We start from the raw sequence: 72,089 nt of genomic DNA, 5'->3' as shown, positions 1-72,089 counted from the left end.
CAGTTCAGACAAATATTTCATTTAATACATTTCCATAAAAACAAAATAAAACAACACATTGCAAATATAGCAATAAGTCATTTTTTCTAATCTGTGAACGTATAGACATTGCTATATTCTAAACTAGTTCATGCTGTTCAGATGAAAATTGATTGCTTACCTATGTCTATATTTTTTTATTCTTGTCAGTTTCTACAGTACAGCACATATTCTGTTGATACTTTATTTCTGCTACCAAATAACATTTTAGCCTTCATCAGGACCAATTTCTTTCCTTTGTTTCATAGACATCTGAAGGGTACACTTAAAACATATGGAATGACGCTATATAGCAGTGGCCAACAAATATTGCAATGCATTCATTTTCAACATTGTTAGACCCATCAGTTTCAGGCTGGCCGAGACGTATCAAATCCAATCAGAATCCACTGTTCCAAATAAGATGAGTATGATACACTTGTTTGAAAGCCTGTGCTCAACCTCTGGTAGCTTGGCACTGAGCAGTCAGGCTTTTCCTCAGGGCTCGAGCGTAAATTATAGGCACAACCCCCCTTGCAACACACTGCATTCACCACAAAAAGACTCCACACTATATGTATAAAAAAAACACTGCCTGACCTCATTCCTTCACAAGAACGAATTTAAAAAATGTACCGTCATTAAGTGGCACAGAAATAGTCTGACAGCACCTCCAGAAGTTCTCTTACTATGAATTTTGTGCAGTTCAAATCAAGTCTTCTGTCTGAAGAATACCAGCACTGCATTACTTCCCCCTAGAACGGAAGCTCTATGTTCAGTTCATGACTGGGTCTTTGCCCCTCAAGACGTTTACCGCAAAATGGCCTCTGCAATCTGATCTCTCTTTGATCTACCCACACTGTAAAAAGGGTGAAGAAAGTATAGCCATGTGTTGTTTATTTGAAAAGCCTATGTCCAGCCGAGAGGTGCTGGATTAGGCTGGTTTGCCTACCTCTGGGCACAATAAATTGTCTAAAGGCTATGAGAATTTTACAATCTGATCCTAGACCTCTAAATGCATGTGCTGTGGCAATATTTCCCGGCTGGGTATGGCCAGTCAGACTCAAAGCACTAGCAACAATTTAGTTACCTGGTGATGTAGTGTCTTTTAGGCATATACTGACTTGCTAAATAGAAGTATTTGTTTCTCTAGTACCATCGCAGAGTTGCAAATTTGCTTAGTCATGAAATACTGTTATTGTATGCAGCCACTGATTCTGTACATCTTGGCACTAAAGAGTAGCCATGCACATTGCTACTGAGTGAATGCTAATGACAATAGATTATCTGTACTGAAGAATGATTATGAGCGGTCTGCATGTAGCATTTTATATGAAGCATTTTAAATTGTGTGGGTTTTTGAGCCTGTTGTACTACCAGCTACTGCTTGTCATAGCCCTAGCCCGAGGACTTTGTGTTGAATGTCACACCACTTATGTGTGGTGCTCCGTGCCTGTGAAACCCCTTTTTTCTTTCATTTGACATCTTAGTGCCATAATGGGGGCACCTGGGAGAGCCTAATCACTGCTACAAATGTTTGTGTTTTAAATTGCCTTATATTAATGAGTTTATTTATCCTAGCTTATTGAATGACCATTTAAGCTAGGAGATTGTGTTGCAATTATTTATATGTAATTGTTTGTTCTAATGTATTGTGTTTTGTGTTTTATGTCTTTTACCTTATATGATGTTTTAAAGATGTATACATTCCGAAATAAGCATATTTGGACCTTGTAAAGTAACTATTCAGCACAGATGTAATAATAAAGTGAAAAGACAACACAAGAACAATCCCACTCCAACTTAGAAAATAGAATAAGATTGAATAAACAAAATGAAACCAAAATAAAAATCTAACAAGTAGAACCAGTGGTATTCAATTTTAAAGATTAGGTAAGTAGAGTGCCTAAAATCACTAAGTGCCGCTCATGGTCATACAGCCTTGCTGGACCAGGGAAAGTCACAAGTTTAGGCAAACCCTGATAGAGTGCTGGCCAGATACAGGGACCAGGTTAGTCATGCTGTAAACGTTAAGTTCTCATGTCCGGCGGGAAGAGTATAGTTCACAATGGAGGACATTGTGAGGTGCAAGGAGAGTGTCACGGATAGCTGTCACTGTAGCTCCAAGAACATGGTCTGGCGTCACAGAAGGTTACTGCTGTAGCACAAACATCCTGTCGGGTATCGTGGATGGTCGATGCTGGAACTTTGTATTAGTGGTCTCCGTAGACTGTCGATGTAGCAGAGCAAAGTGTAGATCTTGCACTGCCGGTCATCACTGGCCATCATTTTAGCTCGAAGAGTCAGTTCCACCAGAGCTTTGCATTTTCGGTTGTCATCAGCTGCAAGATCTTACAGAAGGTGCTACTAATGCCAGCCAAGGGCCTTTGGACCTGGGGAGGCAGCGCTTGGGGATCCGGAATTCACTCAGCACAGGTCAGCAGCCTCAGGCAGAACCAGTTGCAGATCCATGCAAGTCCAGTGCAACAGATAAGCCGGGCAGTTGCAGGGAGGCCTCTGGAGTTTGTTGTGTCCTTGGAGCTCTGAAAAGGAGGTCAGCCACCTGATCCTTGGAGTCACTCAGAATGGGATGAAGGAAGTACAGGGCAAACCTCAAGCAACTGGGCTGTCCTCTTTCTGTCGTATTCACTGGTCCAGGAATGTACTCAAGAGTTGGTCTTGGTCGAATATTTATACCTGCTTCAAGATTTGAAGTGAGAGAAAAATCTAGACTTCCCCACACATCTGGTTCTGGATTGTCCAAGCACCAAGATGTCTGGGGTGACTAAAGGCTAGCATGAAGTTCTTTGTGAATGCAGGAGGCAGACCCTAGTTGGTGACAGCTCCACCCCTACCCACCCTATCAGGATGTCCCATCATGACCACAAACAGTCCCTCTTTTAGGCAGTGTCTGGGATGAATAAACAAAATTCAACTGCACCTAGTCATGTGACCGAGGACACAAGTGGCGTGCAACAAATGGTTAGGAAAAGAAAATTCCAACTTTCTAAAAGTGCCATTTTCAGACTTGTGACTTAAAATCCAAATTTACAATTAAAAATTAAAGAAGATTTTAAATTACAATTCTTAATTGACCATACATCACATTTCTACCTCTTGCAAGCAAAAGTGATCACTTTTTATATATAATAAGATAACCCAATGTTATCCTATGGAAGTAGTAGGCTTCATAGCAGTGACAAATTGAGTTTTTCACTACCTAGGCATTTAAAAACTAAAAAGTACATGTCCAACTTCCTAAATACACACCCTATGGGCTTTATATATGAAAAACGAAGATTTCGTCCTGGCAAAAAGGTTTATGTTGCCGGGTTGAAATGGCAGTTTATAACTGCTGATAGGATGCTATTGCAGGCCTGAGACATGTTTTTAAGGGCTCCTTACATAGGTGCCACAATCAGTGCTGCAGGCCTACCAGTGCGACAATTTACAGAACCTGAGTACCTGTAGTACCATTTTAGTAGAGACCTTAAAAGTAAATTAGTTGTGCAAATTGGGTAAGCACAACTACTTTAGCAATGGCTAACAGTGGTAATGTTCAGATTCCTAAAGCCAAAAAAAGTAATTCAGAGAGCAAAAGGGTTGGGGTGAACCTGCAGAGAGTCCAACAATAACACTTTGCAAAAAGCAAATATTCTTAAGGAATGCTAGGGTAAATAAAATGTGAAATTCAAAAAGGAACAGGATTGTTGTTTTTGCCGGCTGCAGTGTCGCTTAATGGTAGAGCACAAGGAGGAAAGCATTACAGATGCCGGCCCGCATCCTCCACAACGACGCCGCTTGACCAGTTCACTACATGTGCTAAACTGGAGGCCAAGAGCATTTCTTCATATGAAATGTACTAAGTCATTGATATAGTTCATGGATTCTCTAGCACGCGTTTTTTAATGATATCAATAGGCATCCATAATTATCCTTAAAAAAGATTTCTTGCAATATAATATATCAGCAGGCAATACTGGTGTAAAGTATGGCTAAGAGTGATTGTGGTGGTGTACAGCTGTTTCAATCAATTTCAATATATATATATATATATATATATATATATATATATATATATATATATATATATATATATATATATATATATATATATATATATATATTCACTGAAAAAACCATAGGTTTCCCACACGTTATAGTTAGGAATTAGCATTTAAAAAACCTTGCAAATTCACTTAAAAAACCATAGGTTTCACACATGTTATAGTTAGGTGGATATTTCACTCGTAAAAAACCAATGAAATTCCCCCGTTATAGTTAGTTCAGATAACTATAACTCGCGCGCCCGCAATCCACTGCTCATGACGTCACATATTACATCACTCATGACATGGTCAGTGGCATCACTGATGACATCATCCTTGTGATAGAGTGGCGGTCGCGCAAGTTATAGTTTGTTTTTTCATTCTGTGCCCCAGTGTTTTGCTTTCTGTACCCCTGTTCTCTGTTGTCCCTCTCCCTCCGTCTTTTCCCGCCGTTTTTTCCCCAGGTTTTCCATGGGTTTTCCCCCGCTGCTGAGCCCCTGCGACCCAGCCCCCTTCACTCCCATTGGCCGCCCCGCTCCCACCTCCCAGCTGCTCCTCCCTCCCTCTGCCCTCATATGGAGGCCGCGAAGCGGGCGCGCAGTGGACGCGCGCAGCGGGCGTGCCGAAGGCACGCCTAAGACAAGCCCGTCTGCGCCCGTCCGCGCCTGGACCACACCCAGCGCCAGAACCCCTGGACCCCGCTCCCCTCGCAACGCCAGACTGCACTACGACACAAGCACCCTCCACGCACTCAACACCAGACGAGACCACCCCTGCTACCGGGCCACCCCAAAATGCACCCAGGGGCCTTTCACCTGCCGGAACTGCAGATTCACCAGCATCCAACCCTCCACACCACCAGCCAGAGAACCCAACCACCTCCGCTGCATCCTCCTCAACACCCACTCCACTCGCAAGCATGCCATCGAACTCTGGGACCTCCTAGACTCCACCGACTTCGCCTTTCTGACGGAGACCTGGCTGAACGCCACCTTAGCACCAGACATCGCCATAGCCATCCCACAGGGCTACAAGATCTCCCGCAGAGACCGCACCAACAGAGTGGGAGGAGGAATCGCCATCATCCACAAAGACTCCATCAAAATCTCAACGAACACCGATGACACCCTCACCACCGCCGAGCACATGCACTTCCAGATCCACACCGACCCCAACACCACCCTCAGAGGAACTCTCATCTACAGACCTCCCGGACCCCGCCCACAGTTCAGTGACACCATCGCCGACCTCATCAGCACCCACGCCCTCGCTTCCACAGACTACATCCTCCTCGGGGACCTGAACTTCCACCTTGAGAACAACAACGACGCCAACTCCACCGCCCTGATCGACAACCTCGCCAACCTCGGACTCAAACAGCTCGTAACGACACCTACTCACGCCGCTGGACACAGGCTCGACCCCATCTTCTCCACGAGCCCCCACGTCTCCTTCAACCACACCACTGAACCACACTGGACTGACCACAGATGCGTCCACTTCACCTTCAGAAAACCCACCACACACCACCGCACCCAACAGCTACCACGCCGCTGCTGGGGCAAGGTCACCGAGGACCAACTGACTACCGCCCTCGCCCTGAGACCTCCCACCGACCCCACCGACCCAGACACCGCCGCGACCAACCTCACACAGTGGATCAACGACTGCACCAACACCCACCCCTCTCAAGACATCTACAACCAACCACACCAACAAGAAAGCCGCCTGGTTCACCGAGGACCTCCGGATCTCCAAGCACACCTGTCGGAAGCTGGAGAAGAAATGGCTCCATGACCGAACACCAGACAACCACACAGCCCTCAAGAGCGCAACCCGCAGACACCACCAACTCATCAGGACCGCCAAGAAGACCGCCTTCAAGGACCGCCTAGACAACAACGCACACAACACCAAAGAGCTCTTCAGCATCGTGAAAGAACTCTCCAACCCCAGCTCCAACACCAACGACATCCAGTCATCTCAAGACCTGTGCGACTCCCTGGCCACCTTCTTCCACCGCAAGATCACCGACATCCACGACAGCTTTAACTCCGACCCCCCCGCACCCACCACCGAATCCACCACCCCTGCGACTACCACTCGTACTGGTCGCCTGACCGTCTGGTCCAGCGTCAGCGATGAAGACACCATCAAAACCATGAACTCCATCCACTCCAGATCCCCATCAGACCCCTGCCCTCACCACGTCTTCAACAAAGCCAGCGCAACCATCGCGCCCCACCTCCGTAAAACAATCAACTGTTCCTTCAAGACAGCAACCTTCCCAGAAAGCTGGAAGCACGCCGAGATCAACGCCCTTTTGAAGAAGCCCAAGGCGGACCCCAAGGACCTCAAGAACTTACGGCCCATCTCCCTGCTCCCTTTCCCGGCAAAAGTGACCGAGAAGATTGTCAACAAACAGCTGACCCGCTACCTCGAAGTTAACAACATTCTGGAGCCTTCCCAATCCGGTTTTCGCAGCAACCACAGCACCGAGACCGCCCTCATCGCCGCAACTGACGACATCCGGACCCTGATGGACAAAGGAGAAACAGCCGCCCTCATCCTCCTGGACCTATCAGCAGCCTTTGACACGGTCTGCCACCGCACCCTATCAGCACGCATCCATGACGCCGGTATCCAAGAGAAGGCCCTGGCCTGGACCACATCCTTCCTCTCCGGCAGAACCCAGAGCGTCCGCCTCCCACCCTTCCGCTCCAAAACCACCGAGATCATCTGCGGCGTCTCACAGGGATCCTCCCTCAGCCCGACGCTGTTCAATATCTACATGGCCCCCCTCGCCCACATCGCACGACAACACAACCTCAACATCATCTCCTACGCCGATGACACCCAGCTGATCATATCCCTCACTGAAGATCCCCACACCACCAAAGCTAACCTTCACTGTGGAATGAAGGCCGTAGCCGACTGGATGAAGGACAGCAGACTGAAGCTTAACTCAGACAAGACAGAGGTCCTCATTCTCGGACCCACCCCATCAGCCTGGGACGACTCTTGGTGGCCCACGTCACTAGGCACAGCCCCAGAACCCACGGACCGCGCACGCAACCTGGGGGTCATCCTCGACTCCACTCTCTCCATGACCAGGCAAGTCAACACCGTCTCCGCGTCCTGCTTCAACACCCTCCGTATGCTCCGCAGGATCTTCAAATGGATCCCCCTCGACACAAGAAAAACCGTTACCCAGGCCCTCATCACCAACAAACTCGACTACGGGAACGCCCTCTACTCAGGAACTACAAACAAGCTCCTGAGATGACTCCAACGCATCCAGAATGCCTCGGCCCGACTCATCCTCGACGTCCCCCGCCACAGCCACATCACACTCCACCTGAGAGGCCTGCACTGGCTCCCCGTCAACAAAAGGATCACCTTCAAGCTCCTGATCCACGCACACAAAGCACTGCACAACACCGGACCCACCTACCTCAACAACCGACTCAGCTTCCACACCCCCACCCGAAGCCTCCGCTCAGCCAACCTCGCCACAATCCCTCACATCCGAAAAACCACCGCTGGCGGCAGATCCTTCTCCTACCTCGCCGCCAAGACCTGGAACACTCGCCCCACCATCCTACGACAGACCCAGGACCTGCTGGCCTTCAGAAGACTCCTCAAGACCTGGCTCTTCGACCAGTCACACCCCCCCTCCCCAGCGCCTTGAGACCCTCTCGGGTATGTAGCATGCTTTACAAATGCAGTGATTGATTGATTGATTGATTTTTTGATTTGATAATAACTTAGGCGGCGTCTGACGAATCTTCCTGAAATTCTAAAAAAAAAAGTCTATCCAGGTCAGCTCCTATCCTGAAAATTTGGGGGTGATTCGTCAGACGGAGGCTGACAAAAAAGGGGGTCCAAAACTCTTTCGAAAATTTTATGACGAGCTACAACCAGAACGGAATTCCCCAAATTTGGCAAAAAGGTAGAGCATGGTTCCAAAAGCGACCTTTTATTTAAATTGTGTAAATCCGTTCAGTTGTGTTTGAGAAATTCAAAAAATAAGAGTCAAAAAATCAATTTCCCATAGGAAACTTTGTGCAAGGCTACAGCCGAAACTTCTGAACGGAATTACTCCAAATTTGGCAGGAAGTGCTTGGGTCAGAATGCGACCTTTTTAAAAATGGTGTAAATCTGTTCAGCAGTTGCTGAGATATTAGAAAAATAAAAGTTTTGATATCTGGGTGGAGCCTAAGTCTCGAGCCTGTGATTGGCTCTTAGTAGTCCAAACAAGGAAGTGTTGGCAGCCATCTTGTGGCTCGGTAGAAGCGAGTCACCGGAAAACAGAGAAACAAAGGTATAAAATAAGAGAAGGGGGCAGGGTGGAAAACCCTGACCCCCTAGGCCTGCTCAGGGGGTCCCAGAAGGACCCCAAGGGCCCAAAAAATAATTTCAAAATAAAATAAAAAAATAGGCAAAAATTTGGGCTGGGGTCGTGGGTTCTCGCGTTTCATTTTAATTGAGTGGGCTAGGCTCCGGGGTATTTCTTAAAAAATAATAGCAGGGGTTGCGGGGGTGCGCTGGGGTCCGCACAGCGCTCATGATGGGAGGGGGATTGCGCTGCCCCCCTTCTGGAGCCTTCTATGTGCTTGTAACTTTGACGTTGTTTGACGAATCTTTCTGAAATTATCCATAAAGTTTCTCTTTTTTTGATTAACTCTTATATTGAATGTTTGGGGGTGAATGGTGTAGGAGGGACTGAGAAAAAAGAGGGTCCTAAAACGTGTTTTCTCCATGCAATTTCCATATGAAATTTTACAGAAGACTACAGGTGAAACTGCTGAACGGAATTACGCCAAATTTGGAATGGAAGAAAGGTGATGGTGCAGAAAGCACGCTTTTGTTTAAATGGTGTAAATCTGTTCATTCATTTTTGAGAAAAATCAAATTTTAAAGATATCGATATTTGAGAAATCTGACATGTGATTGGCTGAGGGGTTACAAGCACCAGCTTGCGGCTTATTGGCTGTGAATGGTTGAAACCAGGAAGTGTTGGCAACCATTTTGTGATTTACTCCGTCAGCTCGCATCTCTCCATGTAGAAGCCATCGGGTTCATAGTTTTACCTCTGCGAGGCAACACTGGCATCTGTGTCTGTGTGAGATATGCCGTTCACGCTGCCTCTCTTCATATCACCAGGTCGCAGCTATGCCTTTAGAAGTCCGTCCGTCAGCTCGGAGGTCTGTGAGTCAGTCTGTCGGTACGATTCCCTACACCACCTAAAGACTACCCAAACACCACTGCACTGTCGTAAACTCTAAAACACTACCCCAGCACGATCCCCTACACTACCCAAACACCACTGCACTACCCTAAACCCTAAATCTACTCCCAGCACGACCCCCCACCCAAACACCACTGCACTACCCTAAACCCTAAAATACTACCCCCAGCACAACCCCCTACCCTACCCAAACACCACTGCATTGTCGCAAACCCTAAAACACAACCCCTAGCAGGATCCCATACACCACGCAAACACCACTGCAGTACCCTAAATTCTAAAACACTATCCCCAGCACGACTCCCTACACTACCCAAACACCACTAGACTATCCTAAACCCTAAAACACTACTCCTCACATGACCCCCTACACTACACAAACACCACTGCACTACCCTAAACCCTAAAACACTTCCCTCAGCACGACCCCCTACACTACTTAAACACCACTGTTCTACCCTAAACCCTAAAAGACTACCCCAGTACGACCCCCTACAGTACACAAACTCCACTGCAGTACCGTAAACACTAAAACACTACTCCGAGGATGACCCCCTACACTACACAAACACCACTGCACTACTCTAAACCCTAAAACACTACTCCCAGCATGACTCCTTACACTACCCAAACTCCACTGCGTTTTCGTAAACTCTAAAACACTACGTCCAGCATGGTTCTTACACTACCCAAACACCACTGCACTACCTTAAACACTAAAACGCTACCCCCAGCATGAACCCCCAAATAGTACACAAACTCCACTGCACTACTCTAAATCCTAAAACAGTACTCTCTGCATGACTTCCCACACTACACAAACATCACTGTGCTACCCTAAATCCTAAAACACTACTCTCAGCATGACCCCCTACACTAGACAAACACCACTGCACTGCCGTAATCCATAAACCACTACTCCCAGCATGACCCCCTACACTACCCAAACACCACTGCACTGCCGTAATCCCTAAAACACTACTCCCAGCATGACCCCCTACACTACACAAACACCACTGCACTACCCTAAACCCCAAAACAGTACTCCCAGCATGACCCCTTACACTACCCAAACATTACTGCATTGTCGTAAACTCTAAAACACTACCTCCAGCACGATTCTTACACTACCCAAACACCATTGCACTACCTTAAACCCTAAAACGCTACCTCCAGCACGAACCCCCTACAGTACACAAACACCACTGTACTACCCTAAAGCATAAAACAGTACTAGTCTGTCAGTTTGCAGGTCTGCGTCTGCAAGCCGTCGTGTCCCAAGCTGTACATATGCAAGCTAGTCCATTAGGCGATAGGTGTGTCTCTGCTAGCAGGGCCGTTGGCCCGTTGGTGTCCCTTTGCGAGTTAGACCTGAGTTCTCCCTCTACGATCCAGCACGCTGGTGTGCGTTTGCGAGCCGACGGCCCGTAGCTCTCCCTGTGCGAGCCGAGCTGACGGGCCGCAGCTCTCCCTCTGCGAGCCTGCCCGACGGCCCGCAGGTCTCCCTGTGCTAGCCGGATCGCAGCTGTCACTCTGCGAACCGATATTGGGAATATAAGGCGGCTCTAAAAAGAGCCCTTGTGTGTTAGAAGGCGACCTCAGAGGAGCCCGGAGGGGGGCCCTGACTATCCTGAGACCAACCCTCGAGGTATCGTAGCCGGGCACTGGCGGGAGACTCCTCAGGGGAGGAATCTCGTATCTAGGATCGTACACTCGGCACCACACGAAAAAGAGACGCCACACCGTGAGTTCTTAAGAACAAATCTTTATCAAATCGGAGTCGTAGGATCTTTATGATCAGCAAGGCAAATATATACAAGTAGAGCACGGGCTCACAGAATCTCGGGGAGGGTAGGAGGTAGCGGGACAGTCTTTGGGGATATGGATCAAATGCAGGGGCGTACCCGGCGCCCAGCCCACAATCCTTGAGCTGGGGGATACGCTTATCGTCGTCGGGGTCCGGCGGGCCAAGGAGTGTCTGGGGGAGCCGCGAGTCACTCGGCAGGGCTCAAGCACAAGTTCGGAGCTCTTACGATCTTCATGGAGCCGCGAGTCACTCAGCAGGGCTCAAGCACAAGTTCAGAGGTCTTACGATCTTCAGGGAGCCGCGAGTCACTCAGCAGGGCTCAAGCACAAGTTCGGAGGTCTTACGATCTTCAGGGAGCCGCGAGTCACTCAGCAGGGCTCAGGTGTTTCCAAAGGCGAATCTCCCGGATAGTCCCAGAGCACCCCTTGTTATAGGTCGACCCCTCTTTGATGTCCGGAGTCTGTGCAGGCAGGGGTCTTGTCACCTGGGGGACGCTTGTCGGGGTTTCCTGCCAGTGTCTTTTGATCCTTTCAGGGCCGGGTTGGGAGGAGTCCCAGACACCCAGCAGGCGTGGAGCGAGCCCTCGGGGAGGCCGGAGGGCCGATCGAAACCCACCTTCCCAGGGGAGCTCGGAGGTGCGATGGAAACTGCTCCTCCCTCTCTCATCCCAATGGGAGCGCGATATCCTCCAGCCGGAGTGGCACCTCTAGGCCAGGGTCGCGCTGGGGCCGGGCGGCCATCTTGGTGCATGAAGTGGGCACACGGGCCTGGTGTGGCCGAAAGGAGGAAGGCCACGGACGGGGAAGTCCGGGTCGGGTGTGTGTGTGTTCTGGTGGGAAGGATCGGCTAGGCCGTGTGCTCGGGGGCTGCATGAGGGGCATGGGTCAGGATATGTGGTGCGGGGACAGGGATGGCCATGCCACGAGGCCGGGTCTAACACGCGTCCCCCCCAGCTGAAAGCCGGAGAGAACTACCCATCGTCTTGGGGGTTCTCTTCGCTGAGGCGGAAGAACCGGGAGAGGCCATCGGCGTTGGCGTGGTCAGTACCAGGGCGATGTTCCACGGTGAAATCCATCCCCTGGAGGGAGATTGACCACCGCAGTAGTTTGGGGTTTTCTCCACGCATCTGCATGAGCCATCTCAAAGGGCGATGGTCGGTTTGGACTTTGAAATGGGTGCCGAACAGATAAGGGCGTAACTTCTTGAGGGACTACGGTGAATGCCTCCCGCTCGATGGTGCTCCATCTCTGTTCTCTGGGCAACAGACTTCGGCTGAAGAAGGCTACGGGCTGGTCTAGGCCTTGGTCATTCACCTGGGACAGGACGGCCCCAATCCCATGCTCGGAGGCGTCCGTTTGCACCACAAACTCCTTGGAGTAGTCGGGGGCCTGGAGGACGGGGGCAGTGCACATGGCCGCTTTCAGGGCATCGAACGCCTCTTGGCAGGCAGAGGTCCACTGCACTTTCTTGGGTTGTTTCTTGGACATGAGCTCCATGAGGGGACCGACCAGGCTGCCGTACCCCCGGATGAATCTCCGGTAGTAGCCCATGAGGCCCAGAAAGGCTCGTACCTCTGTTTGGGTAGTGGGTGGTTCCCAGGCTAGGATGGCGTCGATCTTGGGCTGTAGAGGGGCGACCTGGCCGCTTCCGACCTGGTGCCCCAGGTAGACTATCGAACCTTGCCCAATCTGGCACTTGCTGGCCTTCACGGTGAGGCCTGCCTGGCGCAGGGCGGTTAGCACCCTCCGGAGGTGCTGGAGGTGCTCACTCCATTCGGAACTGAAAACTGCGATATCGTCTAGATAGGCAGCGCTGAACTGTTCCAGCCCGGCCAGGACTCTATTTACCAGTCGCTGAAAGGTGGCCGGGGCATTTTTCATCCCGAAGGGCATCATGCAAAAGCGATAGTGCCCATCCGGGGTGGAGAAGGCGGACCGCTCCTTGGCCCCTTCTGTGAGTGCAATTTGCCAATAGCCGCAGGTGAGATCGAATGTGCTGAGGAACCGAGCAGCCCCGAGTCGGTCAATGAGCTCGTTGGCTTGGGGAATGGGGTGGGCATCGGCTCGGGTGACTTCATTGAGTCCCCGGTAGTCCACGCAGAAGCGGAGTTCTGGGGCGATACCGGGGGCAGCTGCTTTCGGGACCAGGACCACGGGGCTGGCCCAGGGACTGTCTGAGGGTTCAATCACTCCTAAGGTCAACATCTTCGAGACCTCGGCCTGAATGCAGGACCGGACTCGATCAGGGACTCGGTAGGCTTGGTGTTTCACCGGTGGGCTGTCTCCGGTGTCCACGTCATGGACACACCAGTCGGTGACTTGGGGGACCAGAGAGAATAGGTCGGAAAACTGACCTAGGAGCTGGCGGCAATCCTCACGTTGCTGGGAAGTGAGGGATGGGGAGAGGTTCACTCCTTCTACAGAGCCATCCTTCTCTTTGGTACACAGGAGATCAGGGAGGGGATCCGACTCCTCTTCGGCCCCGTCATCGGTGGCCAGCAGGATGCTCAGTTCCGTCCACACAAAGTGAGGCTTGAGGCGGTTCACGTGAAGGACCCGGAGGGGGTCCCAGGGGGACTGGACGTCCACCAAGTACGTGACCTGGCTCTTCCGCTCAATCACTTTGAAGGGCCCGGTCCATTTATCCTGGAGGGCGCAAGGTTTCACGGGGGCCATGACCCATACCTGCTGGCCCGGCTGGAACTCGACCAGAGTGGCATTCTGGTCGTACCAGCGCTTCATCTCTTCCTGGCTCGCCTCCAGGTTGGCCTCGGCCAGCTCTCGGAACTTCCTAGTCTGGTTTCGGAGGGTCAGGATGTATCGGAACACATCTCGGGGGGCCTCGGGGCGCCGCCTCCCACCCTTCCTTGACCAGGCTGAGGGGCCCCCGGACGGGGTGCCCGTAGAGTAACTCGAAGGGGCTGAACCCCAAGGATTTCTGGGGGGCTTCCCGGTAGGCGAACAGGAGGCAGGGAAGCAGGACGTCCCACTTACGCGGGAGGGGCTCTTCTAGGCCCGCGATCATCCCCTTCAAAGTCTGGTTAAACCGCTCTACCAGGCCATTTCCTTGGGGGTGGTACGGGGTGGTGAACTTATAGGACACTCCACATTGTTGCCACAGGGACGTCATGTATTTGGAGATGAAGTTTGTACCGCGATCGCTCACGACCTCGCGGGGAAAACCCATACGGGAAAAGATTCCCATCAACGCCCGGCCCACCACGGGGGCTGTGACGGTGCGCAGGGGTATGGCCTCAGGGTATCGGGTGGCATGATCCACCAGGACGAGGATAAAGCGGTGACCTTGGGAGGTTGGGGGGTCCAGGGGCCCCACGATGTCGATCCCGACCCGTTCAAAAGGGGTACTGACGACAGGGAAGGGTTGGATGGGAGCCTTGCGCTTTCCTCCACTCTTCCCACTAGCCTGGCATGAGGGACAGGACTTGCAGTGGACTTCTACATCCGCTTTCATTCTGGGCCAGTAGAAGTGAGTCACGAGGCGACTGTAGGTTTTGTCCTGGCCCAAGTGGCCTGCGAGGGGGACGTCGTGGGCCAAGCCCAGGAGGAGGTCTCGGAAGCGTAGGGGTACCACCTGCACCCAGGCGGATCCTAGCTCCACCGACTTCTGCTCGCTGTACAAAAGGCCATTTTCCCAATACACCCGGTGTGTTCCAGTTTGGTCGCCCGCGGCCTGGGCCGCTGCTTGTTGCCGGGGCCCGACCAGGGAAGGACAGGTAGCTTGCTCCCGGCAGAACTCCTCTCGGGAGGGGCCCCCCTCGTGGCGCCACTGGGCCAACTCAGGCAGATCGCCTAACTCGGTGACCTGTGCGGAGTCGGAAGGTGGGGGTTCGTTGCTGGCGACTGACCCTCCTTGTGGGGGGATGTGGGGACCCTCAGCGGGGACCATCCTGTCTTCGGTGGTCGGGGCGCCTTCGACTTCCCCCAGGGGGGTCAGTCGGGCTGCCATAGATCGGGTGGTGGCGCACACCCACTCGGGGAGACCCATCATCCCTAGGTGGGTCTTGCGCTCGACGTGTTTCCAGGGGGAACTTTCCAGGTTGGTCCCCAGGAGACAGTCGACTGGCTGGGTGGTTCTCACTGCGACTTTCAGTTTACCGACCACCCCTCCCCATTCAAAAGGCACCAGGGCTACCTTACACAGACTTTCCGTATTGTCAGCGGAAATTACCGGGCAAAAGACGTTGGGGAGGACCTGATCTTCGTTGACTAAATGACTGAGGACACCGGTGATGCTGGCCCCAGTGTCACGAAGGGCCTCTACTTGGTGGCCTTTGATCGTTACGAGCTGCCCATATTTCTTTGTGTTGGAGGGCCCGGGCTTCTGACAACGGAAACAAGTGATGGTCACCCGGTGCCCCCGTCTCACGGGTGGGCCGGATACAGCTGGTGGGGGCGCCGGGAAAGGCGGAGGTTGGGTTTTCGGTGGACTGAACTGGGACTCGCTCTGCCCTCCCTGGTTCCCCCCCCTCTCTGGCGGGGTGGTCCCTGACTGGCTCGGGGGTACTCTCCTACGGGGCCCCAGGAGACCCGTGTGTTGGTCCAGCGATCCGCCTCAACAGCCAGCTTTCTCGGATCCGTGAGCTTGCTGTCGAGCAGATGCTGGCGTAGTTCCACAAAGCAGTTTGCAGCCAGGTGTTCCCACAACATGAGGTCGGTTAGTTCTTCTAGGGTGGTTACCTTGCTGCCCTTGATCCACCCATCGAATGCACGGCTGAAGAAGTTTACATACTCCACCCAGGTGGTGCCCGGGATCTTCCTGCAGTCCCGGAACCGCTGGCAGTACATCTCCGGGGTGAGGCCGTACCTTGTGAGGAGGGCCTCTTTCATGTGGTTGTAGGAGGTCTGCATGGAGGTTGGTAGGTCGAGCAGGGTGTCTCTCCCTTCGCTCAGAAATCGTCCCCACAACCCGGCCCCCCAATCCTTCTGCGGGACCCGATGGGAGGTCATGGCGACCTCGTATGCCCTGAACCACTGTTGGATGTCATCGTTTTTGTAATATTCTTTGACCACATCCTTGGGAATGTGGACCTTCTGCTCTGCCGGGGAGGCCGCCTCTCGGTTTCCCGGGGGCCGCGCTTCTTCGCTTTTTGCTTTTAGCTCGATTTCCTTCAAGCTGCGTTCGTGCTCCAGTTGGAGTCTCCTTCCTTCGTGTTCCCATTGGAGTTTCTTCTCTTCTAGTTCTCCTTGTACTCGCATCTGTTCCACTGCTAGCTTTTTCTCGGCTAATTTCAACTCGCCCTCGATTTTAAGTTTGGCCAATTCGAGTTTGTGATGGCGACTTCTCTCTCTGTCTGCGAGTTCCTCCGGGTATAGGCCCCCGTCTGGTACGAAGCTTCGCACCTGGTTGCTGCTGCGTTCTCCTTGGGAGGGTCCAGCTTCGTAGTGGAGCTCCACCGCTCCTTCTGGGCGGGGGGCTCCAGAATCCACCTAAGCTTTTAGTGCCTTCTGCATATCTTCTTTGGTGTTGAGACCAGTGGTAGCGATTTTTAGTTCTTTGCAGAATTGCTTCAGTTCTCTGTGCGTGTATTCTTCCAGTTGTTCCGCCTGGAACACGGTACTGGTGTAGTTTTCTGTGAGACTCATGGCGTTTCCTTCTGCCATCTTTGTCGGTAGTGCGTCAGCCGTTCACGGTACGATCTCTAGATTATGGGCCCGAATCCCGTCGCTTGCCACCAATGTTAGAAGGCGACCTCAGAGGAGCCCGGAGGGGGGCCCTGACTATCCTGAGACCAACCCTCGAGGTATCGTAGCCGGGCACTGGCGGGAGACTCCTCAGGGGAGGAATCTCGTATCTAGGATCGTACACTCGGCACCACACGACAAAGAGACGCCACACCGTGAGTTCTTAAGAACAAATCTTTATCAAATCGGAGTCGTAGGATTTTTATGATCAGCAAGGCAAATATATACAAGTAGAGCACGGGCTCACAGAGTCTCGGGGAGGGTAGGAGGTAGCGGGACAGTCTTTGGGGATATGGATCAAATGCAGGGGCGTACCCGGCGCCCAGCCCACAATCCTCGAGCTGGGGGATACGCTTATCGTCGTCGGGGTCCGGCGGGCCCAGGAGTGTCTGGGGGAGCCGCGAGTCACTCGGCAGGGCTCAAGCACAAGTTCGGAGGTCTTACGATCTTCGGGGAGCCGCGAGTCACTCAGTAGGGCTCAAGCACAAGTTCGGAGGTCGTACGATCTTCAGGGAGCCGCGAGTCACTCAGCAGGGCTCAAGCACAAGTTCAGAGGTCTTACGATCTTCAGGGAGCTGCGAGTCACTCAGCAGGGCTCAAGCACAAGTTCAGAGGTCTTACGATCTTCAGGGAGCCGCGAGTCACTCAGCAGGGCTCAGGTGTTTCCAAAGGCAAATCTCCCGGATAGTCCCAGAGCACCCCTTGTTATAGGTCGACCCCTCTTTGATGTCCGGAGTCTGTGCAGGCAGGGGTCTTGTCACCTGGGGGACGCTTGTCGGGGTTTCCTGCCAGTGTCTTTTGATCCTTTCAGGGCCGGGTTGGGAGGAGTCCCAGACACCCAGCAGGCGTGGAGCCAGCCCTCGGGGAGGCCGGAGGGCCGATCGAAACCCACCTTCCCAGGGGAGCTCAGAGGTGCGATGAAAACTGCTCCTCCCTCTCTCATCCCAATGGGAGCGCGATATCCTCCAGCCGGAGTGGCGCCTCTAGGCCAGGGACGCGCTGGGGCCGGGCGGCCATCTTGGTGCATGAAGTGGGCACGCGGGCCCGGTGTGGCCGAAAGGAGGAAGGCCACGGACGGGGAAGTACGGGTCGGGTGTGTGTGTGTTCTGGTGGGAAGGATCGGCTAGGCCGTGTGCTCGGGGGCTGCATGAGGGGCATGGGTCAGGATATGTGGTGCGGGGACAGGGATGGCCATGCCACGAGGCCGGGTCTAACATTGTGTTTATTAGTTGGAGCTACATATAAGTGCGGATGCACAGCTTCAGGTTATTCAGAAAAACTCAATTTCCCTGATCTGTGAAGGGTACTCCATCACTTCTGTAGATATCAGCCATATCAAAACGTATGTGGTTGTTGTAGATTGACCCCATTCTATGGTCTCTGAGGTATGCAGACACAGCTTTGTTGACATTCTTCCTAGATTTTTCAATCTGAGGACAAAATTGGTTTGATCATTTCCACTTCTGTCTTTGGTATATATTGGAATATACAAAGACAGTTTGAGGCAAAAGCAACATCAATTGTCGAAAGGTGGTTTTCATTAGCATTTCCAAATCTTCACCAGTCAATGTGCCTAGGTTGTTTCCACCACAGTGCACAATCATGAGGTCAGGGTGTTGGAGATGCAAACAGGTTTTTTTAACCAAAGGCAACAATTGGTGCCACTTCAATCCTCTCTGTCAAAACCATTTCATGTCCACATTTTATAAACCTAGGTCTAAGTCAAAACGTCTCTGTTCTGCATTCCTCTTGCATCAGAAAACATAGCTATGTCCTACGATCCACACTAGCATTTTGAAGGTATGACTGGGAAGTATGGATAGATGTCTGTAGCTCATGCAGTCCATTCGTAGAATAAGAGATATGTTTAAAGGTGGGGAACTACTTTTTTTCTCATTCAAAACGATAACTGATTGGGAGATGAAAAGCATTGTTTTTTAAAAGTAGGGAGCACATTCGTTTTTTGGAAAAGCATCTTTGTGATTTGTCTAGAAAATGCAGTTTAAACGTGGACTACATATCATAGGATAAAATTTGGTGAACTGAACCACACCTGCTACTTGCATTTGGAATGCACTGTTCGAACTTAAAACAATCGTGAACTTTTAACCTGCACGTGCCGTTCAATGTTAGAAAAAATTTTGCAAATAAATATCGTTTGGTTTAAAAAAAATTATGAAGAGTGGAGGCGGCACCAGGATTGAAGTCACATATCCAAAGAGGCCATCATATTTCAAGAAAATCCTTTATTCGTCTTCATTAATGGTAGATACATACAGGACAACAGCCAACGCGTTTCGTTCCGATAAATGGAACTTCATCAGGGCGGGAAATAACACAGGACAACATGTAAAAAATCCAAAACTGACATAAAAATAGGAGATAGACACATATAAACATTATACTCCTATAAAAAACAATAACCCTAAGCAAACGAATCTCAATACATAATTCACTTGATAGTTACAGGAACTACATACAGTCAAAAAACATGTAACAACAAATATGACACAAAGACAATCTAAAAGCCTAATAAAAAATAATAATGAATAATACCATATCACTAAACATAGATTAATGCTGTTAGTCATATTGCCATTTTATTGATTATTTTAGAAAACGTTCATATTGACTAATTGATATATATACACTTGAAAAGAGAAGATAAAAGAAAAGAGAAAGAAGGAGAAAAACTCTGTGGAAATGAGGAAAACCAGAAAGGAAAAAAATGTTTTAATATATAACAAGCGCCAAAAACACCAAATATATTACAATAGAAAATCAAAATCTCACCATGGTGGCTCTGCTTGTAGCTGCACTGGCTTGCCGTGTACCAGTCTTGTGGATGAAATGGCACAGCTTGGTGCAATGAGCCGTGTCTGTGTGCAATGGGTGCAGGGCAGGGTTGTGGTGGGAGTATGTGTGAAGGCCATTTCACGCACGCTAACTATGACGAAGGACTTTTGAGTGTGGGATGTGCACTCATTGTTTTCAAACCGGGTAGTGCATAGTGTGGGAGATGGATGCAAATATTATCGTATCTGTCAGGGGGGCTGGCCACTTGCAAGTTCCTTCTCGGAGCAGAAGATGTGTAAGCGCAAGATGGCTCAGACAAAGAACCTTTCATCCCTATAGTAACTTCTCCAGCTGCATTCATACAGGATGTGTACAAAGGCCGGTTGTGGGTGTTGTGGGATGTCTGCGACCCTGGTCATCATGGATGAGATGCCCAGCATGTGGCACATGGGCGGGTTCACTGTGTGTTTTGTTGCCAAACAGCTGCTCCTCCCTCCTATGAGCCCCCACACTTTTGTAAGCTGCGCTGTTGTATTCCGTGCACTCCTAAGGCACACCATTGTAATGCCTATTTGCGCATGTCCTGCGGCAATCCAATCACACCGTGACACTGACGTTTGGAGGTGGTGCATGCCACTTTACAACATCGACTGCTGCGGCCCTTGTGGCGGCCACACCACAACACAGAGACACACTTACAGCACTTCCTGCACACGGACATGTCCGAGACACCCCGTTTCCCTTGCCAGATAGGCACACCCCTGCACTGACCTGTGTATGCTGGACCAGCACACACCGCTTGTGCATGAAGGAGGATGCGTGCGTAGCTAGATGTCCAGGCTCACTGGCAACGCTGAGGTGACATGATAAAGTCCCTGAAGACAGCATACTGTGATGTTGCAAGGCCCGTGCTCATCATGCTAACACAATGACCACATGGACACACTTGCTCAGATGCAGGTTCGGGGGGCGTTGGCAGTCCTGGGGTTGTTGTGATGAGTGTTGTGGCCCTCATGGGTATCCGTGTATCATGCTCATTGACTGTATGGCACCTGTGGGTGTTCCGGTGTGGCTCTTGGCTGTGTTCCTTTCATGCTGCAGGTAGTCGTCCTGCTTAACACCAGCAGAAAGCAGGTGTAAAATCCCTGGTGCCAACGCGGCTTATCGCCGGAATTTGTTTCGCATTGCAGTTTTTGCCTTTCGTTGTGAAAGTTGTGATGTGTTTTTTTCGTGTACAGAAAAATAAGCGAACTGGGCAGTGTATCCCATCAAGATCCAGCACCTGACCCACTATTCCCAATCAATATAAATACAATGAGATTTCTTCATGATTTTGTGTGTACACTGTAAATGCGCCCACTACCACAGTGTAATTCAATACAGGATTATAGTATTTAGAATAAATCGCAAAGGTGCACCTCATGTGTTTTTGCACGGGAACGGCTAATCTGCATCTCATTATCAGCACTTTAATGCATCTAAAATTGAGATAAATCTAACACACTATTCAGAAGCTGGTGCAAACTGCAGACATCACCAGTATTACCGCAATAACTGCCCCAAAATGTAACACCATGGTGGACACCACCAAATAACGGTAATAAGAACAAGAACGAGTCACACAGCACTTAAGTAACAACCAAAAACTTTTATTTCATTTATTTTTTTTAAAACTTTATTTTTCCATTTACGTACATATAGAGGATAAACTAAATTTAACAAACTCAACAAAAAACAAGGCGGAAGACTCCTGTCAGGTCCATCAATGTCGACGACACAGCCTGGAAAATAAAGCACAAAATAAGGACGTGTGTAATGCGCATATCTAAGGAGTGAGACACAGAGAAAAAGAGAAGGTAAAAAATCCAGAGCAAAAAAGAGAGGAAAGGGAGTGAGAAAGGGAGAAGGGAAAAAGAGTGAGAGAGATAGAAGGAAAGGAAGGAAGAGGTGAGAGAGAGAGTGAAGAGAGGGAAGTGAGAGAGAGAGAGACACTGCCGCCCCTGCGCATCCATGACCAAATAATTACCTGCTGCCACATGAGTGTCTACCAGTGGGCACTCCACGTGCCCGTGAAAGCTCCAGGGCCCGGTCCCGCCACCATGGCTTGGTACACATTATGTGGTCCCGCACCGCGGCCCTGCAGATCCCACACATGTTGCTGAGTCCTAAGTCATCAATGGCGGAGACCACATCAGCTTCTGGTGCCGCTAACCCTGTGCAACGCAAGTCAGCGCAACCTGGTGGGAGACCGCTGATGGCCATACAACTTAGGGTCCGACTAACCCTGTGCAACTCAAGTCCGCGCCACTTGGTGGTAGGCTCCTGATGGCCACATCAGCTTCAGGTGGCACTAACCCTGTGCAACTGAAGTCTGTGCAACGTGGTAGTAGGTCCCTGATGGCCACATTATCTTCGGGTGGCACTAACCCTGTGCAACTCAAGTCCGCGCCACTTGGTGGTAGGCCCCTGATGGCCATATCAGCTTTGGGTGGCACTAATCCTGTGCAAGTCAAGTCCTCGCCACGTGGTAGTAGGGCCCTGGTGGCCATACAGCTCAGGTTGCGACTAACCCTCTGCGCAACTTTTCATTGACACTTTATGATTGAGACCCGTGGAGCATCCGACATCCAGTCAGCACCGGCAAAATAGGATGTGACGTTGTCGATGCATTATATTTGCGTGGTCACATGGCCTGTGACACATGTGCGGGATGGGTGTGGTGTGTGTGCAAACCTGCCCTCAGGGAGTGGCCGTCACATGTTGACAACTAGACCACTGACCTGCACACCAACAGCGAGTACGCCTGCGACAGGTAGCTATGTGGGGGGGGGGTGAAAACGTGTTTTCTCAATGGATTTTCCATAGGAAACTTTAGACAAGGCTATAGGTCAAACTGCTGAACGGAATTACGCCAAATTTGGTAGGGAGAAAGGTCTTGGTCCAGAAAGCGCGCTTTCTCGCATCGAGTGAAAATATAAAAGAAAGGTTCTGGGGCAATTTAATATACCGGAGCTCTGTCTTTGCGAGATAACGCTTTCACGCTCCCTCTGCCCAACATCACCACTTCGCATCTATGCCAGTCTGTCGGCTCGCAGCTCTCTACCTTTGCGAGCTAGTACACTGCTGTGCCTGTACCTCTGATAGCTAGTATGCTCCTGAAACCTGTCACTGATGACATCATCCTTGTGATAGAGTGACAGACCTCCTCTCACCCTAATATAACCTTTGATACACACACTCAAAAATCCAAACTAACATTTTCAAAACAATGGACATACCAACACCAGTTACAAAACCTTTTCAGTAATTCCAAGATCTACACACACATCCACTCATTCACCAACAGTCCCTATACAGTCACTCATACATGTACTCACTCATCATATGTACTCATACACCTATACATCCTGTTACACACCGCCACTCATCCATAGAGTTACTCACACACATAGTCACACATGCAAACAAAGTATCAAACATCCATTTACTTGCATATACAGTTATACACACACTTCAACACTTACTTCTACATAAACTTACACATACTTACTCTCTTAAACACTCACTTATAGAAACACCTACTTATTTGTACAGGACCTCTTCCAATCTCTCACTCTCACATATACTCACTTATATACACCAATTCTCACATATACTAGTTTAAAACATATGTCGTTACTCATAAAGACACTATTGAGACAGTCATTCACTCACTAACACACCCATGCACACACTCATCCACCTATACAGTCCTGCACACATGCTGTCTTCAACACATACAAACAGTGAGTCACTCATTCATGCATCTATGCACTAAGTAATACCCCCCACCGAACCATACAGACACTCAGACACTCATACTGATACTCAAAAAACCAACTAATAACCCATATAGACACTCATGTAGCTACTCACCAACCCATGCAGCCACTTATACACAATGTGAGAGACTGATACAGATATTTACATATTTAAACATTATTCACTAACCCATGTATTCACTAAGATACACTTAATCAGTCAGTTATACAATTAATTTTACAAAACAAATCATCCATTTAGACACTTATATACACATTTATTCTTCCATCGACCTTGAGATACACATATATAAAACATATTTAATTTTCAGAAAAACACACATTCACTGGATGATGTCATCAGTGATGTCATTTGAGATGTCATCAGTGATGTCATGAGTAATGTCACTGACCATGTCATGAGTGATGTAATATGTGACGTCATCAGCAGTGCATTGCGGGCGCGCGAGTTATAGTTAGCTCAACTAACTATAACTGGGGAATTTCTAGGCCTGGGCTAAAATTTTGTTCAGCTCGCGGAAATTGCGATAATTTGACATTTTCGCGCTCCGCGGAAAGTGCGAAAATGTCAAAATTTCTGCATTCCGCAGCTTTGCGATAATTTGGTTCTTGCTCGCGCTGTAAAATAATACATTCTCGCGCGTGCGCGATCGCCTTACCTGAATCCCTGCGTTCGCCAACAAGTTTTCTTGATCCGGTCGCGTTCTCCATGAGATGTTGTATTGTTTTTAGCCATTTGCGCTGTCTCGCGACAGTTCGCACCCGCAGTGACGTCATGCGTCGCGCGATCACGTCTTTCTTCTCGCGATCATGCACCGCGAGACAACTGAAAACAAGATGGCCGCGCCCGTGAGCAACCGCATGGGTAAGTTGGCGAGCCGCAACCATGCAGAAAATCTCGCAAACATGCGGGAAAAAAACTTCCGCATCTTCGCGATATTTCCGCGTGTTTGCGATAATTTTTAAAATTTTCGCGATAATTTGTGAAAGTGGATTTCGCAAATTCCGCCCACCCCTAGGAATTTTCTATGGTTTTGTACGAATGAAATGTCCAACTAACTATAACGCCCCTGAAACCTATGTTTTTTTCAGTGAATTTCTAAGGTATTTTAAATGCTAATTTCTAACTATAACGTGCCTGAAACCTATGGTTTTTTTCAGTGAATATATATATATTTATTTTACTATGTATATATATGTGAAAATGTCTCGGTCCACCTGTTTGCCTCGGTGGCACAGAAAAAATGGATGGAACTGACGTCAGCACGCCGACGAGGTCCTCTTATGGCTTCGATGACGTCATACGGTGTCGCAAGTGGAGCCATGATATTATGATGTCCTCGTCGACGTGGGAGAGCTAGGAAAGAATTTTCGTGGAATGCTGGTGCAAGGGATATTCACCTAAGTGTTCAGGTTAGTCCTTTGGAAGCAACTGTTTATGTTGTCACTCCAGAAACCGAAACCAGTGATCCGAGGGCAGAGGCCCTGCAGATGGCACACGAGGTGGGGTGCCCAGTCATGTGCACCGGAGGGGCAGCGAAGTGACAAGCACCAAAACCCACAAAAAAGATAACGAGGGCACTGAATAACACAGGATCTTCTCTTTGTATCTGGCAGGAACAACAAAGTTAAAATGCCCTAGTACCAAAATGTAGAATTAGTGCTACAACGCTCTTCAAGAGGACCTGTGATGCCGCTTCTGCCTCCCGTACCCTGGAAGTGGCACATGGGTCACGTGGTACTGTCATACTGCGGTGGGACGCACACTCGTTGACCTCTCATGGCACTGCTCCACACTTCAGGGAGGACGCTTTCCATTAGCTATGTTTTTGATGACGTGTCGTGCCGGCCCCGTCCAACAACAGAACTCCTTTAGATCCAAACAGACTCTTCCACTTTCTCCCCGTAAGTGAAACCAGGCCACGCGGACACTTTCACAATACAACAGCTGGGAATGCACTTTTTGGTAAAAAAAAAACACATTCCTTCCTCCTAATTAATCAAATAAACGTCTCACTGAAGAACAGGGGCCAGCTCCGATCGTCAAACAGCCGTTACAACAACTTTTTTACTTCGCGATACCATTACAACGCATGCATTACCGCGCATGCGTTGTTGATCTCGAAGTCATTACTACACATTTTTTTAGAACGCATGGTCATTTACCACGCATGCCTTTACAACAAATTTTGTTGTAAAGGTATGTATGGTAAATGACCATTCGTTCTAAAAAACATGTAGACAATCCACATTGTGTTAAGGAAGCAGAGGCTGTTCAGTTTCCTCACAACGCCGTGCACCGCCCCTCAGAGACGACGTGAAGCAGGAACCACGAGGAGATAGGGAACCACGAGGAGTGAGGAACCACGAGGAATGAGAGGTAAGGGGGATTGGGCATGGGGTGTTTTTGTTTTCCTAGGGTTTAGGGTAGTGCAGTGGTGTTTGGGTACTTTAGGGGTCATGCTGGTGGTAGTGTTTTAGGGTTTAGGGTAGTGCAGTTGTATTTGGGTAGGGTAGGGGGTCGCTCTGGGGTAGTGTTTTAGGGTTTAGGGTAGTGCAGTAGTGTAGGGGGTCGTGCTGTGGTAAATAAAATCTTCTTTACCGGACTGAATTTCATACGGAATCTTAAAATAAAGTAAAATAGCTCAAAATAACAAGAGGCAGAATCCGTGGTATAAGAGGTTTTCTAAATGGGCTTTATTCCACTCAAAATGGCCGACTCGAGTCGCGGCCTTCAGGTTCCGTCACCACGAGGGTTCAGGAAGTGAAGTACAATACTTTATTGACAAGAAGTAACTTTTATAGGTTATACATTTACAATGAAACGAATGCAAAAAGGCGTAACAATTGATAAGATAAATTAACATAGTGACACGTAATCGAAACTAGGCGTAATAAGGAGCAAAAAGAAACATGATTGGCTCTGATTATCTTACATAGGTGGATCTATACGATAATACTTAACATAGATGCGTGCGCAGCAGCATGACGTGTGATTGACGTGCAACTAGGGGGTGAAGGGGACTTGACATTTAGCTCTACATGTGGAGACGAGAAGTCTGAGGGGTCAAGTCAACCTAATCCCAAATCATATCTAACATCCTATGTTTTAGAGAACTATGTTATCCACAAGGAAGGACTCTCGGACAGAATCTATTCTATACTAACTGTATGTGCGTGTACAAGCGTCTAAGTGTCTATATGAGATGCGAGGGGCAGAAAACTTTCCATGGCAGCAGGGCTATGAATCACTTGCAGGAGGACGGAAAGGCTGAGTCCTTTGCTTGTGAGCTAAAGGAAATGTTTACCTAAATCACTAGACAGGAATGCATCGGCTGAAGAGCAAAATAGATAATTCGAAGGTGAAATACAGCTTCTTGGCAGGCAGGCGAAAACTGGCCGAGGCAGGCACCGTTAGCTGCACAGGGAGTAGGACAAAGTTCATGGATACAGATGCGAGCTCAAGCTGAAGCTGTCAAAGACAGAGAGCAGGGAAAGGCTTTGAGGACAGAATCGGGCCTACTTGCCTGAACTGTAAAAATGGAGTAACTTAGCCATATAAAGTCGGTGGCCTTTCATGCTTAGGAATCGAATATCCAGCCCATTGATGGCGGATCTGACAGAGAACATGTCGACGGTAAACACACATATGTTTGCGTCTTAGAAACTGGAACTGGAGGGAACATACATGTACTTGTAACATGCATATAGAACCGTTGGGGTCCAAGATAGGGGACATAACTGATCAGGAAAATCCACATTTCCACATTCCCTCCTTGTCCCCTACTTGCCCTTCAAGAGATATCAATCTTCATCATTCCATCGATTTGCTCATGGAGCATCATTTCTTCTTCCTTCTTCTTCCGGCATTTTGAACGAGAACTGTGATATGGAATGCATGATGTGGCACACAGACCACAAATCGCTGGTCCACATTGCAGGCATAAACAACAACTGAAGAGCATAAGAAGGCCAATACCTAGGAAGGATAGAACTCTCCATCCCCAGGCTGATATCACACTCCAAAACCACCCGGACCACGTCCAAGTGCCTGGATTTTCGTGTATCTGGCTTACAATCTTATGAAGGCGTGTTATAGCTTTATATACAGATGGCGAATTTTCTGGTATGAATATGCAGCAGCTGGATCCGATGACCCTGCAAGCTCCGCCCCTATCGGCCAGGATGACGTCAAGGACAAGACGATTCTGGAGAACAACAATTCTCATCACTGATTGTTCCTCTGTCAGATTGCCTAGGGCGGCTATAGTCTCGTTTACTACAGCTTCAAGAGTCTTGGTGAGTCTGCGTATCAGCTTACTATTTGATATTGTACCTATATAGGGAAAGATACCTTTATTGAAATCTACATACTTGTCCCATGCCGTCTCAGTATAATCGACAACTGGGAGATCTCTTCGCTCTCTATTGTGTACTAAATGAACATTTCGATAATAATCAGGGGGGGCTAGGAAAACAGGTGGCAAAAGGAATGCTATGTAACAGGTACCATCCCAATCTAGAGGCAGACGCATATATGCCGTCTGACCACATATAAAGTAAGAATGGCTAGAAGCTCTAAATGAAGATTTACCTTGATCACTATATTCTACTGTAGTAACGCATTTACTGTGGCCCATATGTATGGAACCAACTTTTCTCACACATAATTCACCCTTGACTGGAAATACTGACATAGTGGGCAGAATTAGTTCAACTTCGGATTTGACATTCAAAATCATAAGATTAGGCGTAAAATTACCTAATTTATACACTTCATTTTCTAATTCAGTTCCTGTTCTACTGGGGTGACCCTCCTTATTAGGGTGACAGACTTTGAATAAAACTAGATTCAGATTTCCCCATATCCAATGTTGTTGATAAACTGCTGTGTCTGGGTCTATGGAATTTAATAAACTAAACCATGCTCCACAGGAGCCATTGTGTGTGAACGGATGTGGAAAGAAAGGCAGAACTCCTTTGTTATTCTGATAGGGAGGGAGTCGGCCACACACCCAACAATTGGTGGCATTACTAGTCTGATGGGAATGATGTAACATACTAATGAAGGTGTTATTGCGCAGCGCAAGTCTATAGGACAACTCATGTGGGGGTAGGTCACTAAAAAAATGTTCATCAGTTATATTGAAAGCACGTTTAGAAACAGGATAATACATATGCAACAATATACTTGCAGTAACTATTAAAAAACTCAAGAAAAACAAAATTAATAAAGTCACAATACAGTGGCTACGCAGTAATTTACAATAAGCATGTCGTTTCATTATGATTCTGGACTCTACATCATTCAGACCTAAGGGATACATGTCGGGACAGATTCAACCGCTTCACCTTGGAGAGGACTTAAACAATCAAATCGTCCGACAGTTTGGATCTGGACCTGAGTTTCTGCTTATAGAGTTCGGTGCTACTGGCCTCAGCCAAAGGTAGCTTTGAGTCAATGGGGGAAGACACACGGGGAGTACTGTTTGTGTCAGGAGGAAGTCCATGAAATTTCTTGATATGGCTGGAATGCACCCAGCCTTTTCTCCCTTCGATCTTCACAGCTGTTCTGGTCGTCAGCAGGACCAACTTAGGAAGCCTCCACCTTGGCTCCAGTTGGGTTTTCCGATCGAAATTCCTGACGAGAACATAATCGCCGGGAATTACGTCATGAGGTTTCACCTCGGTGTTGTCGGGAAAAGCTGCGACTACCTGTGAACGACAAGATTGTAGTGCAGACATCAAGGAAGCCAGGTAATCTGTCAGCATATTACAGTCAACATCAGTTATTTTACGGGGTATAGGCGTCCCCCACATATTCGGTGGTCTACCAAAGATCACCTCATAAGGGGATAGCCCTGTTCGAGAGTGTGCTACCATCCTCATGTAAAATAGCGCAACTGGTAAGGCTACTATCCAGTCCACACCTTTTTCCTGACATATTTTAGACAATCTGATTTTTAAAAGTTGATTATGTCGTTCCACGAGACCTGCTGCCTCGGGGTGTCGGACACAGTGGAATTTCCACTGATATCCCAACAAAAGTGAGACATGTTTCATTAATTCGGATGAGAAAGGCTGGCCGTTATCTGAATATACAACACGTGGTAAACCGTACCGTGGGAAGAATTCTCGAACTAGCTGCTTGGCAGTAGTCGGGGCAGTGTAATCTGATACGGGATACGCCTCTGTCCAACGGGAGAGAGCGCAGACAACTACGAGAACATATTTGAATCCTCGACAACGTTCCATCTGAATATAATCCATCTGGAGGACTTCAAAAGGATGGTCAGGAGGCTGAAATCCACCCTGCTCTACGGGAACACTCTTTCCTGGATTAAACTGACAACATATCATACAGGTACGAACTTTTTGTTTAGCTGCTGCTCGTAAATGTTTGTTGAACCAAATGTGCTGAATGCTGTCTAGCATAGCCTTCTCTCCTAAATGTGCTGGACTGTGAACTGTAGCTATAATGGCTTGAACCATGGAATCCGGGAGAAACCATACAGATTTCTCCTTCGTCATCCATCCTTGATCTGTCTGGATCCCTCCTAGTTCAGTCCACTTCTTTATTTCTTCTGCTGTGGCATGTGTCTGTATGTCAATTACGTCAAGTGCGGGATCCTTAATTGTCATACACTGTGTTGGTGTCTGAACCATTTGCTTTGTCATGTCTAATGTGCGGTTCTGAGCAGTCTGTTTAGCTGTTCTGTCAGCTAAATCATTGCCTTGAGAAATGATATCAGTAACCTTCGTGTGTGCTTTACATTTCATAATTGATATAGCAGTGGGTAGATGTATTGCATCTAACAGGGCATGAATGAGGGGTCCGTGCTGAATGTGGGCACCATGGGAAGTTAAATAACCTCTCTCTCGCCACAGCACGCCGAAGTCGTGTACAACTCCGAATGCATAACGTGAGTCAGTGTATACATTAACTTTCTTATTTGTGGCTTGAATACAGGCTTGTGTTAGAGCAATAAGTTCTGCTGCTTGGGCTGACAAAGTATCTATACAATTTGTCTCAATAACTTCAGTGTCTGTTGTGACTGCATACGCGGCCACTAAATCTCCTGTACTTGTTCTCATGCACGATCCGTCTACATACAACGTCAGGTCTGGATCTAACAATGGAACGTCTGTCAAGTCTTGTCTAGGTTTCGTCTTTATTTCAATGATTTCAACACAATCATGAGCTAGTGGGTCTGTTCCAATTACAGGTAATAGTGTAGCAGGATTCAATGTATTACACCGTCGGATCTCTATGTGTGGTTGAAACAATGTCAGTTCATAACCGGTAAGTCTTGCTATGGTCAAGTGTTGTGTTTGTGTTCGGTTCACAAGAACCTCTACTGCATGTGGTACTTGTACTGTCAATGGGTGTCCTAATACTATGGCATCGCTTTGTCTGATTGCTAAAGCTGTCGCTGCCACTGATTTCAGGCATGCAGGCAAAGCCTGAGCTACGGGATCTAATGTACTGGAAAAATAAGCACATGGTTTGCGTGATCCTGCTTGATCCTGAGTGAGTACTGACAAGGCAGTACCTTCGCGTTCTGTAACGAAGAGTGTGAAATGTTTGCTATAACATGGTGTTGCTAAAACAGGTGCTTGACATAAAGCTTCCTTTAGGCTTTCAAAAGCTTGTGTATGTTCCTGAGTCCAAGGGAGGACAGTCGATGTGGCTGCCTCCTGTGTGGTTAACTGAATGAGTGGTTTTGCTAGAAATGCGTACTGAGGGATCCACTGCCTACAATATGAAGTGAGGCCTATGAAAGCTCGCACCTCCTTTTGTGTCTGGGGTATTGACATGTTAGCAATTAACTGGATGCGATCTGGTGTAAGCTGCCTTCCCTCCTTGGACAGCGAGTGACCAAGATAAATAACTCGCTGGACACAGAATTGCAGCTTAGAAGGAGACACCTTGTGCCCCTTGTCGGCTAGAAAATGTAAAACTGTCAGAGAAGCCTTTTCACATTCTGGCTCGCTTCTTGCGGTGATCAGCAGATCATCGACATATTGAAGCAGTGCAGTATTGACTGGCATGTGGATACTGTCAAGTTCTCGTTTCAGTGCTTGGCTGTAGATGCTGGGGCTTTCTGTGAATCCTTGGGGAGCGCGTGAGAATTTAAAGCTGCGCCCATTTAAACTGAATCCGAACAAATATTGGCTTTCCGGATCTATTGGGACGCTGAAAAAGGCATTCTTGAGATCAATTACAGTAAAGAATGTTGCTTCGGAATCAATTGCTGTCAACAATGATGATATATCAGGGACCACAGGGAATTGTGGTACAATGCACTTGTTTAGTTCACGCAAATCAATAACCAATCGGTACACTGGTGGGGCAGTAGGATCAGTTCGTTTAAGAATCGGAATTATCGGTGAATTACATACATTGGAGTCTGTTTCTACAACTACTCCCTGGACAATCAGCTCATCAATGATTTTCAGCAAAACCACTACAGCATCATGCGGTAACTTGTATTGTCGCATTCGTGGTAGTACCACTCCTGCTTTCAATGTGACTCGATAGGGTGTAATGTTCATGCAGCCAACATCCGTAGGGCCTTGTGCCCATAGATGTACTGGTAAAGTCTGTAGTCGGGGATCCATGTCTCTAGACACATAGTGACCTTTAAAATCACGCAAAAACAACCTTACTCCTTCCGGAGAACAACATATTATGGCTCCTAGTGCTTTCAGAGTTTTAATTCCTAACAGATTTTCTGGGCATGATTTAGTAAGCAATAAATCTGTAGTTCGTGTCAAAGGTCCTATCGTAAGTGGTAGAGGCTGTGATACTTCATTAACAATAGGTTTTCCTGAAAAACCAAGGGAAACATTTTGAGAGCCTGAGAGGGGTGCCCCTGGAACTTCACTACGTTTTATGGTTGTTCGACTTGCCCCTGTATCGAGTAAGAATTTTCTATCTTGACCTAATAATTCACTATGTACATAAGGTCCTTCTTGATCTACAGGAATCTCGATAAGCGGTAAGTCAACTTCCCTCTCTAGGCTGGTTCATGCGTAACGCTGATACTCAGGGTATTCATACTGTGCAGTCTGATACATTTGTCGTGTTGTGGTTTGTGTGGCAGTAGCAGGCAACGGTGGTGCAGCTGGCACAAACTGTATGGGTTGCTGTGAGGCTGGCATGGACTGTTGCTGAACTGGCATGGACTGTCCATGCTGCATAGTTCCTTGTTCATTCTGATCGTGTCTAACTAATCGTGGTCTCTCTTTTGCAATACCTGTAGCTATATTACGTTTCAGGACTGGACAATCGTGTACATAATGGCCTAGTTGTTTACAGTAATTGCAGGTTCCTTTTACAGGAACTGCAGAATCACCAGAATGTGTCACACCCTTTTTGTGACCATCTGCTGGTACTGTCTGAGAAACTAGCATTTTCATTTTTGTATCCTTCATGAGTCTATGCTCGTGTTCTTGTTCATCCCTAATTCTATTGTGATGATACTGTAACATTTGTAGCATTTGTGACGGAGTGTTACTTTGCCAGGTACTCTCGAATTTCAATATTCTATTCTTCACTGGAGGCAATGCATTTTCCACTAATTTTGTCACAAATAAATGTGGATATGAGTCACTACTTGCTTTTATACCACTATTTATACCAAAACATTTTTCAAATCGAGCATAATAATCGCTTGTGTCTTCATCTTGCTTTTGTTTGCAGGCTGTGATTGCACCCCAATCTTCCTTTTTTGTAGTTAATAAACGTGGCAGTACCTGTACTAGTAAACCTGGTAACAGTTTAACTTTATCCCCGAGCCCTGAACCTGCAGTTCGGCCCCTTTCTTCCTCTGCTAATGCTGTCCAGTCTATCTTTTGGTCTCCCACTTCCCACTCTTTTTCTTTCAATTTTTCATAAATGCCAGCAGGCAAAAGCACCTTTAATATCGTCATAATATCAGGAAAGGTGTACTCTCCCATCAGTAACATGTCTTTAATTTCTCGGTGGAAACCCGCTGGGTCTTTGTCATGACTAGGTACTACTTTCTTCATTTCCAATAATTCCATTTTTGATATGGGTGTGTAAACAAATACACGGTGAAACTCATTGTCTTCGCCTTTTATTGGGTGCACTTCTCGTAAAGGATTTTGTCTATCCATATAGTACGGCGCTCTTTCTCTGCGGGGCAGCGAGAGAGAATCCGGACTTACAAAAAGGACATACTGCTTACGTGACACTAATATCTCTTTAATTAGCTTGTTACTAGAACCTCTCCATCTGTTCGTGAGTAGTTCCGTTAATATATCAGGTAAAGGACCAGGGTCAGCATGTTGGCTCTTATATAATATGAGGAGTTGCTGAATCATATATATTCCAGCTAAACGTTGTTCATCTGCACTGAGATTAAAAAACGTGTGTGCTACGGTCTCATCACCGTATTTTTCAGGACTGTCAATCCAGTGAACGGCTGATCTGGCTAATTCTTGCTCATCCATGGAATCGAGGAGGTGGTAACCCCTTCGTTCTCGTAATATTTTATCTGCGGCTTGAAACGAATGTTCAGGAGACTTCAGATTCATTACAGGCGTCGGATACGTTCTGCTATTATTTGGGCATACAGAGTGTATGGGATCAGAAAAACATCTAGTATTTTCACAGGATCTTCCTCTGCCTACATAGGCTATGGTCTCTGACTGTCTTGCGGAATTCCCTGATTCGGACACTTCATCTTGCTCAAACTCGTCTGTTCCCAATCTTTCTTCATGAATACGCTCTATTTCTTTACGGATTTTTCGGCACATGGCTATTATACAATTTTGCTTATCGTGTCTCCCTTCTGATATATTCTGACTCCATCTTGTAAGAATAAGCATTGTATTCGGGTCTACCCCCGGACGGTCTTGATTTCTGATCACACAGTTTATGAGGAAACGTAACAGTTCCCCCTGTATCTCTACTTTCTGGAATTCCATAGCTCTGTTAATACATCCTGGATCTCGTCCCGTTTGAACAAAATGATATATGTTATCTAGATGCGTAGTCATTCCTGGTAACCTTGCTAAATACTCTGCGGCTCGCCTGATACGTAATGATGCCAGGACCATTTCGTCCTCCTTACCAGCCACTGGGTCATATCTACAATTTACAAGGAGTTCCTTAAGCGTACGTTCACTTACGAATTTAGGTGTACGTGAATGTGCTGACTCTTGAAAGACAAGTTTATTTATTCTAGGTGGTGTAAAGGTAATGCTAGCACCTCCCGTGGCCCCATCTGGGGCGTCGGGTGTGAATGGGTTCGTTGAACGTGACACAGCAACTATGGGTGTCGATACCTCTGTAGAGTCGACTGCGGAGACAGATGCGGAAACAGATGTGCTTGCCGAAGCTTGTGTCGGGACTTGCTGTTGCACGGGGACAGATACCTGATCCTGACGTTGAACCCCTACACCAGACGGTCTATGTGGTGCGGCGTTAGTATACTCGGGAGCTGCGTCGTCTAGATATGAGGAAAGAAAAACATCTTCTGCGGTTCTGGGATGCCCTTTTGGATGTACCTTAATTGGAAATAATGGGGGTGGCAAGTCTTTTGGCATCTCTGGAGCAGCCTTAGGTAGTCCTTCGGCTAGAAGGGGATACATACCATTCATAAGAGCATTTCTTTGTCTATTTACTTGTTCTGATTTCACTCGGATACCTTCCTTAATTAATAGATTTTCTTGAACTTTATTTGAACTTTCTTTACTCCTCTCTTCTTGTCTACGTGCTTTTTCTGTTCGTCTATGAGATTCTTTACGCCATAACTCAACAGCGTCTTTCTGTGATTGTCTGACCTTTCTTTTCCATAACTCTTCCTCCACTTTCATGATGCATTCTGCATCCCAGGTTCCCGCTACGGGCCACCTTTGACTTTCCGGCAATCCCTTGGTATAATCTACCCATAGATCAAGAAACAATATGGCATCTAAGCCATGCTTATGGTACATAAAATGCCCTGGAGTGTCCCTAGGAGGAATAGGAACTGCTTCTTCAAGCACCCCTTTTCTGGTAGTAATCTGTCTTAACTTCGAGAAGAGCGGCATATTGACAACTGATCTGATACTTACTCTTGAACTTACTTAATACGAAAAAACCCCAATAATGAACAGTGTACAATGAACAATCATTCATACCACAATATGCAAGACATTTCTGAAAACATTAAACATTAAACATTTAACAATGACCGACAATGATGACAGTCTGCCTAACTAATCACCACGCTGAATTCTTGACAATAACTGCATACTTCGGAATACTTGATATACTGCTAAACAGTACATATACACTGCTAAACAGTGCAGACCGGATTTGTGTACCCAAATCCGTCTTGACCGGCACAACCTATGTGCGCGTCAACACGCCTCCCCGGCGATGGTACTCACCGAGTAGCTCCTTGAAACGGAAGGCCTCAGAGAATGGACAGGACTCGATGACTGCGGACAGCGGACCCTCTGGACATCGGGATTTCGAGAAACCTGGTGGGCCTCTGTATACCTCGGATCTTGCTCTCTCAGCTAGGCTCTGGTCGGGATACTTCGCACTTCTCACCGCCTCGTCTGGGTTGATCGCAGCCTCAGTCGCCCCCGCTTGACCGGAGGGAGCTTACAGGAAATCCTGCTGGTACGCGTTTATGGTCCGTCCAGCTATGGCAGGAGACCGGGCCTGCAACGCACCGCCGGCGCGTGAGATGAGAAAGTGTCCCTATTCGGGCGCCATTATGTGGTAAATAAAATCTTCTTTACCGGACTGAATTTCATACGGAATCTTAAAATAAAGTAAAATAGCTCAAAATAACAAGAGGCAGAATCCGTGGTATAAGAGGTTTTCTAAATGGGCTTTATTCCACTCAAAATGGCCGACTCGAGTCGCGGCCTTCAGGTTCCGTCACCACGAGGGTTCAGGAAGTGAAGTACAATACTTTATTGACAAGAAGTAACTTTTATAGGTTATACATTTACAATGAAACGAATGCAAAAAGGCGTAACAATTGATAAGATAAATTAACATAGTGACACGTAATCGAAACTAGGCGTAATAAGGAGCAAAAAGAAACATGATTGGCTCTGATTATCTTACATAGGTGGATCTATACGATAATACTTAACATAGATGCGTGCGCAGCAGCATGACGTGTGATTGACGTGCAACTAGGGGGTGAAGGGGACTTGACATTTAGCTCTACATGTGGAGACGAGAAGTCTGAGGGGTCAAGTCAACCTAATCCCAAATCATATCTAACATCCTATGTTTTAGAGAACTATGTTATCCACAAGGAAGGACTCTCGGACAGAATCTATTCTATACTAACTGTATGTGCGTGTACAAGCGTCTAAGTGTCTATATGAGATGCGAGGGGCAGAAAACTTTCCATGGCAGCAGGGCTATGAATCACTTGCAGGAGGACGGAAAGGCTGAGTCCTTTGCTTGTGAGCTAAAGGAAATGTTTACCTAAATCACTAGACAGGAATGCATCGGCTGAAGAGCAAAATAGATAATTCGAAGGTGAAATACAGCTTCTTGGCAGGCAGGCGAAAACTGGCCGAGGCAGGCACCGTTAGCTGCACAGGGAGTAGGACAAAGTTCATGGATACAGATGCGAGCTCAAGCTGAAGCTGTCAAAGACAGAGAGCAGGGAAAGGCTTTGAGGACAGAATCGGGCCTACTTGCCTGAACTGTAAAAATGGAGTAACTTAGCCATATAAAGTCGGTGGCCTTTCATGCTTAGGAATCGAATATCCAGCCCATTGATGGCGGATCTGACAGAGAACATGTCGACGGTAAACACACATATGTTTGCGTCTTAGAAACTGGAACTGGAGGGAACATACATGTACTTGTAACATGCATATAGAACCGTTGGGGTCCAAGATAGGGGACATAACTGATCAGGAAAATCCACATTTCCACAGTGCTGGGGATAGTGTTTTAGGGTTTAGTGTAGTGCATGGTGTATGGGTAGTGTAGGGGGTCGTGCTGGGTAGTGCTTTAGGGTTTAGGGTACTGCAGTGGTATTTGAGTAGTGTAGGGGGTCATGCTGGTGACAGTGTTTTATGGTTTAGGGTAGTGCAGTGGTGTTTGTGTAGTGTAGGGGGTCATGCTGGGGGTAGTGTTTTATGGTTTAGGGTAGTGCAGTGGTGTTTGGGTAGTGTAGGGGGTCGAGCTGGGGTAGATTTAGGGTTTAGGGTAGTGCAGTGGTGTTTGTGTAGTGTAGGGGGTTGTGCTGGAGTAGTGTTTCAGGGTTTATGGTAGTGCAATGGTGTTTGGGTAGTGTAGGGGTAGTGCTGGGGTAGTGTTTTAGGGTTTAGGGTAGTGCAGTGGTGTTTGTGTAGTGTAGGGGATAGTGCTGGGGGTAGTGTTTTAGGGTTTAGGGTAGTGCAGTGGTGTATGTGTAGTGTAAGGGGTAGTGTTTTAAGGTTTAGGGTAGTGCAGTGGTGTTTGTGTACTGGAGGGGGTCATGCTGGGTTCTAGTGTTTTAGGGTTTATGGTAGTGCAGTGGGGTTTGTGTAGTGTAGGGTGTCTTGTTTTAAGATTTAGGGTCGTGCAGTGGTGTTTGGGTTGTGAAGGGGGTCGTGCTGGGGGTAGTGTTTTAGTGTTTAGGGTAATGCAGTGGTGTTTGTTTAGTGTAGGGGGTCATTCTGTGGGTACATTTAGTGTTTAGGGTAGTACAGTGGTGTTTGTGTAGTGTAGGGGGTCATGCTGGGGAAGTGTTTTAGGGTTTAATGCAGTGCAGTGGTGTTTTTTGTAGTGAAGGAGGTCGTGCTGGTGGTAGTGATTTAGGGTTTAGGGTAGTGCAGTGGTGTTTGTGTAGTGTAGGGAGTCATGCTGGTGGTAGTGTTTTAGGGTTTAGGGTGGTGCAGTTATGTTTGGGTAGTGTGGGGTGTCGTGCTGGGGTAGGTTTTTAGGGTTTAGGGTAGTGCGCCCAACAATATCCGTGGACAAAGTGGATCCTGACTCTTTTGAACGCTCCGCCTATTGAATAATTTGGGTCAAGGGCCCTACCACATCCAAGACCTATCAATTCCTTTCTTGGGATCCCTCATATACTTGGAGAAAAAGGTACATAGTTTCTCATCAATTTCAGGCGTGTGTGCCGCCTTCCCCTTCAGTGAGGGCCTGGGGCATTCTCTCCTCATCCTATTCCTGACCTCCCTTTCAAGGGGTTGATGGATTTTCTCCACCACATACTCTGCCACTTTGGTGTCAGGGGTCCACTCTGCTGACCTAGGATGGTAAATTTGGGTAGGCTCGAACATGTCTGAGTGGACCCCGTCCCCAACCCGGGACTGAGAGGAATGGGACTCTGGATGCCAGGGATGCCCCGAGTTCTTATCCTCATCAGAGGCGAAATCGTCCTCCGATACACCCTCTCCCTCTAAGGGAAACCCGCTGTCGGGGTCTACAATAGTGGTGACAGCATTGCAATTTTCTCCAGACTCCTCTTCCTTCCGGCAGTGTGCATGTTTAAGCGTTCGCGCACTCTTGAGGAAGGTCTCCGTAAGTTTATCAAATCCTTCCAAGTGCCCCGCGTTATGCTTAATGGCCCTTTTATTCCCCATCTGGGAGCTACTGGGACCCGCCACCACCAGATATAGGTCACTGAACACCCCAGGGATGCTTTTTGCCAGCTTATCAACCTGATCCCTAAGAGAAGCCAGTGCCCTAGAAATAGCCAGAGAGAGGGCTGGGTCCACTGCTGGAGGGAGAAGTTGGGGGGCCATTCCTCCTCCACTTCCTGGTAGGAGGAGTAAAAATGGTCTTCTGGAGAAGACATGATAGCAGAGGGTGTAATGCACTTAAAATCCTTAAGGCAGCCCCCTCGCCAGTGCGCCAACAGCTGGGCTTTCCCCGAAGCTGTTATAAGAATAGACTGAGGCGCAATACCAATTACCACCACCAGGTGGCGCTGGTCACTAACGTGGCCGTGTAGGGAAATCACCACGTAGCGGTGTCAAAATTAGGCGAGGGTTGGTCGGGAATCAAGCGGACACTAAAGGAGTGACCGGAGTCCCAAACGCGTAAAGACCAGCGGGAGCGCTCGACAGAGCTGTCTCGCTCGGACCAGACGCGCCTGACAGGCTCTCACAGTGCGCAGAGCGCAAAGCGGGAGAAACTGCGAGGGGGAGAACGCTCTTGTGCAAGAGACTGCTGCGCAGGAAATATGAAACAATACCAAGGCAATAATGCTAATAACGTGCACAAGAAACCGCTATACAAACAGCAACATGGACTATAGTTGCCTTGGAGAATACCCCCCTAATGGTTCATGGGTTGTGTAGTCTTTTGTTTAATGATTGTTGTGTTACGTTTTCATTGAACTGCAATGCAAATAAAGTGAGGAAAGATATGCATAATCCTCGCCTTCGTCCTGCCATAGAGTTCATTAAACTTTACTCGATCTGATTTAGAAACATAGATCATAAAAGTGTACATAAAAACAGTAAATCCTCTTTCCTAATGCAATACAGTGAGAATTAATTAAAACCAGTAGGTAAAAACGGGTGTTACAAAGCCCGGTTCAGAGCAACTTCAGGTTAACAGAATCATAAAGTTCAATGTTTCGCAAGATCAATCTCATGTATTTCGTGCAAAATATGCAATAAGGGGTCCAAGTAAGATGTAACGCTCCAATACCTGACCAGTCTGCACTATATATAACTGCAGACAAAACTAAAAATAAAAAGTGTTTTGCACACTTCTGTCATTGGGCTATATGTGGGCTACATCTGCGTGATATTTGTGCTATATTTGGGCTCTTTTTTCTCTGGTGGCCATCTTGGGAGACTTATTTTTAATGAAGTTTCCTAATTTCCTCATTTACTGCAGTCTCCTCAGTGGGAAATGCTTTCAGTTTTTTACTTTGATTCCATCAGGAAAGCATTCAGATGTGTCACACATTTGCCATAAATTCAGAATGTTAGCACTCTAGTTGTTCATTAGATCATTGTAGTAAAGCTACTGCTCACCACGGAGTTAACTGGAAGTCTACTGCTGGTATTGAAAGTGATTGTTTCAGTCTACATGTCAGAATTTTCTAATGAAATAGAAGAGGATTTGAGATCTCACTTAAAATATGCCCTAAATGTTCTTTCTGTAGAACTAACCATAATTTCTATGGCAAAATGAACCCCCTCAATTTGTTCCTTTTTAAATTAAATGTTTTAAGTGTTACCAGTCTATTCCAATCAAGATGGCTTCAGGTGTGCCATAATTTTGTCATAAGTAAGACTGTTAGCTCTCTAGTTGTTCTTTAGAGCACTCTGGGAAGCTGCAGTAGAACACAAAGGCATCAACTGACAGGCTGCTCCTGTTGAAATATAACAGGAAGATATTTGAGATTTCACTTAAAACGTGTCCTAATTTTTCTTTCTACAGCACTAACCATAATTTCTATGGCAAAATGAACCCCCTCATTTTGTTCCTTTCTAAATTAAATGTTTTAAGTGTTAGCAGTTTATTCCAATCAGGATGGCTTCAGGTGTGCCATAATTTTATCATAAGTAAGACTGTTAGTGCTCTAGTTGTTCTTAAGAACACTCTGGGAAGCTGCAGTAGAACACAACGGCATCAACTGACAGGCTGTCCTGTTGATATATAACAGGAAGATATTTGAGATCACACTTGAAACATGTCCTAATTTTTCTTTCTACAGCACTAACCATAATTTCTATGACAAAATGAACCCCCTCATTTTGTTCCTTTTTAAATTAAGGGGCCGATTCCGATCCTGGAAAAATTTCCCCCGTCCGAATTGTATCCGGATTTTTTTCCGTACGAATGGTACAAGTAGCGTACAAACTGCCAAGTACAATTCGCATGGGAAAAACTCCATACGAATCACATCGGGGAAATTTCCCCACACGTCCTCGGGTCGGAAATTGTGTCCAACACATCCCCGGACGATTTACCGTACGAATCGGAAAAATGAAGTCCGACCGCGCAAGTACGATCACTCCCGTCCTTTTGATTTCACAACTGTATGGAAAAAAGACCGTACGGACCGAACTCCCATAGCAACCATGGAGACATGTGCCCACATACGCGCCGAACACCCCACCACAGACCCCGCATGTACGCGCAAATGCCCCCCGGCCGCGGATGTACGCGCCGAACCCCCACCAGTGTATGCATGGAGCATACCCCCACCCATGTATGCATGGAGCGTACCAACTCCCCACCCATGTATGTACGGACTGTACCCACACCCCACCCGTGTATGTACGGACCGTACCCCCACCCGTGTATGTACGGACCGTACCCTCGACCCACCCGTGTATGTACAGACCGTACCCCCACCCCGCCCATGTATGTATGGACCGTACCCCCACCCCACCAGTGTATGTACGGACCATACCCCCACCCGTGTATGTACGGACCGTACCCCCACCCCACTAGTGTATGTACGGACCGTACCCCCACCCGCGTATGTACGGACCATACCCCCACCCGTGTATGCATGGAGCGTACCAACTCCCCACCCGTGTATGTACGGACCGTACCCCCACCCCACCAGTGTATGTATGGACCGTACCCACACCCCACCCGTGTATGTACGGACCGTACCCCCACCCCACCCGTGTATGTACAGACCGTACCCCCACCCGTGTATGCATGGAGCGTACAAACTCCCCACCCGTGTATGTACGGACCCTACACCCAGCCCCCCCTGTATGTACGGTGCAAAACACCACCACCGATGGACGGTGCGGACCAACACTCTGCCCGTGTTCGTACGCACCCTACCCCAGGCCCACACTCCAGAACCCTCACCCAACATCGCGCATGTACGAGTCATACTAAGCCATAGCAAAGGACAGCACTGTACAACAACATGGCCCATGTACGCACTGTACAGATGCAAAAAATACTCGTACTGAACCAGGACAAACCAAAAAAACAAAAGGAGAGTCAATTCGAGGCACACAACACCACAAAACATATCCAACAAGGCCAAATACATCCTATACACTGACCTGCAACTGACAAACAGCTAAACAGAGGCCCAAACCACTACCACTCCTTATAACACACCCACCCAAAGTTCAAACACAGCCACACCCAGAAATGGACCAATAAAAAGGCCCAGCATTCACAAACCATGATCCTTTGCAACAGATCCCCTACTACCAGACCACAGAGACAACGCACTGCACCATACTACATACATCAATACACCTTACACTTGCACTCCTTCACACAACCACCATCACAAACACACCCTCATCACATTCACACACACACACCTGCACAACCACACTCACACACCCACAACCATCCACACCCACACCCCCACAAACATCCACACCCACACCCCACACCCCACACCATGCCCACTAACAAGAATCAAAAGTTCACAAAGGAGGAGCTGGAGGTCCTTGTCGACGAAATCGTCAGAGTCGAGCCACAGCTCTTTGGAACATTGGTCAGACCGACCAGCATATCCGAAAAATCTGCCATGTGGGAGAGGATAGTCAATTCCGTGAATGCTGTTGGGGCCACCAGAAGGACCAGGCATGAGTGCCAAGCCAGGTGGTACGATCTGTGGAGGACGGTCCGCCTCAAAATGACGGACGACCACAACCAGGCCAACATCACTGGAGGAGGTCCGTCCCGCAGACCGGTACACTACCATCCCTGGGAGGAGAAGGTGATGGCCACGCTGCCGCCGGTGGGAGTAGACGGACTAGAAGGAGTCCGAGAGCCTGGTGAGTACACAAACAACTCACCTCACATGGGGGAACGCCATATACAACCCAAGTACCAATCAAGCATGCAACCCCCCCAAAGCCAGCACCGTACACAACCACACTCCAAAAACACACACATGCCACTAGCGCCTCCATGCCCCATGCCCCAAGCAAGGCCATGCCAAGTCACATGCCCCACAAAACACCAACACAAGACAGGATGTCCCCGATGCCGGGAGGGTGGGCCTCAAAACTGACATAGAGCAACTCTGAAGCACACAACAATGCCCTCAGCCCATATGGCTTAGGGCACAGCCATACAAACAGTGTGTCCCCACACAGTACTGTTTTGCCTGCTAATGGTGGCCGCGTTGTAGGACGACATGGGTATGAAGGCACAATTTGCACATAACAGCAGCTAATGAAGATGCATCACACTGAAAGAGTGTCAGCACACACCGCCACAGCAGCAGCACAGACTCAGACACTCCGCCCAATGGGTGCTGGCAGAGAAGAAACAAACCCACATGAACAAGCCAATGGCCTTTGAAAGACCTGCAAACTGTGTGTGCCCAGGAAGCTGGGCTGAGGTGGCAGAGGGTGACACACAGAGGGAGGGAGAGGGGCAGAGAGAGGGACAGAGACAGAGGTGGACACAGGGAGACAGACAGAGGGAGGGAGGAGGCTGAAAGAGGGAGGGAGAAAGGGAGACAGACAGAGGGAGGAGGCTGACAGAGGGAAGGAGAAAGGGAGATGGACAGAGGGAGGAGGCTGACAGAGGGAGGGAGAAAGGGAGACGGACAGAGGGAGGAGGCTGACAGAGGGAGGGGGAAAGGGAGACGGACAGAGGGAGGAGGCTGACAGAGAGAGGGAGAAAGGGAGACGGACAGAGGGAGGAGGCTGACAGAGGGAGGGAGAAAGGGAGACAGAGGGAGACAGACAGAGGGAGGAGGCTGACAGAGGGAGAGAGAAAGGGAGTCAGAGGGAGACCAAATCCCCCTTGGGTGGTGTGGCCATGTCCGCTCGTCAGCAGGTGGACTGTGTGCATGTAGACAAGGTTTGGCACTGCGTGAACCCCCCCTTCAACCTTTGATAAACACTGGTCCATGTGTCAATCTGTGCACGAGTACATCCGTGCTGCAGCCACAAACAGAACCTTACACCCAGTATACCCACCCACTGTGTTTGTCAGAACCCTGTCACAAATTGTTAAGTTACCTACCTGCATTCTCAAATAGCATGGAAAAAACACCATTTGGCCACGTACAGTGCAACACGTAAGGCGGCTCTGCATGGCTTGCTACGCCCGCTCACTACACTGCTGACTGCGTTCACAAAAGATGCATCAAGTAAGATTGTGTCACACATAGGTAAAGTGTCGAAAGCTGTGGCCAAGGGACAAACCCATGCACAAGTGCACTGTGAGAGGAATGCTCGCCAAATCCAACCACCCAGAGGAACTGTGCCTAATCAAAAATGAATGAACATGGATGTCGCATGTAACACAATTAACACTGTCTCTCTCACACACAGGTCAACGTCGTCGATCTCCCCCCAACACTGGGGGGAAGACTCTCAGGACCAGGCTCTGCGTGAAGAGGACCCCACCGGCAGCGACGACTCTCACCACTCCGTGGATGACCCAGACCAACCTGGCCCCTCTGGTGTCCAACCACCTGCAGCACCTGCGTCAGGTACAACTGTGCCAACCACCACCCCCATTCCTGCCACATCCCAGGAGACACCCAGGAGCCCTGCCCGCACACAACAACACAGCCAGTCTGTCCAGGAGGGACAAGGTGCTCCGGGCACCCAGGAGGAGGCAGGCGACACCGCAAATGCCATCCCTCAGGGGTCCCGGAGACCCGATGTGCCCACAACGGCAGGCCAGGCGCAAGTGGGCAGGGGTGGTGGGAGTGGAGGACGGCGGAGGCGCGAACCTAACCAGTTGGCTCAGGAACCGGTAATGTCACACGTTCACAACATCCTGGACGCATACCGGCGTGACTCCAGAGGCATCGACCAGGTAGTGGAGACCCTTAATGAGATGAAGACCCTGCAGATCGAGCATCATGCCAGTCATCTACAACACCATGGACGGATGGAGGCAAGACTGGCTGAGCTCCTGGCGGTGCACAGGGACGTGAGCCAATCACTCCGTCAGATCGCCCAAAGCCTGGCAAACCCTCCCTGTGCCACCAGGCGTAGACCAGCACCAGAAACAGGGAGGGAGGAGGAGGAGGATTCATCTGACGGAGGGTCCCTAGCATCGTCAAGGCCTGCTTCTGAGGGTCCCCTCAGGAAGGTGGGTCGTCCACGCAAAAGACCATGAGAGTCAGCGGAACATCACCATCTCCCAGGTCACCTGGCCTGGCACCTGGCCCTCTGGCCCAACAGCAGAACAGCATTCTCTGCCACATGGCCTTGCTGGTCACTGTCTGACCAATGTTGACAAAGACTGTGGCACAGACTCTGATGACTTTCAATGGCAGGATTCCAACTCCCCCTGTGAACTTTGGATTCTACACTCCCGCCAAGCACCTCTTGTCACCCCCCCAAACACGTACCCCAGCACCAATAAAATTCATCACAATCACAAGATGATGCCAACAGTTTGCATTATTCCACTACATGTGTGTGTTGTAAAGTCAAACCATGCCTGATTTCAGAAGTAACTCCAAACATCCATACCCTGGGGTCTGAGTCTGGCACAGGACACACATGGGTCACAATGTACCATCCAAGACAGACGTGGAGCACCATACTCACCCGTGATGGGCCCAACCAGCTGAGGGGGTGCCCGCACAACTGTGCCTACAGACCTATTTAGAAGAGCAACAGTCATGCGCAGAGGTCAGGGATCATATGGAGTGTCCTGAGGTGGGAGTCCCAGGTATGTGTAGACATGTGGCAGAACCATGTCCTGCATGCTTGAGTCAGGTGGATGTGGAGAATGATGGGCCAGCCAAGGTTGGATGCATGGAGATGGCACAATTGGGTGTTGGATCACAGTGCCACAAGGTTGTGTTGTGGTTGTGGGCTGCATCCTGAGTGTGTGCGTGGATTGAGAAGGTCATCCTGCAGCTGGCAGTGATCCACTCCCCCCATCTCTGTTGGACGTTGATGTGGCCTGGTCGCCGGATGTAGTAGCAGAGCTGTGCAGATGCACCCTGGATGTGGACAAGTATCATGGGATTTCTAACACACATGTCCGTAGAGTGCAGGGTAGGATTAGACACGGATGTCGTAGTTGACCTGGGGGATGGTCTCCCTCTTGCCTTGAGGTTGATAGAACTGGGGATCTTGTGCATAATGCAGAGTGTGCTGCCGCATGAGGCACAGATGCTGCTGATCAGCATAGCACATGTCAGCAAGCAATCCATGATGAACACCAGCTCGTTTGCGTGGACACTGGGTGCCCTTGCTGCAGGGCCTGCAGCAGCATGCGCCATGTCAAGAAAACAATGCCACAAGTAGCACACAAAGACAAGGATCTCAGGAAGGAACTATGCAAAAGGTGTATGTCAAGGAAGGAATGTCTGGTTCAACATGGCACACACACACACAATGGATTCACATGCAGCACAGTGGCCGTCGTGGAGACTGACATGCCACAATACCTACACAGCCATGAACATCATGCACAATACAGAATCTAATCCCTGACAAACAGCTTGCATCTTGCTACTCTACACATAGACTCATATGCACCATCTCTGAGAACAATGCCAGACATGCCGCATGCACAGTGGCAACAGATCACCATTGACAGAGATGAGGCACCTTGGAGGCAGAGGGACACCTTTATTACTCATGTGTGTCGGAATGCTAATGCAACTCTGTCAACACATACACAGGTCATGTGGATGAACACGTGGGACCAACACTGGCACCCCCCTTACCACCACAGATGCAGGAAATCCATGGCACTGGCACACAAGTGACGGGTTACAGCTAAACACCCCCTGCTGCTCACGGAGAGGCTGCTATACACCAATGAGCCCCTAATGGGGAATTCACACACCATGTCAACCCGGTGCAACCCGTATGTTTCCGAGGGCAGTGTTACACACATTGATGGCTCCATCACAATCCACAATCCCATTACAGATGACTGTCACCAAGTCTGACCATCAATTCAGGTGAATTCAGCTCCATGCCATGTGCCCCATGGTGATTCTACATGTATGTAAAGTATCCAAACATGAACAGGAGCAGTGCACACACATTCAAAACAAATACCACTCCCAAAAAGCCGTGCTGCATCCCTTACCCGAAGGAGATTAGGTGACAATGATGACTCTGGAAAAACATTCTTCTATTGCACAATCACTCGAGTGACACATCCAAACACACCTCTGACTCACTTGGCAGACATGCAGATGGACACACACATTGCAACACTTGCCACACACGGCCCAATGCGTGCACACTCAGACACTGGAACTCACCACTAAGCAAAGAAGTTGCGTATGAGCCGACTCCGCATGTCCTCTACCGCCTCCTCCTCCTCCACATCACTTGCCTTGTTACCAAGCCCTTCATCCTCCATGGGTGGATGGTCCTGCTCATCTGGATCCAGGATGAGTGGCACAGCTTTCTCCACTGCCATGTTGTGCAGCATGCAGCACACGAGGAATATCTTGCAGACCTTCACCGGTGCATATGGGAGTGCGCCACCGGTCTTGTGGAGGCAACGGAATCGGCTCTTCAGGAGGCCAAACGTCCTCTCTATCACTCGCCTGGTCCGCCCATGGGCGTTGTTGTAGCGGTGATCGGCAGCCGTGCTGGGGTTGCAGAGAAGCGTGATCAGCCATGGCATGTTGGGATAGCCAGCGTCCCCTACATGGAAACATCATGGACAAGAGTGGGTCAGGAGAAGCAGTAAGACAGGAAGATGACGTTAAATACAGGACTGCCAGAGTATACCCTCCAACAATACATGCTCGTTCGTTGCACAGCTGCAGCATCATTTCAGGCACCCTGCTACGCCTCATGATGTAGGCATCGTGTGCTGATCCTGGAAAACGAGCACAGACATGTGAAATTACCATGTTGGCAAGACACACCACAAGGGCATTAATGGAGTGGTAATGCTTGCGGTTCCTATACACTACCTCCTGTGCCTGTGGTGGTACCAAAGCCACATGTGTTCCATCTATGGACCCAATGACATGGGGCATCCCTCCCAGGGCATAGAACTCACACTTGACACCTGTCAACTGCTCAGGAGTTGGGAATTTAATTAACTCATCCAGGTGCTCCAACATGGCCTCTAAAAAATCATGCAGAACACGGCTGAACATGGTTTGGGACATGCCACCGACATGGGCAATGGTATGTTGAAAGGTACCCGTGGCAAAGAAATGTAGGGCTGCCATCACCTTCATCTTGGGTGTCAGTGCAGTAGGATACCTGTGTAGCGGTTGGAGGTGTGGTGCCAGCCGTGTCTTCAACTCCTCAATCAAACGTTGGGGGAATCGGTAGCGGCGTATACAGTCATGTTCCCTCAGGTCAGCCAAGTCCGGAATTGCTCGAGGGAGAGGCGGAGCCCTGCAGTGAATTAGAAGGGACAACGAAGAGTGAGTACAGTACACCACCAATGTCTATGTACTGAGCACATGCTCAACAGGCAATACACATATGCTACATACAGAGTCAGGTCTCTGCAATATGCCCTGGACACGTATGCCAGGCATGTGACACTCCTACCAAGAGCCAGCTACAAACGTTGATTCTCAACCTCAATATGCCATGCCATGAAACTAGCTGTGGGCCAGTGTAAGTGAGCAGGCAGACGCATTACAGGAGTTACAGACATCCAAATATGTGCAGAAGAAGGATGTTTATTGTACGGCCGGTTGCGGAACACTAGAGGCACAGGTCACATGTCATAGAATAAGGACAGACCACACACCTTGCCATGAAGGATTACATGTCAAGACTGATCACACATACATTGAGAGTATGCAGATATGTCCTTGTTTTGGAACTCCGTGTCGATGCATACATACACACCTTACGTCAGATTACACATGTGTGCTGGTGTGCGTAACAGTGTGCCATGCCCATCTACACACAGTCACATGTTGGTTGCAGCAACTGCAGATGCATTTGACCAAACACCTACAGCAAACCTATGGGAACACATGACACACACATGACATAGCTACAGCGTGCAACGCGGGCATTCACTTGTCAGGAGTAACATTCCGTGTACCTGGCATCAGGGGACATTTGCGGGTGTCGGTGACTGTGCCATGCCAGTGACGCATGGCCCACCAAGTCTGTACTACATGCACACATGTCAAAGGAGTGAAGGGGATGTGTGGCACATAGGGCACCATCACACGTGACATGTGTACACAGCTCATCATACTTTAATTAGCTTCACACCTCAGGAGTATGGTGCCACATCACAGCCTGATCCACCTGTGCCCGACACATGTAGTACTGCACAGACAATGCCTTGATGTCCAGCCTTGGCCAAGTATGACAGCTCAATTCCTTCCTGTGTGCCGCCTGTCACCACTGTCAGGTGTGAAACGCACCGTACATGCGCTCTGAGGGCGTGTGTAGGGTCCCTATCACTATGGGAGTGCTGGCGTACGTGTACGCCATAGTAGTTCGGACAGTACACACGCGTGTGTACGGTCCCTATCACTATGGGGGTGCTCGCGTACATGTACGCCATAGTAGTTAGGACCGTACACACACGTGTGTATGGTCCCTATCACTATGGGGGTGCTAGCGTACGTGTACGCCATAGTAGTTCGGACCGTACACATGCGTGTGTATGGTCCCTATCACTATGGGGGTGCTCACGTACATGTACGCCATAGTAGTTCGGACGGTACACACGCGTGTGTAGGGTCGGTCCGTATCACTATGGCGTACGCATACGCCAGCACTCCCATAGTGATAGGGACCCTACACACGCGTGTACGGTCCGTTGCAATGCATATGGGGTGCCCTAGGGCTGTGGAACGCACCGTACCTGTGTTTTAACATAGGATTGACATAGGGAACACATGGCCTAAATGCATGCTGGTTGTCATGGAGACCGAGTTTCATGTTTGAATTTTGCATCATGTGGCCAGCAGAAGTCGGTTGGAGACAATATACTTTGTTGCAATGTAGTTGTTGACATTACATCTTGCTCAATTTTTAAACCATGCAAAGCCTGTCACTGGGGTAGTTTTAAAGTGATTGGAGGACACGTAGGATGCAAATGTGACTGAGCCAATCACTCTGTACTCCTGTAAATGAAACAGGCCAGCAAGGAAGATATAAGGCAGCCAGGTCCCTTGAGAGAGCACTTGCCTGCACATCCTTTCATTCCACAACACTGCTGCTGCTTGTGATTCCTCTGGCACCATGTCCAGGTCTGTGGAGAGGGCCCAGCCATTCACCATGGAGGAGAATATGGCGTTGGTGGATGTGATCCTCCCACAGTACACCATGCTGTATGGTCGACCAGGGGAGCAGGTGAGTGCAGACTCCACTAGCTTAAACTGTGCCCCTTTTTGTGACTGTGACTTCTGGCATTGTGTCCAGGTGTGACAGACATGCAGGGTTCTTCATAGTGGGTCCCAGGGGGGGGAAGGGCTCATGTCTCCCATGCAGAGCATGCTGTAGTTCCTGTGTGCACAACGCACTTGCATAGTGCTTACTGTGACGATCACTGCATGGTGCATGCCGCTTTCGGACTGCCTAATCCTCCTGGAAATGTTGTTTCTACAGTCCTGATGTGAGTCTGTGCTCCCCCCAGGGTGACAGGTGCCAGTACCCACAGATGTGTGTCTGTTCAGTGTACCTGTGGTGAGAGTGTCCAAATGATGTGGTCGTCCCCTGGACATTGATGTGTGTGTGTGAGTCCCCTGTCATGTGGGTGTGTGCATATGTGGAGTGTTGCACCCCAGCTGCATGTGGGATGGATATACCCTGCCCATCTGATGTGAGCAGGGAGCTGTGCTGGATGTCTGCCGTGCTGAGACAGCCCCACATCTGTGACACCCCCAGTCTAGTGGCACATGTGCAGAGTGAGGTTTGTAGCGGCAGTTGCCAATGCCAGGTGATTGTTCAGTGCCTGTGTGTGTCTGTGTACTCTGCTGAGGTAGCGTGAGTGGGCTGGGGCATGTGACTGCTTAGGGGTACCGTTCAGATTCCTGGTGTAGCTTGGGATGCACAGTGTGAGCCTACATCCTTGATTGTGTTGCACCCCTCATGCCACCTGTGTACTTTCAATGGCACCTACTGCATTTGCCCATTCCCAGGAGGATGATGTCACTATGACAAAGGTGCAATGAGTTGGCTGCATACTATGGCCAGTTCAAACATGCATAATTTGTAATATGTGTGTCTCTGTATCATTGATAAGGAGGATTGATGTATTGTCACTTTTGCATCCTCACAGGTAGGCGTCTGTGCCAAGGGGGAGATCTGGAAGCAAGCCATCAGTGCCGTGAGATGGACGGAGGGTCGGAAGCGGCGCCTAGCCCAGGTGAGGAAACGCTGGCAGGATATCCGGTGCTGGACGCGGAGGATCGCACGGGTCCTGCTGGGGGACTCACCTGAGAGCCACAAAAACCGTGGGCGCCGGCGTCTGACCCACATCCAGAAGCGTGTGCTGGCGGTGGTCTTCCTCGACTTGGACAGGCGCTTACTGGAGAAGCAGCAGCAGGAAGGGGGTAGGTACATGTGTGTTTGTTGTCTGTGACCAGCTTTTGGAAGTGCGCAGTTGCATGGATACCCTGCCAGGGTTTAAATGTGCAGTGCATATCCTGTTCCCCAAAGTAAAGCGGTGCTGTTCTTCCTCCCTTCCCCTCCTTGCCATGTGTTCCCTGGTCTGTGTGTAGTCACTCTTGCAAAAGGTTATCTAGGCTGGCAGTTAATCCAAGTGCCCAATGCTTGCAGCTTCATGTGTGGGGGTGGTGTGTAACAGGTTTTTGGACAGTGCCTGTGCCCTGGCCAGTTCTGTCATTGTGGGGTCCATGTTAGTTGGCACTGATGCTGAGTCCCGACATGGGAGTGTGTGTTTCATGTGTACTGCCTTACTGCCTGCATGTCGAATGTTGTGCCCTCTGACATGATGTGCTTGAGTGTGAGATATGCATAGTGCAGGGATGGTGGCTTGTGTTCCAGTCATATCCATCCAGGGCCATGGAGTAGTGTGGCCACTACAGTCCCCTGGGGCACCTTTTCCTAGGTATCATGTGTGTCATCAGACAATGTGGACATTCTCTGTGTCTTCAGCATAGTTTGGGCCCTGTGGCATAGTACCCTGGCCTCATTTGTATTCACGTATACTGTGCTACATGTGTCCACTGTACAGGGTGACCTAATGTAGCTGGTGCATACTGACAGGTGCCAGTGCCTGTGTGTCTTGGTACAACTATCTGATGATGGTTGTTTGTCAGTGATATTTGTGGACAGGCGCACTGTTGCAGGGATTCTGCTTTTGCACAGAACTATGCGCAGGAGACCAGGACCTCAGAGAATTGTGGTGTACCAGAAAACTCCCCTCAGAACCCAGAACCCCTTATCCGACTAGCTTAGTATCTCATTCGTTAACCTAGATCTAGCTAGGTGGTCCCAATGTATAGACAAACCAGAACAAGCGACTTAGATATTTCTCAGGAATGGTGGGAATCTGAAATACCTGTTCGTACTTATTTATTAGTCCACAACGGAATAATACAGACACGGTAAAGTTTAAAGAGTTTATTTTATAAACCTCGCGTCCTAAGATGCAGTACTTTGGCTAACACTAGCAGACTAACAATACAGATCAGAATCATGAGCATTATTACAATACCATATAGAATGAAAGGAGCAATCATACTATTAATGACAGTGGTATACGGCCACACTCCTTTCACTATAATCTATAGTTTTTACATTATTATTATTAGACTATTAGAAGGTCTCTTAGGCTAACAGGGGGGACCCCATACCGTATAGATCAGCTTAGTAGAATCACATCAAAGGATCAGCTCTCACAGCATACATCAGCTCTTCTTGTTCGAATGAATCTAAAACCAAACTGTTCTGCAATATTAAAGACGCTCGTCCTTCAAACATTGGCAGCTGTATGCATGATATGTCTAACAAGTGTCTACGATCAATCTAAACACAACACTCTGTACCTTCTAGTGACCCAGACGCGTTCTTTGCATGATGTACAGACCAAGGGCACATTTCACAGTTAAGAATGAATAACAACCGTTTGTTATTCTGTAGGGCAAAGACGAGTCAGCATTTTACAAAATGAATAACACATAACAACAGTGTTGTGTGCAGCGCAGCAGAAACAACAAGCTTGCTTGTTAACTATGATCTCGGTTATGCTAACTTAGTGTTGTAATAGGGCGTGGCTTAGTCCATCTCACAGCACCAGGGTTAGTTTGTGTACGATCAGGATTTATTGCAGGCCATATGTTTTCATCCCAGACTAAGAGGTGTAAGTACTTCCTCTGTCTCAATCACATTGTCTCAGGTAGGGGGGGGGGTTGGTGCGGGCAAGGCCTACATGTCCAAACCTGAAGTCTCCTTGCTCGGTCTGGCCAGTGTGTGATGTTTGTGTGGACAAACACTCAAGGTGCAGTGACCCAGTCATGTTGGCCATGGTTTTCAGTATTACCTTTGCAGCATGTCCCAAGAGTTGATAGACATGGTTCCTGCTCATCCCTTTCTTGGCTACGCTGTGTGTCGCAGATGCTGTGCTAGATTGTCCCCAGAGCCTGGCTCCTCTGTACAATTTGATATCAAGTTATTTGCTATTGTGTCATGCTCTCCATATTTTACCAGTGGCATGGTGGGTCAACAAACTGTGTGTTGCAGGGACTACATATGCACCTTGTATTGTAGATGTTACTCTTGTTGCTTTTCAGGCTATGCACTGTGACCTATGTAGAGTTGACTCATGTGACAGATGTGTACAGGTGTCTGATTTCTCCTGTCTCCTCACCTTACCCACAGCATCGTCGGGGGACTACGAGGGAGACACTGGCATGGACCGTGATGAGGGAGCGAGCACCAGTGCCAGCAGTGCTGAGTTGGCTGGCACATCGAGTGGCACGGAGGCCGACGGGAGTGCAGCGGAGGACCTGTCCAGTCAAACCACCACCGACTATGACGCTGACGGGTCCGAGGCTGAGCTCTCCGAGGGGGCGGAGGCTGCTCCCACAGCTGACAGCAGCACTCCATCACTACCCGCCCCCTCCATTCCGATCACCGGCCTCCCACTTGCTCGTGTCCCTTCCCGCCGTGCTAGGTCACCACGTGTCTCTTTCTTGCCAGGCACCGCACCCCCTGCCCCTGTCTCCACTGCTGAAACCAATGCCGAGTCTGTGGACATCCTGCGGCATTTGCAGGTTGGTCAGACTGCGATGCTTAATGTCCTCCATGGCCACAGCCGAGTGCTCAACCAGATGGAGGCATACATGGAGGGCATTTCAGCTGCGCAGTCTGACCAATGCAACTTGCTGAGGTCCATAGACTCGACACTGACTGCAGCAGTGGGTCTCCTGCAGCGCTACGTCTCCCCCTACCCCTGAACCATCCACACTTCCCACTCCCATGCCTGTCCAAAGCACACCCAGACATCCCCATTCACGCACCCCACCCGACACAGGCAGCACACCACCAGGGAAGGCAGAGCGCACACCTCCTGGCACGCACACAGGGGGAAGTAGGCACACCCACTGGGTCGGGGGGGAAACGGAAGACACGCAGCCAGAGTGGGAGTCCACATTCCTCACGACCACCACCCTCCAAATCCACTCCCCTCAGCTCTCCTGGCCAAGAGTCAGACACAGGGTCAGTCCTGCCCAGTGTGTCCATCAGCCCCAGTGTGGCACCACCCCGCAAGCGGTGGAGGCAGGACACCGGCAGGGGAGTTGAGTCCCCCCCTGTCCACACCCTCCACCAGTAGCGCTGCGACCCATCCCTCCGACCCCCCCTCCTTGGGGCCTGTGGTTCCTTCAGGTGCAGGGGAGACGCTGGGCGACCTGGCAGTAGTGTGCAGCGCCGTGCTCGAATCCACCTTTGGCGCTGCCCCACCCCCTGTGTTGGAGTCATCCGTCCCTGCACCCACAACACCTACCCTTGCCCCTCCTGTCCCTGCGGTGCCTGGTCCTTCCCCCCACATGATCCCCCCCCCCTGTGGATGACAAGGTAGTCTGAACTGTGCAGGCAAGCTAGGGGACACGCATCCCAATGTGTCCCCCACCTGGATTGGAACTATGGACTGCCCTATGGGCCTTGTGCATATGGAGCTTTTCATACAATACATTTTAGAACATTGCTGAATAAAGCTATTTTATTTTCCTTGGCACACTACTGCTTTTCTGGCATTGCTGTTGGTGGTGCTGCTCCATGATTTGGGGTGGCGATAATGTGTTAGGTGTCTGGGATATGTTGTAGTGTGCTGGTTGTGGGGTGGACCCTGTTATCTGTGTGCCATCACACGGTATTTGCTATCAAACTTTGCTCATGTAAGCTGTTACTGCATGGTGACATTGTCCCAAGGTGTGTACCTTCCTCTGTGGACCCTGACATCTTCCCTGCAGTAGAACACAAAGGCATCAACTGACAGGCTGCTCCTGTTGAAATATAACAGGAAGACATTTGAGATCACACTTGAAAAATGTCCTAATTTTTCTTTCTACAGCCCTAACCATAATTTCTATGACAAAATGAACCCCATCATGTTGTTCCTTTTTAAATTATATGTTTTAAAGTGTTACCAGTTTATTCCAATCAAGATGGCTTCAGGTGTGCCATACTTTTGTCAGAAGTAAGGCTCTTAGTGCTCTAGTTGTTCTTTAGAATACTCTGGGAAGCTGCAGTAGAACACAAAGACATCAACTGACAGGCTGCTTCTGTTGAAATATAACAGGAAGATATTTGAGACCACACTTGAAACATGTCATAATTTTTCTTTCTACAGCACTAACCATAATTTCTATGACAAAATGAACCTCATCATTTTGTTCCTTTTTAAATTAAATGTTTTAAGTGTTACCAGTTTATTCCAATCAAGATGGCTTCAGGTGTGCCATATTTGTGTCATAAGTAAGGCTGTTAGCGCTCTAGTTGTTCTTAAGACCACTCTGGGAAGCTGCAGTAGAACACAAAGGAATCAACTGACAGACTCTGCCCTTGTTGGATGTACATGATTTACTGTGAATGACAGACTTCATTCTCACATGACTGAGAAAGACAATGTGAATTTACAGAAAATATGTACTCATTTTAGCGTCAGTTTTCTCTCACACATGATTTATGATTTCCTAGCAGAAGGTTTTTCACAGGGTAAAATCACCTTAGAACACACCACAATTCCTGAAATTAGTATGGTACCATCAACAAATGAATTCTAATGTAACTAAAGTCTGTTATCACCCTTTATAGTTCTCCATTTGGTAACCCTCAAAATCTCCGATTCACTACAATACATTTCAATGGGGTTCTATCATGTATATTGGCCCCAAGATGGCTGCCAGCAATTCCAGGATGAAGTGCTGACAGCCAATCAGATCTCACGATGAGATGTGTCGTTAGGCTCCGCCCATATTGAAACTTTTTCTTTTTCTAATTTCTCATGAACTACTGAACGGATTTACACCATTTAACAAAAAGGGATCTTTCTGAACCAAGGGCTACCTTTTCGCCAAATTTGGTGTAATTCCGTTCAGCAGTTCGGGCTGTAGCCGTGTCCAAAGTTTCCTAAGGGAATTAACATGGAGAAAACATGTTTGGGGACCCCCCTTTTTACTCAGCCCCCGCTTGCCGAATCACCCTGAAACTTTCAAGATAGGAGATGACATGAGCGCCCCACGAGTTTTGAAAATTTTGCTAAGATTCGTCAACCGACGCCAAAGTTATTGGGAAAAGAATGTTACGATTTTCTTATGGATAATAGGTCCTAACTATAACTACCTACTGGCGACCGCCAGAAGGTAATCTATATATATATATATATATATATATATATTATCTACTGGCGGTCGCCAGTAGATAGTTATAGTTAGGACCGAGTTTCCATAGGAAATATGAAAATTATATTTTGAATAACTTTGGCGCCGGCTGACGAATCCTCGCGAAATTTTCAAAACTAATGGGGCGCTCCGTTCAGCTCCTACCCTGAAAGTCTCGGGGTGATTCGTCAAGCGGGGGCTGCGAAAAAAGGGGGCTCCCAAAGCACGTTTTCCCCATGCATTTTTCCATAGGACCTTTAGTCGAAGGTAAAGCCACAACGGCTGAACAGAATTACTTGAAATTTGGCAGAGAGGTAGTCCTCAGGTCAGGGAAGTGCCTTTTGCAGGTCTGGTGTCAATCTAATTAGTAGTTCCTGAGAAAATAGCATTTAAAAGCATATACATATCTATAAGCGCGCACCGTGCGAGCACCCTAACGTGCGGGAGCGTAATTCTGATTGGTGGGTACATGTTAGTCAACGTTCGAAACGGTCGAAATCAGGAAGTGTCGGCCGCCATTTTGTTCATTTTCAGTGCGAGAGTGAAAAAGGAAGGTGGCGAACGTGAAAAGGCGGCAGGGTAGAGAGTTGCTGACCCCCTAGCCTTTGTCAGGGGGTCCCTGAAGGACCCCGAAGGCAGAATTTTTTTTGTTTATTTCTTTTTTAAAAAATCGCGGGGGGGCGCGCACGGTGCAAAACCAAAAATTGTAAAATAAATATATAAAAAAAATAATAACACATAAATAAATTTGCATTTAGAAAACCGTACAAATTCACAGAAAAAACCATAGGTTTCACACACGTTATAGTTAGGAATTAGCATTTAAAAAACCTTGCAAATTCACTTAAAAAACCATAGGTTTCACACATGTTATAGTTAGGTGGATATTTCAATCGTAAAAAACCTATGAAATTCCCCCGTTATAGTTAGTTCAGATAACTATAACTCGCGCGACCGCCACTCTATCACAAGGATGATGTCATGAGTGATGCCACTGACCATGTCATGAGTGATGTAATATGTGACGTCATGAGCAGTGGATTGCGGTCGCGAGTTATAGTTATCTGAACTAACTATAACATGTGTGAAACCTATGGTTTTTTAAGTGAATATATATATATATTTTCCCCTACATACTTCGTCAATTTACCCCTCTCAACACAGCGGGAGCTCCAGCCGCGTGGACAAAACTCGCGTATTCACATCAGCCACAGTTCAAAAATGCTGTGCATTTAAGGAGAGTAAATGGTTAAATAGAATGTACATGCAGGAAATGACTGACATTGCCGAAGGACGCGTTTGTCAGTTGATCGTGTTTTGCAAAGAATCAAAATAAATGAATTAAAATGATGGCCAGAGTGCGCAGCATTTTTGAATTGTGGCTGTCATACGGAAGTGGTGCATGGTGAGTACGGATCGCCTGGGGGAAGTGGTGGGTGTGTCGACCTGCACAGGTCACGGAGGTGGCGTGAGTTCGCCGTACCTCTACTGAGTCCCGGGCGCCAAGGAAAACCTGCCACACCAAACAAACAGCCAAGTGTGGAGCGAGACTCACAAAAGGTTCGATTACCGCTTGTGAGGGCTGCTCATGGGCATGTAAACAATATTGGCATAAAAATTCCGGGTGGAATATTGGAAACTGAAAATAAACTACATTTTCCCGAATTTTGGCTTGTCTCGTACACGAACAGCCAAGAACAACCAGGACTCGGCGGCAAATGGAATTAAACAAAACTGAAAGTAAATACAACTCCTTGGTAGAGGATAGTGGAAATATCGCTTCACCACAACATATTGGCAAAAAAACGATAAACAAAATAAAAAATAAAAGAAAATAAGTTCATGAACAATGGCTGAAAGGAGTAAAAATAGAGCACTACGGGCTAATGAATTACTGGATGATAACATGGTGTCTAAGGGGAGCTTGCACACCCTGGAAAAATCAAAGGATAGTACAAAGAAATCTCTACAAGGTGTTGTCAGGGGTCTGCAACAATGTAGAATTTTGGAAGTTAATAAATGGTGGGAAAAAAACACATTGGAAAAATACATTGAATTTAAAAAAATGCCACGTGGACTCAGAATTTTGTTAATGCCAACATTGAATGACTTGGACCAAGACCTTATCAAACAATGGCAAATTGACATGAATTAATGCTCTTTTAAATTGATGCGAAATCTGATAATCCATGCAGAAAGGAAGTTGTCAAATATGATTGAGAAAATCAAAGAACTAGAAGGTGAATTGGAAAAATTTACGGAAAATGAGGAAAAGAAGGAATTATTAATGTCCATGGAAAAGAAAATTGGGAAACATGAGCAAGATATTGAAAAACGGAAGGTATCCAAATTCAATCGTGATTGCATTGATTACGCGTCGGGCGCATCTACACCTTTGCTAGAAAATTCGATCATCTAAGAAGCAGAGCATTGATGGAAAAACACATGGGAGAAGGACCAACTGCTACACCAGAGAGCTCAGATGTAAGCTCTGCAGATGAAGAACAAAACACTGGTTTGGATTTTTTGGGGGAGCTGGGGCTAATGCAAATGGTGACGCGGCAGAGAGGAAGGGGAAGAGGTTCAACATTGGGAAGAGGACAAACAGTACAGGCACAAGGAGAAGCAGAAAGCGGATTAAGATCCAAAAAGCAAAAAGGTAAGAAGTAAAAAAATTAATGACATTTTCAACCGAAGGAGATCTGGTTATAAATCTTTCAAAAAAGACCTTAAATCAATATCACATTCAATTATTGAACCTATGGACACTAGATGCCCTAGAAGAGGGACTGGACAACACCACGGAGAAAACAACTGACCTCCAATTGTGTCAAAAAATGGGAATATCTACTGGAGAAGGAGGAAGGAGTGGTCTGAAAAAACAATCAACGTTCTGTCCCCAACTAGCACCAGGGAATAAAGTGGATGGGTTCCAAGAGCTGATGATTGAAGACATCAAAAAACTCATAACCTCCAAAACAATTGAATTTCAAACTCTGAATCAAACTAAAGAGAGAGTAAAAAATAAAAAATTGAAAAATCATCAAAACAGAAATTGGAATTTAACAAAGGGTGAATATCAGGCTTTAAAAGAACTGAGGGATGATCCGGAAATAATAATTAAAGCCTCAGACAAAGGAGGCAATATAGTTGTACAAGACACTGAGGACTATCTTGAGGAAGCTAGGAGGCAACTCTCAAATCAAGAACACTATGAATGCCTGAAAGAAAACCCAATGGAACAATGGACACAAGAATTTCATCAAAAATTGAAAACGTGGAATGAAGCCGTCTTGATCGATTTCAATGAATATATGTACCTAAAAACAAACCATCCTGTTGTACCTACAATATATTTTTTACCAAAGGAACATAAATCCACTAGTAAACCACCAGGGAGACCAATTGTGAGCTCAATAGGGTCACTCCTGGAAAATACATCAAGGTTTATCGATACATTCCTCATTAAATATGTAACTTCACTCCCTTCTTACATAAAAGACACAACAGACTTTCTGAGGACAATCCAGGATGTACAATGGAATGAAAAAATGATAATGGCAACTGTTGATGTCTGCTCGTTATATACTTCAATTTTACATCAAGATGGTATAGCAGCAGTTAGGGAATTTCTTAACACAAGATCTCTAAGCTACTTGGAACATTTGAATATGCTTATTGAGATATTAACATACTGCTTGACACACAATATCTTCCTCTTTAAAAATGATCTATTTCTTCAACGACAAGGAACGGCAATGGGGACATCTTTTGCCCCAACATATGCTAATATTTTGATGGGCGTATGGGAACAAGACGTCCTATCAAAAAATAACAACATGAATGTCATTAAGTGGTGTCGGTTTATAGACGACCTGTTCATAATCTGGAATGGGGAACAAGAAGATCTAGAAACATTCATTGTCTCCTTGGAAGAGAACAAATTCAAAATAAGTTTTACATCCACTGTCAGCAGAGAAAAAATTATCTTTTTGGATGTGGAAATCTTCATCAAAAATAAAAAAATATGCAGTAAAATACATCGCAAACCTACTGCTTGTAATAGCGTCCTACTCGCCAACAGTGGACATCCCCAACACCTAAAATGGAGCATACCCTATGGACAAATGTTAAGGGTAAAAAGGAACTGTTCCGAAATTGAAGATGCGAACCAACAACTAAATGAAATGAGCGCCCGTTTCCTAGAAAGAGGTTATCCCGTTGAGGTGATTAGAACAGCCAGATCCAAGGTCAATGGGCAATCAAGGGAATCTATACTTAGATTTAATCTGGATGATGAAATTGAACACTTTGATGAGCAGGACACAATCAGATTTATTGTGGATTTCAATAATGAAAACATTGAAATTAAAAAAATGATTAAAAAGAATTGGAACATTTTAACATTGGATGAAACTCTTAAGAAGAAGCTCCCAACCCACCCAAGTATGACTTACAGAAGAACTGCAAGCCTAGGGGACATTCTTACACAGAGCCACTATGAAGAAAAAAATCTAACAAAACACAAGACCTGGCTAAACACTCCGGGATTCTGGAAATGTCAAAAATGTAAGGCCTGTGAATATGGCCAGAATAAACAAAACTTCAAATTACAAAATGGTGAACTAGAACAAATTCAAGATCATATCACCTGTGAATCACATCACGTAATTTATATCCTGGAGTGTCCTTGTAAGAACAATACGTTGGAAGCACTATAAACAAGTTGAAATTAATAATATTGCAACATCTAAGAGCAATCAAAAATAAAGACTTCAGTTACCCAATTGCAAAACATTTTTTTGAACATCATGGGAGTAATGGTCGAGAATTGAAGTATTTTGGAATTAAGATTGCTACTTGGAAAAACAGAGGGGGAGATAGAACTCTAGATCTTAGAAAAATGGAATCAAGATACATTCTGAAAATTGGCACACAGTCCCCCTTTGGTCACAACTTAAATGCTGAACTGTATATACATTTGCAATAAGAACATCATGAAAAGAGACATCATATCCAGTTCTAACCTACTGGTTTTGAATGAAGCTATAAACCTGGAATATCAATGTGAACATTATTGAAGGGAGAAAAAATATTTCGCTTGTTTTTGTTGGAATTATTTGTTTACCTACTAGTGCTAAAATAATATTGAGGAACAGAATTGGTCAAGTGGTCTTTAAATAGAGATTAGATTATAATTTGGATCTTGAAATCATGTACTTTACATTGAACATATTTCTTTCTCTTCTTCCGTTCTCTCCTTTTTTCATTAATTGGGGGAGTATTTTTCATCATAAATACACTGATAATTGCATAATTTGAACAGATTGGTTGGTAATTATAGTGGATTACAATAATAAGACATAGAAAATATTGAAAAATATGAACAATTTCGATAAAATTGAACTTTACATGGAAATTGTTGAAACATGTCAAATGTATCCCTTAACTTACTAAAACAAAACTTTTTGCTATTTTGCATAGACTTAGAAAAATCAAAATTAATGGCACCTTAAGTTTAGAAGATGTTAGGAAATATTACAAGATCCAAAAATTAAAATTTATCACCATAAGACCATTAACTAGTTGAAATATGGAAAATATTTCCTTCTCAAACTTTTTGAGATTATGCGAATTTTTGCACAGACACTTAAGCACTTTATATCATATAAAATACATACAGCCTCTTTTTCATGAATTATTTTGAGTACTTTACAATTATGATTATTGATTTAGCCAACAATGATGTGGAGTGTGATAGCGATACGTCTTAAAATAACAGTGAATGTTGAATAAAGTTTTGCATGTAAAAAAATGTATATAAAAATGTAAAAACGGAAAATGGACTTAAAAGTGCACCTATCCCTTTAAAAAAGACATTCTAGACGAAGAAAACTCTATGGTCCAGTCGAAGACACATCGCCGAAATGCGTAGACCGTTTGTATCTCCTACCTTGGTGATGGAATAAATCATAAAAGAATTGAAATTGCGATTGAGATTTTACCCATTTCTCAAATCTTGTGTTTAGGGCCCCTGGAAGCTTGAAAATCACTTTAAACATCTAATCTTATCTCTAAAAGTGATTATCCACGTACAAATGTGAATTGTAGTTCAAAGACGCAACATTTGAAAATGGACCATTTTTTTCATTTCTGAAGCATGTCGTAAGGGGGGGTGGTTATCTCTTTCACCAAAAAACAGGCGTTTTTGATTGAACAATAAAGGCCTCCAAATGTTATTTTATTCACTTCCCGTGGAGTAGAAACACTTTTTAAGGCCACAGAGTGAGTAAATTGGCCATTTTCATTCACTTTCACCCATTCCAAAAATCTTGTGTTTAAGACCCCTGGACGCATGAAAATCACTTTAAACATATCATTGTATCTACAAAAGTGATAATCCACACACAAATGTGAATTGTAGTTCAAAGATGCAACATTTGAAAATGAACCATTTTTTTCGTTTCTGAAGCATGTCGTAAGGGGGGGTGGTTATCTCTTTCATCAGAAATCGGGCATTTTTGATTGAACAATAAAGGCCTACAAATGTTATTTAATTCACTTGCCGTGGAGGAGAAACACTTTTTAAGGCCGCAGAGTGAGTAAATTGGCCATTTTCATTCACTTTTACCCATTTCTCAAATCTTGTGTTTAGGGCCCCTGGAAGCTTGAAAATCACTTTAAACATCTAATCTTATCTCTAAAAGTGATTATCCACGTACAAATGTGAATTGTAGTTCAAAGACGCAACATTTGAAAATGGACCATTTTTTTTAGTTTCTGAAGCATGTCGTAATGGGGGGTGATTATCTCTTTCGTCAAAAATCGGGCATTTTTGCTTGAACAATAAAGGCCTCCAAATGTTATTTTATTCACTTCCCGTGGAGAAGAAACACTTTTTAAGGCCGCAGAGTGAGTAAATTGGCCATTTTCATTCACTTTTACCCATTCCAAAAATCTTGTTTTTAAGACCCCTGGAAGCTTGAAAATTACTTTAAACATCTAATTTTATCTCTAAAAGTGATTATCCACATACAAATGTGAATTGTAGTTCAAAGACGCAACATTTGAAAATGGACCATTTTTTTCGTTTCTGAAGCATGTCGTAAGGGGGGTGGTTATCTCTTTCATCAAAAATTGGGCGTTTTTGATTGAACAATAAAGGCCTACAAATGTTATTTTATTCACTTCCTGTGGAGTAGAAACACTTTTTAAGGCCACAGAGTGAGTAAATTGGCCATTTTCATTCACTTTTACCCATTCCAAAAATCTTGTGTTTAAGACCCCTGGACGCCTGAAAATCACTTTAAACATATCATTGTATCTCTAAAAGTGATAATCCACATACAAATGTGAATTGTAGTTCAAAGATGCAACATTTGAAAATGAACCATTTTTTTCGTTTCTGAAGCATGTCGTAAGGGGGGGTGGTTATCTCTTTCATCAAAAATCGGGCATTTTTGATTGAACAATAAAGGCCTACAAATGTTATTTAATTCACTTGCCGTGGAGGAGAAACACTTTTTAAGGCCGCAGAGTGAGTAAATTGGCCATTTTCATTCACTTTTACCCATTTCTCAAATCTTGTGTTTAGGGCCCCTGGAAGCTTGAAAATCACTTTAAACATCTAATCTTATCTCTAAAAGTGATTATCCACGTACAAATGTGAATTGTAGTTCAAAGACGCAACATTTGAAAATGGACCATTTTTTTTAGTTTCTGAAGCATGTCGTAATGGGGGGTGATTATCTCTTTCGTCACAAATCGGGCATTTTTGCTTGAACAATAAAGGCCTCCAAATGTTATTTTATTCACTTCCCGTGGAGAAGAAACACTTTTTAAGGCCGCAGAGTGAGTAAATTGGCCATTTTCATTCACTTTTACCCATTCCAAAAATCTTGTTTTTAAGACCCCTGGAAGCTTGAAAATTACTTTAAACATCTAATTTTATCTCTAAAAGTGATTATCCACATACAAATGTGAATTGTAGTTCAAAGACGCAACATTTGAAAATGGACCATTTTTTTCGTTTCTGAAGCATGTCGTAAGGGGGGGTGGTTATCTCTTTCATCAAAAATCTGGCGTTTTTGATTGAACAATAAAGGCCTCCAAATGTTATTTAACCCTTTCCCCACTCATGACTGAACCGCTCCGTCATGAGCCACGGTCGCCGTGTGCTCATGACAGAGTGGTTCCGTCATGCTGCGGCCGTTGGCTGCCGCGCCGCCCACGCGGCGCTAATTCCTCGCCTGTGCGGGCGATTAGCGCAGTGGGCGGAGTCATGACGGAACCACTCCGTCATGAGCACAGCTCAACCGCGGCTCATGACGGAGCGGTTCCGTCATGAGCACCGCGCTACCGCGCTGCCCCCCCACGCCCCCAGCGCTGCGGCGGAATTCCTGCCGCAGCGAAAGGGAACACATCATGAACAATTCTAGGGGAGGCAACAGGGTACTGAGGTTGAGACAAAGGGAATCCAAATATATTGTGGATTTCCAGACCAAGGATCCTGGGGGCCTCAATCAGGATGAAGAGTTGGCCATACACTTGAGGGAGTGAAACATCTATACTTAGACTTTCTGTACAAGTGCACTTGGTATTCCAAAGTTGAGTTGATTTGTGCGGCGAGCTTCTCCTTTTGTCTTTTCCCGTTTCTTCTTCTTTGCTTCTTCTTGGTCTCCCCCCCCTCTTTTTTCTCCCTTCTTTTCCCCTCTTTTTCTTCAATTTTTTCAACATGTACTAGAATTATCAGTTGCAACAACATGTGTTAAATACATGTACGAACTGTTGTTAAATGACCTTTTTAATTTATGTTTCAGGAGGAAAGGAAGGGGCCCGAACACAAGCACTCACTCTTTACGGGCAACCTACCCTTTTCCCCTCATCATCTCTTTCATCACTGCTAGTCGATTACTGTGAGACTGGGTGCACAAGAGCATTGGACTACTACTTTTCAACCAACACGGTCAGCCGGTATACATTACATTTTCCACCTAGTATTTTGTTTTCACAGTAGTGTGCACACCCAGGAGGCATGGCAATATGCGCACAATTTTCAACCTTTCCCATTGTGGATAGAAGGGGCAGGTCATCTTGGGGCACTTACCCAGCTAGTTTGCATGATCCAGCATACAAGAGAACTAATTTCTACGTTTCGATCTCAATGGATGTTTAGACTGTCCTTTACATGCTATGGGCTTGAGCAGCGAGCATTGGCAATTTGTCCTAACACAATATGTGAAGTTTGCAACCCATATGCATTCAGACACTCGTCTTGCATAACACACCATCGATACAATTTTTTCTTTCAATTTTTCCTCTTGTTTGGTGTAAGACATTATGATCACAGATGAATTCTTATTTTCTGTCGCAAGCCAACAGTGGACGATGTATGTATTTGCAGCCTTTTGTGTGTCAGTTTATTCCATCAGCTATAGTATTGGCTTAGACCATTCCAAGATGTCTGCAGTATTTATACTGTGCACATTTATGTTGTCCTTTGTTCATATCCACAGTCAAACAATACTTTATTAAGACAGCAGTACGAGCACAATTATTCACGTGATCAAGACTCTTGTAGTTGAGAGGCGTTGTGAATAAACACCCTTTTTGCTGTACCATCTGTTCTGTTGGAATCTCTTGGCACTGAGAGCGCACGATAATTGATATTTTGGAATCTTCTGTATCTTACTGGAACTTCCCCAAAGACGGACACGGACCCGGAATTGGTGCAGAAACGATGTATTGCCCCTCACCAGTCGCCATTACGTGTTTCGGCTCACTTGTGCCTTGATCACATGACAGTGGTAAGTCTAAGCAGTGCAAAATTTAAAGTGCTAGTGCTCACATTTGCAACTCGTCACATGTGCCTTGTTACAATGAATCTGGAAGACAGACTACAACACATTTCTATTTTGAGGATTACTGTTGTACAAATTTCCAAACATCACAATATTGTTTTATGTATTATTCATGACTCATTCCTAAGCATAAATACAGTTTGGTCATCAAAACATTAAAATCACCAATCCATTGTGTACATAGTGATCTAATGCATTATCGATATAATGACTAATGTTCTGTGTACAAAATAGAGATTGTTGTTTCTGTAGCCAATAGCGGGTTGAATCCCTTGATGCTACTCCTAATCTTCCTATGCATCGTATATGCCTCAGGACATTGTAGACCTAAATTCCCAAAAAGAGCGATGTGTAACATAAAAGTGCTGTAGTGCATGTGCAAAATAATCATTAAAAATTACCAAATAATTTTTGATTTGATCTGTTTTTTACTTTTTGATTCAGTTCATAAACTGGTTGGGACCTTGTGCATATATCTAATTCGGATAATGTCATGTATGACAAAAACCATCAATTTTAAAGCAGTATTTCATTATTTCATTTTTTCATTTTTCCATTTTTTCATTTCTTCATAGTATCCATCCCCGTATTACCCTACTGTCATAAGAGATCAATGGTTTGATACCCTCTCATTCTAAATTAGCAAAGAGTCTGGGTTTTGGAGATTTGTGCAAATTGTATATTATTTGAATAAAACCAATTAGTCATCAATAAATACATAAATAAATAGATAAATAAATGAATAAAATACATAAAATAGTTATCTTATGTTATAGATATTATACATACTATATAAAAAAAATATATATATATACATCCTATAAAATTTTACTAGTTGTTCCGTAATAACTATCAAAAATGTATCCATTTAATCTATTCGTTAATCTCCAGATTATTGTAAACGATTTGATAAAAAACCTGCTACCATTGAATTTTCTTAAATTTGTTGTTGATGAATATGGGGATAAGATATATATAAAAAAAGATATTTTTAAAATTCAAATTTATGACTAGATTCCATTACTGATCCTACTCTCCCCTTACAACCTGTATATTCCACACAATCATGTAAGACATGTATATAAATCTTCTGTTGCATTAAATATTTTGAATCTAACTTTAGAATGTAGCGTGTCTCTAATTTGCTTAGTTTATTTTCACGTTCGCCACCTCTTCTACTGGGGAGAACCATGTCTATCACATAGTACTTCATGCACGAGTTGTTTGATTCATGAAATTCCCTGAAGTGACGTGGAACAGGATAGGTGTTGTCTTGGTTTGTAATGGCTCTTAAATGTTGTAACACCCGTTTGTGAACTGGCAATTTGGTGCTGCCTATGTACTGTAGGCCACACGGGCACAACAGGACATAGACAGCAAATTCAGTTTTACAGGTCATAAGTTTTGAAATTTTACAAGTTTTGTCACTAAAGGGTGTGTAGTATGTACTCATATTTATTCCACGGGAACACGCTTTGCATGTTTTACATTTGTAAAACCCTTTGTTGACTTTAATCTAGCTATTGTCATTAACTACCTCTGCACTCGTTTTTACTAAAATGTCTCGCATTGAGGGTGCTGTAGGTGATGGACACCCTCTGCAGAAGCAGGGGTCCAATCACCGGATCATTACCAATCAGAGGCCAGTTCTGTTGGATAATCTTTTCAAGTGACTTATGTTGTTTGCTGTATTTCATGATTAGTCTGAAATCTTCTCTGTCTGAATTGGTACGGCAAGTAAAATTTTTCACTGGTATAATTTTTTCCTGCAATGCTTCGTCTCTGCTTAATTGCATGAATTTGGAAATAGCGTTGTTAATTACATTAATGGAGTAACCCCTCTGTTGAAATAGTTTTTTACTCTCAAGTTGCGCTATTCTCAAATGCTCATCATTGCAGCAAATACGTCGCAAACGCAGCATTTCACCGTAGGGGATGCTATTGATTAGGTGCTTTGGGTGAGAGCTGCTTGCATGCAATGTAAAATTTCCAGCTGTTTTCTTTCTGAAGAGACGTGTTTTAATTGTGTTTTTATCAATATAGATCTGAGTATCTAAAAATTCTATACTCGTCTTACTGAATGTTGCAGTGAATTGTAAATTGACCTTGTTGACATTGATCTGCGCCACACATTTTTTTGCTTCATCGTTTGTACCATGCCAAACCACAAACAGGTCATCGATATATCGTAACCATATTTTCACATTGTTCTGCATACAATCATAGTGTTCTTCCATGAGGACCAGTTCCTCCCACATGCCCAAATGTAAACAGGCATAGCTTGGAGAGAAACTGGCCCCCATGGCTACGCCTCTGGTTTGTTGATATAGTTGGCTGCTGAACATAAATATGTTGTTAAATAAACAGAATTTGATCATTTCAATCAACATATTACTATGTTCCTTGTATTCTGTTGATCTTTTCATTAAATAGTGTTCAACAGCTGCCAAACCATCTGCATGTTCAATACTCGTGTATTAAGACAAAGTCCTCCTGCTAAACAAACTTCGACATTTTTCTCAAAAAGTCACTTGTGTCTTTTACATATGATGGCAATTCTTGAACAAAGCTCTGCAAATAAAAATCAAGATATTTAGTTGCGTGTTCCACTAGTCCATCCTTTGCGCTGATAATGGGTCTCCCTGGTGGATTTGTGGGGTTTTTAGGGACTTTAGGAATAAAGTACATGGTCGGATTGTAATTTTTCATGTATTTATATTCATCCGTGTTGATCAAGTCAGCGCATCTCCATCCGGAGAGTTTTTTGTGAAATTCTTTGTATGATACTTTGAGGTTGCCTATGTTGGAGCAAACATAACAGGGACAATCATTTAGTTGATGGAAGGCTTCCTTATTGTAGTCAATTAGAGGCCAAATGAGGATATTCCCGCCTTTATCACTGTTGCGGATTACAATATCTTTATTTTTTTGTAATTTTGTAATCAGATTTCTGTATTGCTGATTACTTTTATTCCAACCTTTTGTTTTGTTTTGTACTGTTTTATTAAGATTTTTCATTTGTTCTATCACTATCTCGTGAAAAATGTAAATTGAGTCTCGGATTGCAATAGGATTATATGAGGACTTGGGTTTAAATAAGCTTGAAGGTTTGGGGCGTTCTGTATATGTTGGTATTGGATTTCCCAGATTTGATTCAACCATATTTTCCTCGTAAAGATCTTGCATTGCTTGTACGCACACTTGATCAGACTGTGATAGCTCCAATGTCGCACTAGATGGCGATATTGTGTTTGATGTACTTTCTATAGTGGTTTTGTTGACAATAAAATGTTTTTTTAATTGTAATTTTCGTACCCCTTTATAGAGATCTAATCTCGCAGAAGTATAATCAAAGTCAGTTTGTGGAGCATATGATTATTCTAATTTTAAAATCCTCTCTTCCTGTTTTGTCAATTTAATATTGGCAAGATTGACGATAGTATTATGATTGTCATCTAATTCTGAGGTTTGTTCTTCCAATACCCCCTTCCTCTTTTTCTGGATGGTTCTCCTTGTGTTTGCCTTGCGCCTCTGCCGCCGTTTGAAGATTGTGCTTCGAGATTCTTTGGCGGCGTTGGTCGTAAAGTTTGGTGTCGCTCTTCCCATAAATCATTCAATTCTTCACCTGGCGAAGGTATGGGTTTCTGGCGTGCCGCCGCTACATTACGCATTTCTGATTCAGAATCACTCCCCCCAGAACTGATTTCCGATTGTGAGGTTATGGCTATTGTGGATATTTTTGCCGATCCACCGCCATGTTGAAATTTTGATTTCTGATGGCGTCATAACGTTTGGCAAACATAAATATCTGCCCTAGATCATAATCGTTTTTGTCTCTCTGGAACTTGAATGTCTTACGGGCTTTGATCTTGTCCTCTTCCTTCTTTAATCTAACTGTCATGTCACTTCTTAATTTTGTTTGTTCTTCCTTGTCATTGAATTTTTCTAGTTCCTCCTCAATTTCCTCAATCTCTTTTAGTAATTTGGCTCTATCTATGTCAGCATATTTTATAAGAATGAGTGTAAGTTTTCGTGATGATTCTAAATTACATGCAGCCCATTCTTTCATAAGCTCCGGATTGGGATCATCATAACTTCTCGGTATCCTTTCAACATCGACATATTTTTCCAATGATCTTGATTCCCACCATTTGTTCTGGTCTGATTTAATTTTTTTCTCAAGCTTTTTAAACAGATCTTTAACTGTGTTGTTGCACTGTGGGTTTTCTTTATTTAATTCCATAACTTTACTAGTTGTTGGGAGGGTGTCGGAGAACATCTCCATAGCTGCCATCTCCCGCGCTCTTACCACGTCGGCCGACATGAGGAAAATATGGCAAATATCATCGTTGCTCACAGCATTGTATCACTATTGGACGCTGAGTCGCGTATTGCACACCTACTCACCCCGCTCTATTCCGGTTTGCTCCTACCTGTTGGGTGTTTTCACTTTCCCCGAGTCCTCGACGTCCGCTGAATCCCGCAGGTCTCTCGCGGCTTCTCCGGCGGTTGCAGGGTGTCCGAGGCTCTGTATCCTCTCTGGATCCAAAGATGCCTATAGCGGGATATATATATATATATATATATATATATATATCACCACCAAATGCTGACCTTTTTGAAAAATCAGCGGGACACATGCTCTGGGCACAAGAAGGGATTTATTCAGCATGCAAAACGTATTCCTGTAGTCTGTGAAATCTCATGGCAGACGCGTTTCTGGCCGGAATGGCCGTCATCAGTGCCGGTCCCACAGGCTGTTGATTCCTCGTGGACTCAAGAGACCACTCCCTTTGAAGTGGACTCTAAGCTCCTCCTCCCACAGGCAGGTGTGTTAATTGCGTTTAACATCCCAAGTCCAATGCATCATGGTACTTGCAGTCACCACGAGGTTCCACAATCCAGTGATATGGAACTCTGAACAAATGATAATGTCCCCAATTTCCTGGCGCTGTGCTGCACTCCACCTACAAAGTCCTGGAGATGATGGTCCCGCTGAACCCTCTAATTGTGCCCTTGTCAGGCAGCACAATGCCACCTCCTCTCTCCCCTCGCTTAATAACATCCAATTGGAAATAACTCAGCTTGGGGGGGCG

The sequence above is a fragment of the Triturus cristatus genome, chromosome 10 (genome assembly GCF_964204655.1).
Source record: "Triturus cristatus chromosome 10, aTriCri1.1, whole genome shotgun sequence".
NCBI classification, from domain to species: Eukaryota; Metazoa; Chordata; class Amphibia; order Caudata; family Salamandridae; genus Triturus; species Triturus cristatus.
The sequence above is the reverse complement of the archived record's forward strand: the minus strand, read 5'-3'. Positions refer to the sequence as shown.